Source organism: Gossypium arboreum, chromosome 10 (assembly GCF_025698485.1).
Source record: "Gossypium arboreum isolate Shixiya-1 chromosome 10, ASM2569848v2, whole genome shotgun sequence".
Classification (NCBI taxonomy): domain Eukaryota; kingdom Viridiplantae; phylum Streptophyta; class Magnoliopsida; order Malvales; family Malvaceae; genus Gossypium; species Gossypium arboreum.
In genome coordinates, this window is record NC_069079.1 from 64268535 (window position 1) to 64340623 (window position 72089).

The following is a 72089-nucleotide window of genomic DNA, read 5'->3' on the forward strand; positions in this document are numbered from 1 at the left end:
AAGAGATAGAATGGCAAAGTTTTTTTTCCTATAATGTGTTGGTTGCTATGGAAAATTGGAATATGTATGAGTTTTGTTTTGCCCAAAAAATCGTGGATATGGGTGTTAGTTAGACGAGGAGTTTCATAATGATGCTTGCACCTATGTTACATGTTAATCCTATGATTACTGCTGTGCAGTGGTCAGCTCCGAATAGAGGTTGGAGTAAACTTAATACAGATGGGGCAGTGTCGCTAAATGGATCTTATGTTGCCATTGGAGGAGTGATTAAAAATGCTAATGCTAATTGGTTATGGGGATTGTCGATGTTGCTACGTAAAATCATAATTTTTAAGATCGAAGCGAGAGCTATTCTAAAGGGTCTACGTTTAGCATGGGAGAAAAAGATTCGACTGTTAGAAATTGAGTGTGATAATGCTCTTTTGGTGGAGATGATTGTGGTGGTAGAGCAGCTGATAGTAAGATGTTGGAACTACGCTCTATTCATCGAATGACACGTTTAAGTTGGAAGGTTTGTATACACCATATTTGGAGAACTCATAATGCAATGGTTGACCATATAGCTAAGGTTATTAGCTACAAGTTTCATAGTAGTAAGGGTTTGAAGAACCACCTTATTCAATATGGGATGTAATTCAAGCTGATTATATTGGTTGTATAAGGAACTAATTTGTTTTCTTAGCAGTGTGGCTTAAAAGGTGTTTTATTTTACCAAAAAAATAACCTACAAGTTACCGTATTATGTATGCTAAAAAAAATATCCACAAGAAAGAAAACAGTGTAGAAAGAAAAAATAACAGCATCCCAATTTACAATCATCCAGCGAATTGGTAGACCCCAGCACTACTTATTTGGCCAAACAATAAAACAAAAATACATATCCTTTCTCCCTTACAATCTTTTGTGTATATTTGTGTCTTTGACTTGGACTCTCCGGCTAAAGAAAAAGTGAAATGAAACAACGAAAAACCTTCAATAATTAATAGCTATCTCCTTCCCTTACTCAACCCAAACTATCTTCATCCCTCCTTGAGCTGAGTTTAATAAAACTCTCGGCCTGCTCCTCCTCGGCATGGGCGTATCCCACCACCATCGCCAACACACAGCTGCTGCCTTGGCCTTTCTCTTATTTGCTTCTGTCATTACTCTTTCTCGATTCGGTAAGTACTTTAATTCCCCTCTCGTTTATTTTGTGAACCGGAATAAACATGCATGGACGAATAATATAACCATTTACTCGGTCTTGATTCAGTGTGGTTTTGTGTTTCTTTGTGCAGGCAGCGGGTTCCAGGAGAGGGAAGGAAGTAAGAAGAGAAGCGGGTCAGGGGTGTTAGATCGGTTCATTGCTCAGAAACGACTCAGTGGACCTGGTTCTTCACCACCTTCCTGTAGATCCAAGTGTGGTAACTGCTCACCTTGTAAACCAGTTCACGTTCCAATTCAACCAGGGTTTAGTATGCCACTTGAGTACTACCCCGAAGCTTGGCGTTGCAAGTGTGGCAACAAGCTTTTCATGTCCTAAAAGAAAAGAAGAAAGCAAAATAGCAGATAGTATACTAAAACTCTTAAGATCTTCTGTCAAAGTAACAATTGTTATTAGCACTTGTTATATATTATTGCTATTTTGGTAACTTACATTGTTGGTTCTTTTCTATGCTCACATAATGATTTTGCATTTCCTGTGAGAGAAAGGAAAGCCATGGGATTGCAAGTTATATTCCAAGAGATCTCTCTCTCAATTTTCTTTTTAGTTCTTCACCTTTCTCTTTTGCTTATAATCTTTTCTTCCTCCTTTTTCATTTTTTCTTTGACTTTTTCACTTGTATTGAAGCAAAGTTTGAATAAGACAGATCGAAAAGACTGTAATTAAGATCATGATTTTATGAAATCTAGAAGCTGTTTAATGTTAACTTCTAGTACTGCTAGTAGTTTTATTTAATAACTCATTATTAGCTTTAAATTGAAACTCATATATTGACACCGAACATGAGATCTGTTCCAAGTTTCATCAGTTAATAGGTTTCTTAACTTTTAGATACTATCAATGATTATTGCACGTATCACGTATGTAACACAGGTTGAGCTGTTTTTAATTAGCCCCCATTTTTGTTATTTTTTACAATATTTCATTGTAACAAAAATAGAAAAGCTCTTGTTAATCGCTTATTTAATTTCTTTAGCTTATAATAATAAGTTATAGTTATCTGTATTTTTGTACTATCATACTTCCATCATAAAAACTAATTCTTTTCAAGAAAATTTTGAAAATGGTACTTCGGATCTGATAATTCTTCCATAAATATAAGCATAAATAAAAATGTGTTTAAAGGTATGGGATTCCCTCAAGCTTAATTATTATCAAGAATTCATCACTATCTCAAGCTTAATTCGTTTCAAGTTTGTTTGAAGTTATCTATAGGACTCAGTATTTAACCAACACTAGATCACGGCCATTTCTAGTTTTCTTTTTACTTTTTTTCAAACTTTGAAATAAATAAAAACAATTACCTATTTTGCCATGTACCATTTTACTCTCAACATTACACAACAGTTTAATACTTACATGTTTTGATATTGGCGGAAGCAAGCAAGACTTATTTTAGTGTTAATAGAATAGAGTCTAAATGCTCATACTAAATTTGTAGTTAAACCAAAGTAACAAAAGGATTTTGCTTTTCCTAAATATTATTTGGTAAGCTGTGAAAAGTAAAAAATACACTAGAATGAAAAAAATATATTACTTGTTTTTTGTTTATAGCGTTATTAAATTTGTGAAAGATTGAGTGTGCAAGTGATTCATGAACAAGACTTGGTGGAGGGGTTCCATTATTTTCTATTGCAAGTAGAAATGGGAAATACAAAAATAGAGCATGGCAAGAGAAGAATGATGGGGACCTGTTGTTTGTTTCCCTTAATTACTCATCTGAAACATGGTTGCTTGTTTGTTTGTTTGTTTCCTTCCTTTTCTTTTAATTAATACCATACGTACTTTTTCTTCTTTCTTTCTATTTCTCTTTCGCTTAACTTTCCCTTTCGCTCCTATCCCTAATCTCTTTCGCCGTTTAAGGGATACGATATAAATACTTACTCCAGTTTGCTTGGTAATTCATCGGTATTATTATTATTGTTTGCTTAAGTTGATCGGAAGGTGAATTTATTTGGTTGAGAAAATGTAGGATAACTTCACAGTATTTTCACTAAACTACATAAATGATTATTAAAGATTTGTTTGGACAATAAAAAGTAATTGGATGAAAGTGTAATTAATTATAAAAATTAGTATTCACTCAACATGTTTGGTTGACAGTGAAATAAGATCGTAATCTAATATGTCATGTTTAGTACTATAAATTATAATTACACATTTACATGATTAATATTTTTAAAAATATTACTAACTATAAAAAATATCAGTACCATAAAAGGATTTTTAAACGAGTAACAAAAATTAAAAATTATCATATATAATATTTTTATAATACCCTTACTCATTCTGATATACAGTACAAATGGGAGGTGCTACCAGAGCACTTTCAAACAAAAATCAAAGTTTTCTTTTAATAAAAACATCATCTGGTAACTTTATAGAATTTCTTTAAAAAAACTCAAGAAAGGATGAAATTCAATTATTTAAAATCATTTTGCGTCATTGAATACATGTTAGGACCCATTCAAATAAAAAATAAAGTGTTTAGGGCTAATCGGATTCAATTAAAGTCTTTCGGGTGGGAAATGTAAAGATTTTACTATAAATTAAAACTTAAAAAAAATTAAAACTAGTAAAATTAATAAAAAAAATCATTTTGAAGGCTTAAAAATCATCTTAAAATTATTTTGAGAGGGTCCAGGAGCGAATGGTGTTCTCTGAGACCCATAATAGATGATCAGAAGTCAAAAAGGCTGAAAATAATGCACAAACTTCTCCCTGACATCGTGGTATCGACACAAGAGGGGAGATATACCAATACATCTTCTTGCACTATAGCAAATTGGATTCTATTTGACTTGTTGCGGTACTACTAAGGTCAAGGATCAAAACTAAGGCCCCTGAAGCTAAAAATTGGTGAATGGTGATGCAAACATCAAATAATATAAGTTCGCATAGCAGCATTCCACATGAGTTCGCAACACACAAAGTATGAGTTCGGGCAAAGGCATAAATTCGCATACAATGTTCACTAAATACAATATGGTTTTGTAAACAAACAGACTTTGCAAACAAAAGAATCATGCATGCAAGGGTTCTCATTCATTAGTAGGGTTCGCATGAGTACAAGGGTTCGCATGCATATATAGGCTCGCACAATGGGGTTTGTGATACGATTACGCCTCGAGCACACTCTTGGACCAGCTCCCTAGGCATTACTTGCCAACTCTTGCAAACTGAATTAGTTCAAATTCCAGCTCGTTGAGCTCAATTCAGCTTGTTTCAGCTCAAACGAGCTCTTTCTTATTTCTTTCAGTTTTGTATTTAATTGATTAAATAAATAAAGTGTTATTTCTAGCTAGTTAATATCAAAGTTAGCTCAATTTTATCTTTTAATTTAGTTTTAGTTCATTTTAGCTTGCGTCTGTTTTATTTTTTTTGCTGGAACAATTTCATGCTGGAATAATTTCATGTGTCTAGCTAAGTAGTTAATTTATTTCAGCTCATAAATAAATTATAATCTGAATCTAATAATTGTAGTGTTTAATGTGTCTTAGTTTAATGCATGTTATTAATATGTCCTAGCTTAATACAGATTTTTAATGTGTCTTGGCTGCTGCTGAAAATAAGTGTCTTAGTCATTGTTTGATTTTAATGTGTCTTAGTTTAGACAAATTAATTACATGTTCCAAATTAATTAGTTTAGTTGCTGTTGAATTTAATTGTGTCTGAAACTTAATTAATTTGCTGAATTAATTTGTGCAGCCATATACAATGGATGGCTCGAATACAAGAGAGCTGCTGATTTAGTTCTCCCAAGTATCCCTTCGAGGAGACCAATGACCAAGAGAGTTTTCACATTGCTGGAGATGCTTTTCACACTAGGGACCATTCGGTTTGAGGCTTTCACACACAAAGGCTATTCAATTCCATCTGTTCACACTAAAAAAAACAAAACTCTTGATGATCGCCAAGTAGATTTTAATGAACTCCAAACTATTCAGCTGATCAAAGCAGCCCATTTAAGCTCATTAAAACCCTTTGGCTGAATCTAGCCTAGCTCCAGCCACTTCATTCAATTGTTCAGGTCAACAATTAACTTCCTTCAATGAAAGCTGGTTGAAAACACCAAAAGGCAGCCCTTAGACGTCTCCAAAAAGGCTAACCAGCTCCCATGCATTCCAATTAATTCCAGCTACATGTAAACACTCTAGAAGATGTCTAAAGACGTTCCCAAGGCTGGAGAAGCTTCCTAGAATTTTCTTGAATTTTTTTGGAATTTTCAGCTCATTAAAAGCTAAAATTAAGTGACCATTTGGCTATCCAATTGTCCATTCAGCTAGCCTAGCTTTTTGGCTATAAATACTTAGTTAATTTCAAGTTGTAGAAGACTTTTTGACAATTTGTTTAATGAAACTTTGTTTCTGTGAGGTTTACTTCCTCTCAACTTTCATACGACTCTCAAGCGACTTATCTAGCTTGCTAGTGGCGTCAACCGAACTTGTTTTTTAGAACTTATCACCATCACTTGGTGTGGCATTCTCCTATCCAACTACCAGTCACCTTTTTCACCTTAAACAATATAGGAACTGTGGTGACACTCATTATAGTGTTGAATTACTCTTGAAGTTTAAGTTCGATTTTTCATTTTCATCTTTTATCCTTCTTTCACTTATTACCCTAAACCGAACCCATCCAACACATCTTCTACCTTTGCTTCTTTCTAGCCAAACCTACCATCATCTATCTAGCCAACTTTGAACCCCACTTCATTAACATTCAGCCTTCTAAGCCAATTCTAACAAATCAACAAATTTGTGAACAACCCTTCTCGTCGACAATCGGGCAACTTATGTGAACTCGACTCAATCACTCAAGCCGGATCACATCAGTTTGCTAAGTAGAAAGACTATCTCTACCAGAGGTACGCATGTAACATCTAAGGTCATAGAAAATACTTAATGAATTTGACTCGCATATTATGACAAAAGGAAATACATGTAACACTTATGCATGAATAAGCATCAAACTTTATTAATAATAAAGGATAATAAAATATTATAAGACATGGTTCACAAAACAAAATAAACTTAAAATTTAAAAGAAATTATTTCAATAATAGAGTCAAATTATGATAAATCTAAACCCAGATAAAATAATAAACCCAATCACCTAATTTCTAGGTTCGCCAGTATCTATTTAAGGATGAGCCTCGCCAAGACATCTACCTCACCACTACCATCCGTGACCTACCTTCCTACAAAGTAAGAGAGGAGTGGGTGAGCTCATTGCGAACTCAGTGAATAATCAAGAATCAGCAGAGTATGCTTAAACATAAAGTTTAAAACAAAAGGAAGACTTAGTTTGAAAATTATGTCGCATGCTGGGTTTGCAGTGAAGGTGCGAGACCCAGTCGCAGGTCCTTCTTGTCATAAAACATATAAGTTTGAAAATAGTTTTGCATATACTTACTGAAAATCATACTTAATGTAACACTCATATCTCATTTTTGCTACCGGAATAGGATACTGGATATTACCAGTCAAGTTGGAACAGCTAATACGATTTACATTTAATAATCAATTAAATTCCATAATTACAAGTAACATTCAATAAAACCTAAGTGTTAATTTCATCTATTAAATCGCTTTAAAATTTTCCAAAAAATCAACTCATCTCTTTTATTAAAAACAAATTGATCAAAATTGATCAACCAAACAAGTTTGATCTCCTGTTCTATGATTAAAAACCTCTTAATAAACATATTTGGTCTTAAACATCCATTAAAACTTGGATTCCAACTGAAAATCATGGATTCACCATTGTTGAGTTCCATATTCAAGAAACAAGAAATTAAAACTTGAAAATCCATTTTAATCAATTTAAATAGGAAATAATGATTGAAAACAACTTAAAAATAAATTTAGAGTTGAAAATTACCTTCAATTGATCTCAAATCATCAATTTAGAAGATTGAATCAAGATCCTTGAAAATTTCGGATGACTTTTGCTAAACTTTGGAAAATTTTTATGGAGATTTTGGAGAGAATTTTGAAAGAGTAAAAGTTTAGATCTTTTCTTTGATATGTGGTCTATGAAAATGAGCAAAAAAAAAAAAAGAGAGAGAGAAAAAGCTCTTAATTCAGGTGAAAATGTGTGCAAAGTGAGGTACTTGCAATGTCTTTAAAACTGAAAACCCTCACCTGATTTTCAAAAATTGGGGAAATTGCCATCAGGCCACTCCCACATTTCCCTTGTTTTTTTACAAAATTCTTTTTCCCCCAAAATTGCTAAAATAAGGATAATTTTCTATAAAACCACTCTTACGTTTCCCTTGTTTTGCAAAATGATCCTATTTAGTTAATATTTTAAATTCTCTCAATTAAACCCCCATTTTATTTAGTTTTCAATTCTACTTAGACCCAAAATATTTATTTTACACAAAAATTATTGAAAACCATAAAATTAACTTTTCTAAAATATTTTTATTTTCCGAATATTATTTACCAATTTTTAAAATGAAATTAAGCTAGCTAAATTAAAAATCACTAATAAACTCAATTAACTCCTAATTTTCACTCGAAACCTGGTAAACTTACCCGAAAATACTAGACCTATTTCTAGGGCCTTACACTATGTCTCTAGGTGGGTCAAAGCTATTGCGCTTGTAACAGCTAGTTTTCAGTCAAATCAGAACAACGATTTTGGAAAAACAAATACGAAGTCGAAATATTTATTTTATTATTATTTTAATGTCTACAATATGTTAATAATGTTGTATAAAAATTTCGTTAAAAATTTCAACGTTTGTATGCTTAATTTAGTAAAAATGACTAACTTGAAAAAGGTACAAAATTAGAGTATTATAAGTTAATTGATATGATCTCGCTTCGGTGAAATGAGTTGAGTCATTTAGATGCCTAATCATTAAAATGAGAAGTTCCATTTTATTTGGAGTTTATATGAAATTCGGCTAAGTGATGGTTTAAACAAAGGGGTTTCATAGAGTGCTTAAGATAGGTTAATGGTATATTGGCTAAACAAAGAAATTAAGGTAAATGATACGATGGATAATATGGAGGGAAAATGAGATTAATGCCAAGGAAGAACCAATACTATAGAAAGTATTGACCCAAACCTTATACGACGCTTAAGATGGATGGAAGATGGAAGTTAAGATCTTGACCCGTTATTTAGGAAGATAGGAACCAAAGATATCAATAGGGTGAACGCCACACTCGATTTAGGAGTGATAAGTTCAAAGAAATAGAATGACGCCACTAGCAAGCTAGAAAAGTCAAGCTAAGTCTAAAACGAATTAAGAGAGTTGAAAAACTCACAAATGTTATAAACATTCAACAATGAGCAAAAAGTCTTAACAACATAAAATTGGCTAAGTATTTATAGCTAAACATCTAGCTAGACGAATAGGCACTTAGGGAGCTGAATAGGCAGCAAATATTTAGCTTAAATGAGCTGAAACTTCTTGGCAACTTCCTAGAACATCCCTTGAAGCTTCCTTGAAGGTTCCTTGAAGTTTCCTAGCATGGGAGACACCAATGGTCATTAAAGAAACTAAATGGATAGCTCAAATCAACTTAACTAAGCTGAAGTTTCCTTGAAGCTTCCCAAAAACGTCCAATGGTGTGAACAACCTTTTAATGAGTTGCTTTGATTAGCTGAATGGTTTTGAAGGTGTCAAATGATGTCTTGAGTGCTCCAATAGACATTAGGTGTGAAACCAAATATGAGCAGCCCCTCAAGTGTGAATGCACAAATCTGAATGGTCATCTAAGGTGAAAGGAATTTTCCAGCAATGTGAATGTGTTTATTTCTTTCCTGGGAAGCTGAAAATGCAAAAGCCATTTTTAATAAGAATGTGATGCATGAATAGCCAAATTGGTATGAACACTTGACCTCCAATAGCCTCCAAGTGTGAATGGATGAAAATGAATAGCTCCCATGGTGTAAAAATGTTTTGTGAGCTGAATAGTCTTGTGTGAGCAGCTCCTTGTCCATTGCTCTTCATGAAGAGCCCGTTGGAGAAGAGAAACAGTTGCTAGACTTTAATTTAGCTTAATGATCCAGCTCCAAATACATGTGCCTATTAATGACATCCATGCACCAACTGAATTCAGCTGAATGATCACCTAAACACATCAATTAAAATTCGGTAAGGACACATTAACTAGCTCAATTAAGTTGCCTAAGTTTAAGGCACTTTAAATGGCTGTTTGAGCTAAGACAAATTAAATAGTTTTCAGGCAAATTAAATGGCTATGCAAATTGATACAAATTAATTAACTAAGACATATTTAATGCTGAAAATACTTAAACATATTAATTAACTTAAGACACATTAATTACTTAAACTAAATTAACTAAATAACTTAAACTAAATGAAGCTTATTCCAGCAACTAAAGTGCATAAATTAAAAAGATGGAACGAGCTCAATAAGCTAAAGTTGAGCCAGATCAAGCTCAATGAGCTAAAGTTCGAGCTGAATCAAGCTCAATAGGCTAGGATCGAGCTGATCAGCTTGCAAAAGATTACTAGCCTCGCTTGGTGAGCTGGACCAAGGGTGTTCCTAGGGCGTGGTCGTATCATCCCCTCCTTCTTTAAAGTGATTTGTCCTTAAATCGGGCCGCTTGCTCGCAAAAAATCTTTTTTCGTCATGAACCCTTTGGTTAGTGAACTTGGCAAAATTTCTCCCAAGAATCTGAAAATTGCACATAACTCGAAGAGAAAAAATGTTAGGTGCATGCCCTCCCTCTTTAGGAGGAAACCATTTCGAAGTGTCACCTACACAAGAATGAAATTGTTTAGTATCACTAGATATAATCTTAAGAGAACTTTTCAGAATCTTATTCAAAAATTGAGCAAATATACCAATGTCGGGATCAAACACAGAAGTTGATTTTACTCTTCCGCAATGAATCAAAAATTGATCATGTAATCCAATCCCGGGATCAAAATTAGAAGTTGGCCTCACCTTATCATAATGAAATAAGAAATCCATTGATGGCAACCAACTAGAATCACAAGTCATTCGAAAATTATAACCTCAAAAAAAAAACATTGTATGACTCAAATCCTTTGTACAATGATATGGAATAATATTCATCGGGATCAAAAACAAGGTTTTCTCTTACCAGTTCTGGTTGACTTAAATATTTCTTGACTGGCAACATGGTAGGAAAACAAAGCAAACTAAAGTTATAAGCATACACATCATGTTCGGATCCCTTAAGGCATAATATCGAACAACCTCCAGAATCATTGTAATATCCTGATTTTGGGCCTAGACGGAATAGCGATTTCGTGACCACAAAATCCGAGATAGAAATAATTATTTTATGATTATTTTTAAGTCTATGATATGATTGCATGATTTTGTGAAAATTTCGTGAAGAAATTTTATGCATAAAGTGCTTAAATTGAAATTAGGGACTAAATCGAATAATTTGTAAAACTTGCATGCTAGAAGTTTCTAGTATGAAATTGTTTTGAAATATTAATTAGGAGGTCTTAAATAGCAATTTTACCAATTTCAAAGTCTATGGACAAAAATTGAACATGGATGGAATTTTTGGAAAGTTTAGTAGTAAGGGCATTTTGGTCATTTAGGGGTAAAATGAATTAAAATACAAAATTAAAAGCCAATTTTGCTCATCTTCAACCCCATGGCTGAATATAGCAAGGAGAAATCATGGCTAGGGTTTTTCAAGCTTCCAAGCTTGATTGTAAGTCCGTTCTAGCCTCGTTTTTAATGATTTTTACGTTTTTGGAGTCCCGGTAGCTCGATTAAGCTTATGCTAGCAATAATTCAACCTAGGGTTCATATTTGGAAAAATACCCATAGGTGAAGTTTGTGTATTTTGGTGTTTTATGATAGAATATGAGGTTTTAAATTATGTTAGACAACTTGTACTACTCGGTTTTAAGTGAAAACGAGCAAAAGGGCTCAATCGGTAAAAATACCTAATAGTCATAAGTACATGTTAGAGTGAGAATTTGATGTTACCATAGAAGGGAAAAATGATCAGAATGTCATAAAACATAAGAAAATAGGCTGAAGTTTAATTTAAGAGCTTTGGGGCAAAAGTGTAAATATGCGAAAGTTTAGGGGCAAAACTGTAATTTTTCCAAAATATGATTTTGAGTCAATTTGAATAATGTGAGTCCTAAGTAGACTATATTTTAAATGATAGAGCAAGGAAAACTAAAATTCAGGCTAAAATGGTGTGGACGAAATGGTAAAAGTAGCCATTTTCGTATACGAGGTAAGTTCATATGTAAATGTTGGTAACATAGTTATTATTTTAAATGTTTTAATGTTATTTAAATGATATGATAATTATTATGAAATATTATACTGTGATAATTGTTTGTTAATATGTCAAATTATGTGATATACTTGGAAAATGTGAAATACTACCGAGTATCGGTAACGGTATTCCGTAGAAGATGGTTGAGACACATGATTGGGAAAGAGGTCCCGTTGAACCTTAGGAATGGATTAGGATACAAGTGACATGTCACTAGGATATTTGGGCATCCGAACTCATTGAGTTGAGTCCGAGTTCACTTATGGATGCGAATGTCCGAACTCGTTGAGTTGAGTCTGAGTTCGAGAGATGTAACTAGGCATCCGAGCTCGTTGAGTTGAGTCTGAGTTCACTTATGGATGCGAACGCCTGAGCTCGTTGAGTTGAGTCCGAGTTCACTTATGGGCGGGTTACATGGTAGCTTGGCTACATATGTGGCACTTATGTGCAAACTTTCCATGTATCCGAATTATATTCCGATGTGTTCAACGGGTAAAATTCTATACAAATGGAGGAATACTCAAGATGAAAGGGACGTATTGGTAAGTGTTGTGAAATGAATACTTTGAACAGGTATGTACTTAACCCTCGGGTTGAAAACTCGATATAACAACAATATGGTAAGATGATAAATGAAAATGTGATATGAATGTCTCGGTGATGATTATGCAAATGATGTTTTATGTTTGCGTATATAGTTGTGTTACTTGTTATTTGCATGTGAGCTTACTAAGCATTTATGCTTACTCCCTCCTTTTCTTTCCTTGTAGTGTTGACAAACCAGCTCCGAAATCGGAAACGGTCGGAGGCACACTCACACTATCCGTATACCATCTTGGCATAATGACTTGTATATTTTGAGTATGTCATGTATAGCATTATAATCATTTTGTATATATGGTCTTATGATATGGTTATTGAGTGGTATGGAAATGCTTGGTAATGATTAGCCATTGGAATGGCTAATCATGATCATATTTGGTGTTATGTATGCTAAATTTCCAGCTAATCCATGGAAACCATGAAATAGGTAAAATTTACCATAAAATAGATTCAAACAGCAACAGTGATGTGAGTTTGAAAAATCATTAAAAATAGTAGAGATACAATTAGATGATGAATAAAATATGTAATTGAAGAAATATGAGTCTATTTTAATATGAATGGAACAAAACAGGTATATGAGTTATATTTTATGAGATGTTTAAATTTTTGTGAAACAGGTCCAGAGCAATTTTTGGATCCCCTATTTTGAATTTGGAAATTCACCATAAATTGTTCAAAGATAATTATAAGTCATGATTTATATGTACAGATTCCTTATTGAGTCTAGTTTTATTATAGACAAACCGCATAGTCATTAAAACTCTGTACAAGGAGATATCTGATTTGTAATACACAGAGGTCAAAGCAGTTGAACCCTGAAACAGTGGAGACTTTAACTAATAAACTGTACTAATTTGCTAGACAAAAAATTCTAGAAAAAAATTAGTAAATAAATATATGAGTCTAGTTTTAGGGAAAATTTACAGAATTGGATTTTGAGTTTTGGAACTCAAGATATGAATTTTTAAGCGACTATGACGCAGATTGCTAGCTTGACTAAAAATTTTAGAAATAAATTGTTTGAGCTGTTTAAGTAATGAATTAAGTCTGTTAACACCTCGTGTTTGACTCCGGCGACGGTCTCGGGTATGGGGCATTACATTTGGTGGTATCAAAGTAGGTTTAGTCGGTTCTCGGACTAACTTAGCATGTGTAAAAGTTTAGCTATACATGCCACTGATCTGTGATAGTGTGATGTCTTCCGACGCGTATGAGTACCGTCTTATTTAGACAGGGTACTCCCCAACCGAGCTGCGCTGACCATGTTCAATGTTATGTGAAGGTATTTGAGTAAAATTATGATTATGATAAGTCTCGCTTCAGAAAAGTATGAATAAAAGTTTATGATACATATGTGATAAATATCCATATTTGCTTAATATATGATGTAGTGTATATGGCTTACTTGATAAGATGAACGGAATAAATAGGAAGTAGTAGAGGTATGAATAAAAGTCATAATATTATGATACGAATGAAAATGTCCTTGTCTTGATTTGGACGTCGAATGTTGATGAATGCTAATGATATATAATTTTTATAAGATAAAGGATTATAATGAGATGAATTTATCTATGTTAAATTGTTGGACTGAATTATATGATTGTAATGATATGTACATGATGATGCACGAAATGAATGTTGTGATTGTGATGCAAATATCTATGTTTGTTTGGCCTTATATAATGTCATGAGCATGAATTAATTTAATTAAATGAATGGATAAGTAAAGCTATCTAGAAAACATAGAATGTATGCATAAGTATATTGTCTAAATGGGACAATAGGAAAATTTGTGTAAGCCAACATGAATGTTGCATTGCCTGAATGAATGACATGATTTTGATGATGTTGCTATGATGATGGAAGTTGTGTCATATATGTATGTATAAGAAAGTCGAGTCAGAGGTCCTACAACCCCTCCCCTTTACCGAAGTGGTACTTATAATGGAATTTCATGAGATTTGTATTGAATAAGTTTCCGGTTGAGAACCCAAAGAGTTCAATGATAGAATAATTATAAGTATGATCAGAGATTGAAAATGAGCTGATAAGTAAAGTCGAGTCGATAAAGTATCGGATTGATATAAAGATTATTGGAATTATGCCTTGTCCAGTTAGAGAAGGAAATTCTCTTTGGTAAATCGAATTACTCGGTGTAAGGTCGAGAAAAGTGTAAATCAAAATTTATTCAGAATGACCTTCTTTAGTGAATGGTTTAATATGAAATTTGTGATGGCGAACTAGTTGGGGAAATGATATTTGAAATGTGAACTATCCGAGTGTGACAGTTATGATGGATGATTTAGCGATCTCTTTTGAGATGTTCTATGTGTTTACCCGTTCTCGTAAATATTTCAATGGCTATTGATCTCTTGAAGAAATTCTTGTTATATGGGAATGTCTTCTAATTCTAGTGTTGGATGAAAGCATTGGTAGTCTGACTGGTTTATAATTTATATTGCTCTATTTCATCGGGTATTCTATTCCATTTAAATTCGATAAGAATTGATGAGAGAATACATATGATATTATGATTCTTTCTTCTACTTGATGCTTCATCGATACATATGTATGGGAAGATATATTGTTCTTGTTATATTTGATTCGGTGGGATTAAATGATGTTTTCTTTTGGACTTTCTTTCTTTGAAGAATTATCGGGTATTCGTATTTTCTCTATGAGTTTGGTTTTGATTCTCGGCATAGTATCGTATCTTGGATTTCTTTATTCGGTTTTCTTGTTATCTTTGTTCTATAATTTGTTAATTATGACTCATGTTCGAAGTACGTTCTTCAGCTCGTGCTAATCATGTCAAATATGACTATACTTCTAATTTGATCTTGGTAATGTGGTGATTTTAGTATTGGGATTTTTTTTCTAATTTCTGTGTAAGGATTTGACATCAGTAAAGCCATAAGTGATAAAAGCGCGAGTTTCAGTCGATATGGTGAATTATTTATCTGAAAGATTTCATGTGACAATTATGTCAGGATTATTTTTCTCAAGTCTGATAATATAATTTCATTTTTGTATTGATAAAAGAGTAAATAGTCTGAACGAGAAGTGTATATTTGTTAGAAAGAGTTGGATATTAGTTAAAGTCACTACGAATGATAAGGTTTTCATCTTGTGAAAGCTGAAAAGTTTATTACATGTTGACAAAGTTTGGATAGATGAGAATATTGGTAACCAAAGCGTCTGAACTAGACTAGTCTACATTGAGTAAAGACTTTCTGACTTTCAGTAATGTACCGTTGTATGAATTGTGATGTGTTTCAAGACAGTGAGGTAATGTGATAGTTTAGAGCTTTCGATGTAATATAAAATCGGAGTTGTTAAAGGGGTTAAAGCCGAGCATTCGAATCTATCAAAATTATCCTTGTCAGTGTTGATATTGGGATGGAAATGAGAAGGATTATTCTTGAGGCCATATCAGAATTAATTCCATAGCAGAAAGAGGAAAATGTGATGTATCCTATTGTTAAATGTTTAGCGAGATCTATAAATCATATCTGTATTGAATGAATTCCTACTCATCAGATTCATGGAATTTTAGGTCTCTTTGATTGTTGGATTTCTTGGAATTCTGGTCTCTATTAATCAAGTTAAGATCCGAGTTTTATGTCATGATATCATAGGAAGCGAGAAGGGTTGAAAATTTAAGAACAGTTGAGAGTTGAGGCGTAAGCTTTCAGATCATATAAGAAATTAAAGAGATGTATTGGAGGTACAGCCTAAGTGAAAGTTCTTGACACCGAATATGAGATTAAAAGTGAAGACCACTTTTCTGGTAAGATTTTCGGGGACGAAAATCCCTAAAGGGGGGGAGAGTTGTAATATCCTGATTTTTGGCCTAGTCGGAATAGCGATTTCGTGACCACAAAATCCGAGATAGAAATAATTATTTTATGATTATTTTGAGGTCTATGATATGATTGCATAATTTTGTGAAAATTTCGTGAAGAAATTTTATGCATAAAGTGCTTAAATTGAAATTAGGGACTAAATCGAATAATTTGTAAAACTTGCATTCTAGACGTTTCTAGTATGAAATTGTTTTGAAATATTAATTAGGAGGTCTTAAATAGCAATTTTACCAATTTCTAAGTCTATGGACAAAAATTGGACATGGATGGAATTTTTGGAAAGTTTAGTAGTAAGGGCATTTTGGTCATTTAGGGGTAAAATGAATTAAAATACAAAATTAAAAGCCAATTTTGCTCATCTTCAACCCCATGGCCGAATATAGAAAGAAGAAACCATGGCTAGGGTTTTTCAAGCTTCCAAGCTCGATTGTAAGTCCGTTCTAGCCTCGTTTTTAATGATTTTTACGTTTTTGGAGTCCCGGTAGCTCGATTAAGCTTATGCTAGCAATAATTCAACCTAGGGTTCATATTTGGAAAAATACCCATAGGTGAAATTTGTGTATTTTGGTGTTTTATGATAGAATATGAGGTTTTAAATTATGTTAGACAACTTGTACTACTCGGTTTTAAGTGAAAACGAGCAAAAGGGCTTAATCGGTAAAAATACCTAATAGTTATAAGTACATGTTAGAGTGAGAATTTAATGTTACCATAGAAGGGAAAAATGATCAGCATGTCATAAAACATAAGAAAATAGGCTGAAGTTTAATTTAAGAGCTTTGGGGCAAAAGTGTAAATATGCGAAAGTTTAGGGGCAAAACTGTAATTTTACCAAAATATGATTTTGGGTCAATTTGAATAATGTGAGTCCTAATTAGACTATATTTTAAATGATAGAGCAAGGAAAACTAAAATTCGGGCTAAAATGGTGTGGACGAAATGGTAAAAGTAGCCATTTTCGCATACGAGGTAAGTTCATATGTAAATGTTGGTAACATAGTTATTATTTTAAATGTTTTAATGTTATTTAAATGATATGATAATTATTATGAAATATTATACTGTGATAATTGTTTGTTAATATGCCAAATTATGTGATATACTTGGAAAATGTGAAATACTACCGAGTATCGGTAACGGCATTCCGTAGAAGATGGTTGAGACACATGATTGGGAAAAAGGTCCCGTTGAACCTTAGGAATGGATTAGGATACAAGTGACATGTCACTAGGATATTTGGGCATCTGAACTCATTGAGTTGAGTCCGAGTTCACTTATGGATGCGAATGTCCGAACTCGTTGAGTTGAGTCCGAGTTCGAGAGATGTAACTAGGCATCCGAGCTCGTTGAGTTGAGTCCGAGTTCACTTATGGATGCGAATGCTCGAGCTCGTTGAGTTGAGTCCGATTTCAGTTATGGGCGGGTTACATGGTAGCTTGGCTACATATGTGGCACTATGTGCAAACTTTCCATGTATCCGAATTATATTCCGATGTGTTCAAAGGGTAAAATTCTACTCAAATGGAGGAATACTCGAGATGAAAGGGACGTATTGGTAAGTGTTGTGAAATGAATACTTTGAACAGGTATGTACTTAACCCTCGGGTTGAAAACTCGATATAACAACAATATGGTAAGATGATAAATGAAAATGTGATATGAATGTCTCGGTGATGATTATGCAAATGATGTTTTATGTTTGCATATATAGTTGTGTTACTTGTTATTTTCATGTGAGCTTACTAAGCATTTATGCTTACTCCCTCCTTTTCATTCCTTGTAGTGTTGACAAGCCAGCTCGGAAATCGGGAACGGTCCGAGGCACACTCACACTATCCGTATACCATCTTGGCATAATGGCTTGTATATTTTGAGTATGGCATGTATAGCATTATAATCATTTTGTATATATGGTCTTATGATATGGTTATTGAGTGGTATGGAAATGCTTGGTAATGATTAGCCATTGGAATGACTAATCATGATCATATTTGGTGTTATGTATGCTAAATTGCTAGCTAATCCATGGAAACCATGAAATAGGTAAAATTTACCATAAAATAGATTCAGACAGCAACAGTGATGTGAGTTTGAAAAATCATTAAAAATAGTAGAGATACAATTAGATGATGAATAAAATATGGAATTGAAGAATTATGAGTCTATTATTATATGGATGGAACAAAATAGGTATATGAGTTATATTTTATGAGATGTTTAAATTTTTGTGAAACAGGTCTAGAGCGATTTCTGGATCCCCTGTTCTGAATTTGGAAATTCACCATAAATTGTTCAAAGATAATTATAAGTCATGATTTATATGTACAGATTCCTTATTGATTCTAGTTTTATTAGAAACAAACGGAATAGTCATTAAAACTCTGTACAAGGAGATTTCTGATTCGTAATACACAGAGTTCAGAGCAGTCAAACCCTGAAATAGGGGAGACTTTAACTAATAAAATGCCCTAATTTGCTAGACCAAAAATTCTATAAAAAAATTAGTAAATAGATATATGAGTCTAGTTTTAGGGAAAATTTACGGAATTAGATTTCGAGTTTTGGAACTCGAGATATGAATTTTTAAGCGACTGTGACGCAGATTGCTAGCTTGACTGAAAATTTTAAAAATAAATTGTTTGAGCTATTTAAGTAATGAATTAAGTCTGTTAACACCTCGCGTTCGACTCCGGCGACGGTCTCGGGTACGGGGCGTTACAATCATAAATTTGATTTTGACCTTTAGTTGGCAATGACTCAAGAAAACATGCTTCGGGTTTGAATACATGATTTTGATCACCCATTCCATGACGCAACAAGAGTTTCGATTTCACCAAGAAGTCACACATGCCAAATAAAGAAGATGTAAGCAAAAACAAATTCAAACAATCAAACCTTTTAAATCTCTTCCAAACAGACATGTAAATGAATGAGTGTTTCACACAAGGGTTTAAAGGTTTTTCATGAACATCACAATCAGACAGATTAGACGTCCTACGCGAAAACTCTTTACCACATATGCTGAACAAGAAAGATGTGAGCATACATTCATTCAAACAGTTAATACTTTCACATTTCATCCAAAAAGGCATGCTTATACAAGACGATTTAGCATAAAAATTAAAATATTTCATGTAACCATCACAATCAAATAGATCAAACTTCCCATGTGAATAATCTTTATCACATAGGTCCAAAGTTTGCATATGTTGAATAAATCCAACGTCATCAAAAGAATTGCCACCGTAAGACTTATCATAAGAAAAACTTTTCATGGCACTAGCTGGAACAAAATCATCAACATTATTAATAAAATGAAAATTAATCAAATCAAAATGAGAAGATCTTTCAAGGATTGAGTCATCGAAAATTTTATTAACAACTTTTAAATCAGATTGTCATGACTCGATTGCCAAAGATTCCTTACCTTGCTTATTTTTAAGCACTTGTGGATTAACATTAACTTCGATCTTACCTTTCTTGATTAATTGGAATCGTCTCTCGTTGGGAAGGTAATAAAGTTGGAACTTGTCATATGAACCTTTAGAAGCTTGAAAAGAAGAAATGATACGAGAAGAACTCGCATGTTGGTTAGCAGAAACATTACTCACGTTTTCTTGCTCACTTTCATCTTTTTCATTCGTTTCTTTTTCTAACTCATTTTCAAACACTCTCTCTTTTACCACAATCTCTTTTAGTTTTGAAAACTCAATGTCACTTGTGTCTTTCACATTCTTACTATCTTTTTCAATTTTCTTCTTGCTCGCACTCTTTTTCTTTTTCAATCTCGCTTTGTTTTTTCTCACTATCTTTTTGCTTTTCAAATTCTTTCTAACATGCATTTTCAATTTCATTACAAGAGGGAGATAACATAAAAGAATCAAAATGAGAAACCTTTTGTTTGGAAAGATATGAAGGATCCACATATGAAATACGATCATCTTTTTGAGATTGAATCTTCATGGATGAATACCTTTGCGCATACGAAGAATTACTTGGACCTTCTCGTTCGTCACTATAATAGGATTCAAACTCAAAGTTTGAGTTATTTTGACTAAAAATCCTTGTTGAATAGGAATCTCGATAGGGATTTGATAAACTGTAATTTATACATATTTTTATCCCATGCCTAGCACATTTATGGATGGTTTCTCCTTAGATTTGGTGAATTCGATGCTCCTAATCCTTTAATTTCATGTTTTATACTTAGGCGAGCATGAGAGAGTAAAAAGAGCGAGAAATAGGCTGAAAATGAAGAAAATAGACCCACATGGGAAATTAACACGGCCTGGACTTCCTCACACGGGCGTCACACGGCCGTGTCCATTTGGCAAGATCGAAACATGACTTACACGGGTAGACTACACGCCCGTGCCTATTCAACAGCCTTGACTAGGGGCTACAGTAATCGTACACGGGCGTGTCACACGGGTGTGACCCTGTTGAGCCCAAGTATAGCCCTATTCGAAAAAGGCCACTTTTGAGGGCTCTTAGGCATTCTAAAGCCTATTTAAACACCGTAGGAGGCACTTAGAACAGGCGCGCGGAGTAGGAAGCAAGGAATTACTCAAAGGAAGCCGATTGTTCCATCTTAGAAGCTGGATTCTTCGTCAAGACTGAAGATCTCCCTTCAATTTCCATTCAGGGGTTTTGGGTTTTCTTTATGTTTTGTATTCATTGTTCTTCTGAGATGTTTTCTTTTATAATTATGAACTAAACCCCCTAAATACCTAAGGGGAATGAAACCTAAGATAGATCTTGTTACTATTATCAGAATTGTATGATAAATATTTGACTTGTTCTTAATTATGTGTTCTTAATTCTTGTTCTAGGATATTGATTCAAGTTAATACTCTTATTCAGATGAGGAAAAGACCCTGTCTAAGAGTAAATTTGTCATAATTAAGAGGAGTTGATTGCATGCCTAGAGATAGGGTGATAAGATTTTGCCGGATTAGGGTGAAACCTAATAAGGGGATCCATAGATCGAGTTAATGCAACACTAGGGCATTAATTAGAAAGAGATTTCAATTAAATCAACCTAGGGTTAGATGCTATTAGTCTCGAGAGAGATAATAATATAACTTAGGGATTTCTACGGATTAAGTCAAATAAATAAATCATTTGATTCAGATGCAAATAACAAGTGAAGTCTAGGTGGATTTTTCCTTAGGTATTGTCTTAATCAATCGAATTTTCCCAAAAACGTTTCCCCAATTTCTCTTTGTGCATTCTTAGTTTAGTTAATTAGTTTAGATAAACAAATCCCTTAATTTTTAGGCTAGATAACAAAAAGAATGCAATTACTAGTACTCCTGGTTCCTTTGGGTTCGACAATCCGGTCTTGCTAAAGCTATACTACTGTTCGATAAGTACACTTGCCTTCATCGTGATAATAGTTAGTTTCAAGAACGATTAATTATAAATTTTTAAAACCTGCCCAGAATATCACGTACCAAGTTTTTAGCGCCGTTGTTGGGGAACTAGGATATTAGGAACACTCTATTTTAATTACTTTAGCTATTCTACTATTTATTTGCAATTTAAATTTTTATTTTCTTTTCTAATTTTTCTTTTATTTGTTCCTGGCAGGTTTTTATAGTGTATGACTAGATGAAACCCGTCGGACCATTACTGTTTGATAGTGAGATTCGTCACACAGTTTGTAGAAACCAAAAAGAAATAAGGCAAAGCTTACGATACACAGAGGAAGAGTAAGAGGATGATACTTCAACCACAACCGAGAAGATGGCTGAAAACCAAGAAAATCTGATACCTCCTGCAATTGCTGCTAATCAGAATCCTGCTCCACGTACTATGTATGAATATGCTAAACCTTCTTTAACAGGAAACCTAACACCATTTTGAACTGAAACCTAACACCATTCAAATGATCCAACAGTTTGTTCAGTTTGATGGTTTGCAGGACGAGGATCCCAACGCTCACTTGGCAAATTTCTTAGAGTTTTGCGACACTTTTAAAATAAATGGAATTTCTAATGATGCCATTCGCCTTCGATTGTTTCCCTTTTCATTTAGGAATAAGGCTAAAAAATGGTTGAACTCGTTACCACGAGGGTCAATCACTACTTGGGAACAAATAACCGAAAAGTTTTTATTAAAATATTTTTCGCCTGCCAAAACAGCCAAATTGTGTAATGATATCTCCTCTTTTGTGCAGATGGATCTAGAAACACTCTACGATGCATGGGAGAGATACAAGGATCTGTTGAGAAGGTGCCCTCACCATGGGTTACCACTCTGGCTACAGGTTCAAACGTTTCACAATGGCCTGAATCTTTCGACTCGACAGATGATCGACGCAGTCGCTGGTGGAACTATCAATAATAAGACACCTGAGGATGCTTATGAATTTATAGAAGAGATGTCACTAAATAATTATCAGTGGCAAGTCATGAGGATAAAGCCCACAAAAACAATAGGCGTTTTTAACGTTGATTCGGTCACCATGCTCTTTAATTATGTAGAACTTTTGAATAGAAAAATTGACGGTTTTCTTGGTTCATCACAGGTTCACCTAATAATGCAGTGCAAAGCAAGTGGAGGTGGATCAAGCAATTAAGAATACCCACCCTATGGCCACAACATGGAGAACGAGTAGTTAAATTACATGGGTAATAATCCTCAATATCAAAATAATCTTTATAGTAATACTTACAATGCAGGTTGGTGGAACCACTCAAATTTCTCATCGGAAGGCCAAGGGAATCAGAAACCACCACCTCCAGGCTTCCAACAACCACCCTACCAACAAGAGAAAAAGCCAAACCTTGAGGAGATGCTAACAAAATTCATCTTGGTGTTAGAAACTCGTTTTTAGAATACCGAGATAGCACTTAAGAATCAACAAGCATCAATCCAAGGGCTCGAAACTCAGATAGGTCAGCTCATTAAATTGATATCTGAATGACCACAGGGTAGCTTGTCGAGTAACACTGAATCTAACCCAAGGGAGTAACTCAATGCAATTACCATTCAAGATGAGGAAGGGTTAGTTGCACCTGAACCAGAACTGAGGCAAGAAATCGTGGTAAGTAAAGGTAAAGGTGAAGAGGACCAAAATAACTAGAAACCGGTAAGTAAAGAGTACAAACTTCGTGTGCCATATCCCAACGCGACAAGAAAAGACCGCACAGACGAACAATTCAGTAAATTCCTTAAATTATTAAAGAAGTCACATATTAACTTGCCATTTATTAAGCTCTTTCACAGATGCCAAACATAGTCAAATTCCTAAAGGAACTTTTAACAAATAAGCGGAAGTTGGATGAGGCATTGCATATGGAGCTAAATGCGGTTTGCTCAGCCATACTGCAAAATAAACTGGCCAACAAATTAAAAGATCCAGGGAGTTTTACGATTCCCTGTTTAATTGGTAGCCTAGATGTTAATAATGCTTTGGCTGATTTAGGGGCTAGTATCAATGTTATGCCTTACAAAATGTTTAAGAACTAGGTCTTGGGAAACCCAAACAATCAAGGATGAGTATTCAATTAGCCGATAAAACAATCAGATTTCCTAGGGGGATTATTGAAGATGTACTCATTAAAATTGACAAATTTATATTCCCAATTGATTTCGCTGTTCTAGACATAGAGGAGGATAGTAACATTCCTTTAATTTTAGGGAGGCCCTTTTTTAGCAACCGCTAAAACAATAATTGATGTTGGCACAGGTGAACTCACACTTCGTGTGGTAGACGACACAATCACCCTTCAAGCTCGTAATAGAGTAATATATCAAAACTTGAAGGTGGTTGTATAAATCATTCTACTAAAACTAACCATGTGGTACAACCTACTTTGCAGGAAATAAGTTCGAAGAACCTACATGACCCACATTCAAGCAACAACAAAGGACCTATCTATGAAGAACGAAGGCTACAAATTGAGGAACTAGATAAATGGCAGACACATAAACCGAGGACACACGATAAACCAAAACCACGCCTTGACGATCTCAATGTCGCACCAAATCAACTTAAGGTTGGAGACAAAGTACTACTAGATGCAGCAAACCCTCGCATTACCACTTTTAAACCTAACAGAGCAATCCCTCTTACGGTACTCAGTATTTTCCCATATGGTACAGTCGAGGTAATTCATCCCAAATTCGGCACTTTTAAGGTAAACAGTACTCGTCTTAAACCTTATGTTGATAAAATTGATAGCAGGGATGAGGAGTGTAAACTCCTCGCACCACCATGACCATGCACCGGAAAGTTAATTCGAGCTTAGACTATAAATAAGCGCTTCTCGGGAGGCAATCCGAACACTAACGATGATAATTTCTTTAAAAATTTTAGTTTTAACATCTAATCACTAACTGAGTCATTGAAACACAGGTTCTTTAATGCATACGACAGGGCGCACGGGTGTGCCTTAGGCCGTGCCCACACCACGAGAGGAGACACGGTGGTGCGTTACAACCGGGTGAAAATAGGGCAAAATTTTTCCTTAGCACAGGATGCGATAAGTGGCCATGGCTGTGCGACATAGCCATGGGCGAGTCTGCCAAACCAACACGGGCGTGCGACATGCTTGTGTATAGGAACCGTGGTTGAAACTAAGAATTTAGCAGGGACATGCGACACGCCCGTGCCCACCACCCATGCTCAAGACTGATAAAAAAACACGAGCGTGCGCAATGGAACATGGGCGTGGGAGAAGCAAACGAAGTAGGACACAGTCGTGTGACACAGCCGTGGGCACCAACACGTCCAAAGAGCACAGGCGTGTTTGAGTCTCAAACGCACCCAGATTTAAAAAAATTGTGAAACACACGGGGAAAAATTAGGGCACATGGGTGTGCCCCAAAATCTATATAAAACCCTCATTATTCATCATCCCCTTCCTCAAAATCCCTAACCCTAGCCGCTACAACTTCACATGCCCGACCTGCCACGCTCGTGCGCCGACTACAACACCACTTTCGATGATCCAAAGCTCCTCCCTCTTGTGTTTGTTCATTTTTTTCCCTTTATTTTCTTCATTCTTTTACTTATTTCATGTTATTTTGTTTTATTTTGAGCAAATAATCATAGTTATCATGATAGAAATTTGCAATGTTAGTCAATAATTTTGCTGCTTCATCCATTTTTCTTGTTTCCATTGATTTCATGCTTACCCATATGCATTCATTCACTAGATATTTCCGTTAGCATTACTCTCGTAGTCTTTTTCATAATAATGATGTACTTTATCTGATTGGGTTTATTTTTCTTTTTTAGCATAGTTGTTCTTTCGTACTTGACTTCTAGAAAATATCTCTATTAATTTTACCATGGATATTTTTCCATGCTATTGTTGGGGAGTAATTTTATTTTTATTTCGACTTGTCATTGCAGGTATACTATGTCAACCTCACGTAGTAAGAAGACCGCTGTCCCCGCTTCGAAGAAAAGGAAATGAGCAACATTCTCCTCTGGTCCTACCGCTGAGATCCGTCACCCTTTCCTCCAGTTCTCCTTGGGAACCCAGGAGGAAGTATTTCAGATATTACAGGCCCGACCCCTAGGTGTGGGCCATTGCATTGACTGGGTCGTACTCGAACAAATTCAGATGGCTGATGCGGTCCGAGCCCTCCTGACGACTGAACCGTGAGGGCTCTTCTTTGGGATCATCGAGCCGACATATCTCGAGCTCACGATGGAACTCTGTTTGACCTTTCATCTCCAAGTCGTCATGACAAACTTCGACGATCCTAGAATAGTCCAATTCTGTCTTGGTGGCTTAGTGTGCCAGTTGAGCGTACTGGAGTTTGGAATTGCACTAGGGCTGTATACGGAGGAGTTCATGGACGACAACGAACTTGACACCCTCTATCGCCACATCTATTACTCTTCCTCAAAGTGCTGGAAGGACCTCGTCCCTGTCTCGGCCACCTATGATCCTAGCTGCTCTAAGGCGTCATCCCTCACCCCATCCCTACAATACCTACATGCCATCTTGGCCCATACTCTGACAGGACAACGAGAGAGCACTAGCATCGTCAACACTCACGATGCTTATTTCTTGTGGAGCATGGCGAACGGGCACGTCTTCAACCTTGCCTACTTCATTGCCCTCGCTATCTGCCATCAGACGGAGCGACATTGGGGAGGAGTCATCTCTATTAGGCCCTATGTGACTCAATTGGCTCGGTACTTTGGGATCCTCAACACAGTGGCACAATCATCCCCCCTCACTCTCATCGGCCAGATGTTCCCACAGGGCATCTCGAGCATGCTACATATGAGGATGATCGAAAAACGACGTGGCGCCTACCCTCCTTAGTACCTCCTCATCCAGTCCACTGAGGAGGAAGACCTAGAGGACATTACTAATGATGTCCTTCCACGTCATGAGGACCCACCATCTCAGCCAGCGCTCATCCATCGTCCAGTTCATACGGCAGCTTTATATTCTAACATCTCTGAGTGCCTTACTCAATTTGAGCAGCTGTGTTTTTAGCGTTTTGATCACATTGATGCTACTCTTCATCAGATTTTTCAGCACCTTCACATCTCATCGCCACCACCACTTCGCGAACCATCCGGCGATGACAATGTTTAAAAACTTTTTATTTGTTATTTGTTATTTGTTATTTTCACTTTTATCTTTATTTATCTTCTTTAAGTACTTTTTATTTCATTTTCCTTTAATATTAGTTTAATTTTAGTTTTTACAATTTTTATTTTCGGCTATTTCATTACGAGTAATTATGCTTCCTTATCTAAAGAGTTCCTAATTTTGTCACAGTCATAAAGAGCTCCAAAGTTCATCATCAAATAGGAACTAAAAACTCCACTGGCAAAGGTTCTCCATGACTGCCATGTCATGCTCGACCACAACCCTAGCTACTACCAGATATAATACTATTTTGGCACCGGACTTATGGACTAATGAACCTCTACCACCACCGGAGTATCCTCCTCCACTCTCATCATTGCCTTGGCTGATTATTCTCCATAACTCTAATTCAAAGAGTTCATTTATCATTCAGGAAGTTTCACCTCTCTCCCTATCTTATGATTATATATCTATATTTTTCAATATATCCATCTTTGTACATTGAGGGCAATGTACATCTTAAGTGTGGGGGGGTCTTTTATATCATCATTAGAAATCCCTGAATTTTGTCTTATTCTCACGTGAATCACTCATATCACTATTAGAATGAATTTTAATTAATTTATGATTTTTATTGATATGCCTTGAATTAAAGCATAGGCATTTATGCATTGATTGTTTAAACTTTAAGACATTAGGGAATCAAGCATGATAAGTTGATTTTTGAAGAATTAAAAACTTTTAGGTTGCTTCCCTAAGTTTAGGTATTATCTTAAGTTGAAATTCACAAGTTTAAACATCAAAAAGCCATAATTTTTGTGAGATCTTAAGCCTTTAGAGCATATTTTATTTCTTTCATGCTCACTTTTATTATGAGTGCGTCAGTATTGATTTGTTATTCTAGAACTTGTTTGATTATGCATGTCAAGATCACACCATTTGATTTGATATGTCAAGATGATAAAGGCACTTAGGTTTATCCCACTCACTCCACAAAAGCCTACATTCATAATTAACCATTAGTGAACCCCTTTGAGCCTAACAAACTATCAATTGATTTACCCTCAATACTAACCCATAACCCATTATTGTTGAAATCCCCTAATTTGATCCCTATTTTTTTGTCAAGATTTGATTTGAACTAATTGCTTAGCTATGTTTTATTCTTCGTTGTAACAATTAAGTTCATGTTATTTGTCTTCTTCTTAAAAAAAAATCCTTACACACATATTACTAGTAATTCGTCATTTTTTGAGCTTGAGTGTTAATTCCATATTCTGAGAAGAAGCTCGCTTGTATTCAACTGATAATTAGTTATTTTTCTAGTTAGGTGATTTCTTCAATTCAATCTCGATTCTAACCTTTTCCTTCAGCTTATGACCACACCCCTTAACCAAAGCCACGTTACAACCCTCTAAAGACCTTTTTGATTGATGTATCATCTCAATATATAGTGGTGGAGATTTGATTTTCATGCAAGCCTATGGTAATAACTTTTCATATTGACCAATGAGTTCTTTATTTGATGTCCTTAAACACCTCAAGTGATTTGAGTGAATCTTTAGTGAGGATGTTAAACTCTGTGATATTTTGATGAAAGGTGATTGCTTAGATGATGGGGGACACCTATGTTTTCGTGATAAAATGCTCAACTTGGAATGTTTGAAACTTTGATATACTTTTAGTTGAATTTTCAAGATATGATTACTTATGGATTATGTTGAGATATTATTGATAGGGATTATAAATTGAGAATAATTTATTTTGATTGTGAGTTGAGGATTTTTCTTGAGGACAAGCAAATGCTTAAGTGTGGGGGTATTTGATAAACTGTAATTTATACATATTTTTATCCCATGCCTTGCACATTTATGGATGGTTTCTCCTTAGATTTGGTGAATTCGATGCTCCTAATCCTTTAATTTCATGTTTTATACTTAGGTGAGCATAGGAGAGTAAAAAGAGCGAGAAACAGGCTGAAAACAGAGAAAATGGACCCACATGGGAAATCAACACGGCCTGGACTTCCTCACACGGGCATGTCACACGGCCGTGTCCATTTGGAAGTTTTGAAGCATAACTTACACGGGTAGACTACACGCCCGTGCCTATTCAACAGCCTTGACCACGGGCTGGAGTACTCGCACACGGGCGTGTCCCCGCCGAGCCCAAGTATAGCCCTATTCAGAAAAGGCCACTTTTGAGGGCTCTTAGGCATTCTAAAGCCTATTTAAACACTGGAGGAGGCACTTAGAACAGACGCACAGAGTAGGAAGCAAGGAATTATTCAAGGGAAGCTGATTGGTCCATCTCAGAAGCTAGATTCATCGTCAAGACTGAAGATCTCCCTTCAATTTCCATTCAGGGGTTTTGGGTTTTCGTTTTGTATTCATTATTCTTCTGAGATGTTTTCTTTTATAATTATGGACTAAACCCTCTAAATACCTAAGGGGAATGAAACCTAAGACAGATCTTGTTACTATTATTTGAATTGTATGATAAATATTTGACTTGTTCTTAATTATGTGTTCTTAATTCTTGTTCCAGGATATTGATTCAAGTTAATGCTGTTATTCAGAGGAGGAAAACACCCTATCTAAGAGTAAATTTGTCATAATTAAGCAGAGTTGATTGCACGCCTAGAGATAGGGTGATAAGATTTTGTCGGATTAGGGTGAATCCTAATAAGAGGATCCATAGATTGAATTAATGTAACACTAGGGCGTTAATTAGAAAGATATTTCAATTAAATCAACCTAGGGTTAGACGTTATTAATCTCGAGAGAGATAATAATATAACTTAGGGATTTCTACGGATCAATTCAAATAAATAAATCGTCTAATTCAGATTCAAATAACAATTGAAGTCTAGGTGGATTTTTCCTTGGGTATTGTCTTAATCAATCGAATTTTCCCAAAAGCTTTTCTCCAATTTCTCTCTGTGCATTCTTAGTTTAGTTAATTAGTTTAGATATACAAATCCCTTAATTTTTAGGCTAGATAATAAAAAGAAAATAATTACTAGTTCTCTTGGTTCCTTTGGGTTCGACAATCTGGTCTTACTAAAGCTATACTATTGTTCGATAGGTACACTTGCTTTCATCGTGATAATAGTTAGTTTCAAGAACGATTAATTATAGATTTTTAAAACCTATCGCGAATATCACGTACCAGGATCTCTTCGTAAACAATCGTTGGACGCTAAACTTCTTGACAATCTCATTTTCGTCCTTTGGCTTGAAGAAATTCGCTCTCAATGGTAGGAAGATGGGAGGAATTGCTTCCGCATCACGGCTTTCATTTTAGACCAAGTTAATATCGGCCACTTTTCATTTTGTCACCAACTCGTGGTGAATTGATCCCACCAAATCATGGCATAAATCGAAGAACTCGTTCATCGCAAGCTTCACTTTCTTGCCCTCCGAGTAGTCATGGAACCCGAAAATTAATTCTACTTTCTTTCCCACTCAAGCTATGCCTCCGAGTCGGATCAACGTTGAAACGGTGGAATGGCTATCTTGTTACTCTTCAAGTCGCCATCAACACGTTCATACTCTCTAAAGCCTCGGTTTCTATGAATGCGTCGCCTTCCGCTTTGGTATAATGCTTGGTATAATAGATCGGACCAACCACCAACAGCAGTAACTTTTCTTTCTAAACTAGAGACATTTTGTTTGAACCTCACCACAAAGCCTCACTAGTCACTCACAAAGGAAAATAAGATGGCACTCCACTCGTGTTTGCACTCGATATATTGGCTTTTCCTACACTCTAATAAGCTCACAACTCTCATGCCTTTTACCACTCGATTCTCATCTCGAAGTTCATAGAAGACTCGTTTGGACATAGAAGCAAGCTTAGAGGTTAGTTTCAAAGGGTTAACAAGGGTAGATGATGTTTGGGTATTTGGAAGGCTGAAAGAAAGAAAGAAAGAAAGAAAGAAAAAGAGAAGAAGGGCTGAAAGTATGGCGCAAAGGGTTGATTTTGGGCAGAAATGGATTTGGAAGATTGGGAAAAAAATTGAAGACTTTCAAAATAACTTCTTTTTTTTTTTTAAATTTCAAATCTCTTCCTTTCTTTTCTCTCTTTTTTTTTCACATGATTTTTTTTGAATTCCTTTCTTTCTTTTTTTTAATATATATAAATTCAATACAACTTGTATTACACTATTCTTTTAAAAAATTTATATACGATTTTTTATTTTTTACAATTTTTTTCAAAACTCACCCATAAACTTCACGAGAGTCCGTACTTCTCGATTTTAACTAGCTTTGATACTAAATGATGCGATCTTGCCTCGGTGAAATGATTTGAGTTGTTTAGATGCCCGATCGTTAAAATGAGAAGTTTCGTTCTATTTGGAGCTTATATGAAATTCGGCTAAGTGTGGGTTTAAATAAAGGAGTTTCGAAGAGTGTTTAAGATAGGTTAATGGTATATTGGCTAAACAAAGAAATTAAGGTAAATGATATGATGGATAGTATGGAAGGAAAATGGGAATAATGCCAAGGAAGAACCAATACTATAGAAAGTATTGACCCCAACCTTATACGACACTTAAGACGGATGGAAGATGGAAGATAGGACCTTGACCCACTATCTAGGAAGATAGGAACCAAATATATCAACAGGGTGAATACCACACTCAGTTTAGGAGTGATAAGTTCAAAGTGGAACAGTCCGATTTAGACCCTATTTGGAACGGTGGTTTCGGGACCACGAATCCTAGTCAGAAAAATATTAAAAAAAAATTTCTGTGTTTATTATGTGTGAATTTGTATGAGTGAAATTTTTGTGATTTAATTTTGTTGTTTGAGTGTCCGATTAAATAAAAGGACTTAATCGCGTAAAATGAAAATTTGATGGTTATATGTATAAAGGTTGAATTGCTATTGTCTTATTAATTTGAGGTATCTAAAATGCAATTTGACCATGAGATTATGGTATGTACGATAGTAACCTTAGAATATGTGTTTTAGTAATTAATTTTTAAAGGGTAAATATGTAAAATGGTAAATAACATGTTTATAATAAAACATTAAAATTAAAAGCCATTGTTCATCTTTTTTTTATGTTGACCGAAGAAAAAGAAAAAGAAGAAAAGTTTGAGGTATTCAGCATTATTGAAGCTTGATTCAAGGTGAGTTTTAGTTCAGTTTTTGATAATTTTTACGTTTTTGAGATCGTTGCTATGCTATCTATAAAGCCCATGCTTGAATTTTTGATTTTGATGAATATTTTAAGTTATTCCATTGATGAATATTTGAGTTTTGTGATGTTAGTTAATGAAATATGAAATATATGTTTTAGATTAACATGTTTTGTATTGGAATTTTTGATGATTTTGAGTATTAGGACTAAATTGTAAAAATAATAAATTGAGGACTAAAATGTGAAATAAATAAAATGTATGAACTTGTATGAATATAAGGAAGATTCAGCCTAAGCATGATATATTGAAATTTTGCATGTTTTGTGTTTTATGCAATTTGGACTAAATTGTAAAAACTGTAAAATGTTAGAGGTAAAATAGTAATTTGCTCATTTATGTGTTTTTGGACTAAATTGAGTGAAAATATGTTTGAATGAGTTTAATTTGAATATGTTTAGATCAAGAACCAAAGAAATTGGATTTGGATCGGGGGAAAACTAAAATTGTCGATTAGCCATCCCGTTCCAATTTTCATCGTCCGAGGTAAGTTTATATGCAGATAGATGTTGTTTATCTTAAATAAATATGAGCTTATTATGATGAAATGAATTATGTGAAGTGTATATGTTGTTAGCCGAATGTGAATTTGATAGGGAATTATGTTTACAAATTCGTTTGACTGAGTTACGACATCCAAAAATCCCCTACGAACCTTAGGAATAGCTAGAATACATATGTCATGACATAGGATCCGATATGTGTTTTCGTGTAAGTCCATGTCTGGGACGTTGGCATCGATATATGTGGTTACGTGTAAGACCATGTCTGGGACATTGACATCGTATTTGATTCGTGTAAGACCCTGTCTAGGATAGTGGCATCGATATGAGATAGCATGTAAGACCATGCCTGGAACGTTGGCATTGTTTGATATATGTGATTATCCGAGTATCCATTTCAATTTCGAATGGTTTAACGGGCAATAATAAGTTGTGAATGAAGGTGTAAAAAGAGCTAAAATGATCAGGTATGAGTTAGTTGATTACCTATTCAAAAATAAGGTAAGTTGGCCAATTGATATATGATGCAAATTATATAAGTTATTAATGTGAACATATGTGCACTTGAAAAGTATATTCGTGTAACAGTCTGGTTTTGACCCTAGTTGGAATAGTGGTTTTGGGACCACATATCTGAGTCAAAAAATATTTTAATATTATTTTTCATGCCTATGATAAGTGAATTGACATGTGTGAAAGTCTCGTGTGAAAATTTAACTATTTGTGTGCTTAATTTGCAAAAAGGACCTAATCACGTAGAAGGTAAAAGCTGTGTGCTAGTTGTTAGAGTGCTTATTTGAATTAGCTTTCTAAAGAAAAGGTCCTTATGTGATTATTTGATCATTGGAAGTTTGAATGGACATAAAAAGGCATGTGTTAGGTGAATTTATAATGATTTAATAAAGGTTATAATGGTCAAATGTTTAATAAATTAAAATATGTTATAACAAAACATGAAAATAGGCATTATAAGCTTTGTTTGTGCCGAAAATTGAAGAAAAAAGAAAAGATAAAGAGTTTTAGGGTTCGGCTAGTTGGAGCTTGATTTAAGGTTCGTTTTTGATCCGTTTTTGATAAATTCTACGTTTTTGTGATCGTTGTTAAGTGCTCTGCTATCCCATGCTTAAATTCTTGAAATTGTTGATGATTTGGAAATGTGCAGTGCCATGGATGAATTCATGAACTTGATGATGTTATATGTTGTAATATGAAAGATTGATGTTGGGTTTACATGTGTTGTCTTTGAATTTTTGATGAAATTGAGTAATTTGGGCTAGATGGTAAAAATGTTATTTTTGAGGGACTAAAATGTGAAATAAATGAAATGTGTAGACTTGTATGGGAGCCATGAAAATTCGGCTAAGCTTGTGTGTAAACCAATTTTTTGTATTTTGTGAATTCGTGAAATAGGGACTAAAGTGTCGAAATGTGAAAAAGTGAGGACTAGTTTGTAAAATGCCTCAAATATGTGTTTATGGATTGAATTGAATTAATTGGTGAATAAAAGGGTTAATTTTGAAAACATATAGATCAAGAAAGGAGAAATTCAGACTTAGATCGAGGAAAGTTGAAGGTTATCGAGTAGACAGTCCAAGTTGACAAATTTCGAGTACGAGGTAAGTTCGTACTTAAAATATGATGTTAAGTTTTGATGCCTTTATTATACATGGGTTGTATATAATTGAATTGGATAATATGGTGATGAATCGGGAGCTTTGGCATTAAGTGTGGGATTTAAACTAGCTTTGGCACTAAGTGTGCGATTTAACTAGCTTCGGCTACTTAAGACACTAAGTGTGCAATACCGACTTAATCTCAGTTATTTGAGATGGCACTAAGTGTGCGAAAATATTTAGCTTTGGCTAATCTTATAGCACTAAGTGTGTAGATGACTAAAATACGAATAAGTTGTGGAAAGTCTTCTAACATTTAAAAAAAAAAGTATGAAAGTGAACAAGTACAAAAAAATTCAGGTATGTATAATACCTAAGTGGTAAATGAAGTTATGTATGTGAATTTCATTGAGTTGATATGGTTTTACGGATTGAAATTGTGCAAATACTCATATGTTGTTATTTTATGTTCATATACTATTGATGATTTGAGTACGAGCTTACTAAGCTTTTGAAAGCTTACTTTGTGTGTGTGTTTCAATTGTTTTGTAAATATCAAAGCTACCAAGCTCGGGGATCGTCAAGGATCGTTGCCACACTATCAAACCTTATTTTGGTATTTTTGAAAATGTATATATTTGAAGTATGGCATGTATAGGCTAGTAGTTGTGGAGTATATTTTGTGATGTATATATTTTGCCATGTGATTTGGCTAATTTGTGTTTGAACTTATGGTTGTGAAAGGCTTATGATATGTGATGTTAATTTGCAATTGTGGCATGTTTTAGTTAGATAATGGAGAAGGTAAGTTTGGTGAGTTCATGGTATAAGAATGAATAATGTTTTTGATATAATATTACATTATGTCTTAGTATAAATTGTTATGGTTTATAAGTGTGTAAATGGTTGATAATATTATAGTATGAATAATATGTGTTTTAGCATGAGAAAAAGGTTGATTGAGTTGTACATATATGCTTAAATCCTTGTTTGTAGGTTGACCCATAATAGGGTGGCAAGTTGGCTTAAACCAAGCTTGCATTGTGCCACACGGCCATAACACACGGGCGTGTCTATTGGTCGTGGTCTTAAGTCATAGCTAGTTAAGAACCATACGACCATAGCACACCGGCGTGTCTATTGGCCGTGGGTGAAAGTCAGTATATATGCTCTGTTTTGGCACGCTGGATTACATGGGTCTGTCTGGTGCCCGTGTAAGGCACACAGCCTGGTCACACGGGCGTGTGACCTTAACAGAATATAAAAATTTTCTAAGTGTTGAAATTTGTGAATGTGTTGGTTTAGTCCCGACCTCTTCCTAATGCATGTTTTAGGTCTCGTTGACCTAAGAAAGGGACTTTATGTTGATGTTTGACTATGATGCTATAATGTTTGTGAAATGAATGCGAGGTGTTCTGATATGTCTAGTAATGCCTTGTAACCCTAGTCCAATGATGGATACAGGTTAGGGGTGTTACAATTCGGCTATATGTTATGTATATGCAGGTGATGTTATATTTTGATTCATGAGTATATGTATATGTGTGTAAATACATTCAGTTATATAATGATGTTATGTTTTTGAAATTGAATGATACTTGGAATATGTATATATGTACAATCAGTTAAGATAGGGTTATTATTGAAAGCATATGCTAATTCTGAAATGTTAAAATTGAGATTAAATGTGACTATGTAGTATAACTTGGTTTGGTTAAAATAAATTGATAATGTCATTGAATTGTTATTTGCTTATGACTTACTAAGCTTTAATAGCTTACTGTGTGTTATGTTTGCCTCTATTTTATAGATTTCGAGATCTAGTTACGAGCTCGGGGATCATCAGCAAAGTCCAACACACTATCGACTGTCTTCAGTATTTTATAAGCTGAATTTTCGAACCTATGGCATGTATAGGCTAGATTTTATTTTGAAATGTTGGATTTTGGTTTATGTAAATATGAGTCATGCGAAAATGGCTTATTACTTTGTTAAGTTTGGATTTAATGCTTCGTTCAGGTGATGGTCATGTTTGATTTTGGTGTTGGGCTATTGCTTATATGTAAATATATGCATATATATATGTGAATCTTATGCTTTGATAAGGTTTTGTTATGAGGCTTAATATTATTGCTTTCATGCATTTGGTTTTGGCATAGGAATGTTAACAGGGTATATTATGGTGAATATGTTTCATGATATATTTGAAAGGTAAATTAGGTATGATATGAAATTTTGTCGATAGTTCTCCTTGTTAAGTAAATATGTATGTTATATATATATGTTTGCGCTTGGTATATGCTTATTATTTAAAGTAATAGTATGGTTAACTTATGACCATTCATTTTGGCAAGCTTGTTATAATGGTATGTTTTGTATATGCATATTTTTATGAATTAGCTTAAATGAAGTTAAGCATGGTTGATGGATATATATTTATATGTAAAATTTCAATTATAAATTAATATGGTCAAGCTTGTTATAATGGTATGTTTTGTATATGCATATTTTTATGAATTAGCTTAAATGAAGTTAAGCATGGTTGATGGATATATATTTATATGTAAATATTTCAATTATAAATTAATATTGGCTTATTTGAAATACATGATTTGTATTATGAATTAGTTCAATTTGGTAAGCTTAATACAAAGTTCATATTTTGTTATATTGGTTATCCGATTCGGTAATGGGGTATTGATAAGTATATTGTACTTGGGTATGTGATTGCTATTTATGTATGATAATTAGATTGTATACAAGGTATTTGATGGTCTGTATTTTGTACTCTTGTAATGTTCTTTGTAGTATGTTAAAAATATGCCCAATATATATGTATAAATTGCATTAAAGTCAAGTTTTGCCATATAATAGTGATATTAAGTTTATATGTGTGTTTGAACAAATACTTGGTGTGTAATGATATGTTTGGTTAGTAATATGCACACATGTAGAGCTAAAGTAATGACTTGTTGCTATTTATTAAATTAAATAAATATATTGGCACGCATTTGATAAACATGAATAGTAACAACTGAATTTCTTATGTTGTGTATGGTTAGGTAATTCCTCGTAACCTTAATCCGGCGACAGATACGGGTTAGGGGTGTTACATTTGATTGGTATCAAAGCTAAAATTTAGTCGATTCTAGGACTAACTTAGAGCGTGTGAGTCTAGCTATACATGCCATATTAATACTACGATAGTGTGATAACTTCTGACATTTGAAAATGTGTTTTCGTGTAGTAAATGAATCCCGACAGAGCTGTAGCTAATGATGTTGAGAGTATAGCGCCTTGTAACGCCCTAAAATTTGATAAAAAAATTGTGTTTTTGTATAGTAAATGGATCCCGAACTTTCATTGTTTTATGTTTCGATAAAAATTGTGTTTAACATTCTTAGTCAAGTGTTAATTATGTGATAGTAGGTCTTGGTTAAGGTTTGAGTTCAAACTTAGGGGTGAAGGAAATTATGGTTTAATTATTAAAAGAACCATGTTGGCAAGTAGGTTGGCTTTTAAATAAATGAAGGTAGATTGGACACAAGAAAGCCTTGTGGTGAAGTGGCAAGTGGCGTCACATGCAAGGCAAGGAGGTAAGGGGTTCGAATCCCTCCTTGCTCAAAGGAAGGATTTATTTTTGCTTAAGGGATGGACATTGGTGGCGTTGAATGTGAACTCTGTAGGGAGTGATAAGAGGAGAAATTTGAGGAGGGGACTAAGGGGTTATCAGGGAGAAAAATTAGGAGATGAGGAGTGTAAAGAGGTGGAGTCAAATTGGGGATTAGGGGATAGGAAATTCAGCTGGAGGTTATATATAGATCCGAATGTGAGGTTGCTAGGCTAATGTTGAATTCTCCCTCACCTTGTTACCAGAAAACACCTTTTTCTCCAAAGATCTAAAAGCCGAAAATCTCTTGTTCTTCCTTTTTTTTTCTTTGTACCAATTCTCCATTCTTCCCTACTCAAAGTTTTCTTTTTGATTCACCTCTAGTTTTAAACGATTTTTACTTTTCTTTGTGCCGAATAACCTTTTTCACCATACAAGTTTCAAGAGCCAAATATCTTCTGTGCCGCCACTACCCTTTCCACTCGGTCAATTCTAGTGTAAGTGTTTTGCTCTCTCAATTGGTTTTGCTAGTATAGATCACTCTGTCCATCACTTCTTCTAATCAGTTTTGGTAGGATTAGTATCGAATCCCAGTCTTTTGGATCTCTGCCGATTTGCTCCCTAGGTGTTGAAACTTTGGTAAGTGTTCTTCACTTCGGTAAAGGTTGGCTGAATAGGCTTTAGTAGAAAAGGGTGACATATGATGGATACAAGTCACCCAATATGTTTTTAACGATAAAGGTTAATGCAGATCTGGGTAGCACTCGTGATTAGTGATCAAGGAAAAGCTATTAAGACTTGGCATTCTAGGTAAGGTTAAGGTGAAACTTCAGATTTTGGTAAAGTATTCGATAAGTATATGTGAGTAATCATTGAGTGATATCGATTGTAGGTTCATGGTAAGGGGGATCGCAGCACACTTTATTACCAGGTGTGTACATACACTGTACACACACAGTAGATAGGCAAAAGCTGAAATGCCAAAAAGCTGAAAGTTTAGCTACGGTAGTCTTGCGAGTGCACGAACATTCGTAAGGGTGAAACCAATAGGTTATCTGAGGCCCCATGGGCGATTCCATGAACTTGGGCCGTGTTTTGGCCAACCGGGCCAGGATAGGCTAAGTGGGCCCGATAGGCTGTTGGGCCCATAATAGGCAAAATTGGCAACTTGATGTTAAGTGATGGAAATTATATGAAAGCATGTATATGAAAGTGATTTTGGCCTAATGGGCCGTATGAATGTGATTTGGGCCTAATGGGCCATACAAATGTGATTTGGGCCTAATGGGCCATATGAATGAGATTGGGCCTAGTGGGCCATATGCATGTATATAGACTTGTTTAGGCTCTGTAAGTGGTTTTGGGCCTAGTATCTGACAACTATTTAATTGACATAAAAATTAATTAATTAATTGCGACCGTGGACGAGTCATAAGGTTAAGGTGTGGTAATGGGTATATGCATGTCTAAGATTGGATCTAGGGAGAGCTTGGTACTTAAGCGGTCTTAATGACTCACCTCCTCTTCTCTGGAATCCTATATGGTGCATAGTATCTGTTCACTTTAGCCAATGAGGACTTGTTAACGGGCCATGGTAAGTAATAAAGAGAAATTTTTGAAATGCCCCTAAGGGCGAAAATGACCAAAATACCCCTATGTGTTGAATTTAAGATTTATGGATGTTATATGTATATCTGCTACATACATATGATATTCTGTTTAGGTTGTATATGGGTTTAGAATTATGGAAAGGAGCAAGTATATGAGGATCGCATGGTTGCTTGACAATCGTGGGTCCACTGACGGCTTTTAAGCCAATATGTGATTGGCAGCTTGCTGCAATAAAGGTAGTTCCACAACCGAACTACCATTGATGTGTATCAGATGGGTGGGTCGATATTTATATCCCCACATGATGTGTATCGGGAGATGAAGTTGATGTATACTGGTTGGATTATTAGGGTGGGTTGCATTGCATTGCATTGCATGTATGATTTTATGGATTGATGAATGCTTATTACTCTTTGAGGGTTGTACACACTGAGTTTTCATAAACTCACCCCTCTTTTATTTTTCTCAAGTGATGGCCAGTAGGAGGTTCGACGGATGGAGGGACTCTGTGGTGGCCAGCTAGCAAGATGACTTGGACATGTTTTTTTTATATAGTTTCTAGTTTATTCAGTTATTTTAGACCGGATTGTAATAAGGCCTTTCCTCTAGTTATTATTCCAAATTAGGTCTATTATTTTTATGCTTTAGATTTATTTTTGAACATGGGTTCCTAAACCTTAACTGTTTTTTTGAATACTACGTTTTCGTAACTAAATTTTTAAATGACAAATTTTCATAAATCAAATGTTTTAAATAAAGCTTCTGCAACTGAAAAGAGACTTTACAAAGTAATTAAGGTTTTTCATTTTAAGGAAGGGTTTTCAATGAAAACAAGGTTTTCGGTAAAACATTTCAATGTGACACGCTGATTCGGTCATAACGTCCGGGCCAGGTTGGGGTGTTACACGCCTGCTCCCACGTAAGGGACAGCATCGGTTGATTCTCGGTTGACCTTGAGTAACCAAGAGGGAGAGGCTAAGCAAGCTTTTTACCAAATGATGAACGAATGGTTTACTCAATATATTCAGATGAATCTGACTGTACAACAAACTCCTCCCCCTATTAATCCTTCTCTGACACCTACTATGCCTCAAGTGAGTGATCCGTTGAGATTACATAAGCCTCCTGTTGATAAAATTAGAAAACACGGGGCTGAAGAATTCTAAGCTACTAATGATGATGATGCCAAGCGAGTTGAATTCTGGCTTGATAATACTATCTGCGTGTTTGATGAGTTATCTTATACTCCAGATAAGTGTTTAAAATGTGCCATATCTTTACTACGAGACACTGCATATCACTGGTGGAATACACTAGTATCGGTGGTTCCGAAAGAACGGGTGACTTAGGATTCTTTCAGACTGAGTTCCGTAAGAAATATATCAGCTAGAGATTTATTGATAAAAAACACAAAGAATTTCTAGAGTTGAAACAGGGTCAGATAACCATGATTAAGTATGAGCAGAAATTTGTGAGACTCAGTTGGTATGCCTGAGAGTGTGTTTCAATTGAAGCCATAATGTGTAGAAGATTTGAAGATGGGTTGAACGAAGAAATTAAACTGCTAGTTGGCATACTTAAAATAAAAGAGTTCGTAGTACTAGTTGAGCGAGCATGTAAAGACGAAGAGCTCGGGAAAGAGAAAAGAAAAGCAAACTTTGAAGCTAGAGATTCACTTAAGAGATCATTGAGTAAGTTATTTCAGTCGGCATCAAAGAAGTTCCGAGATAATTTTAGCCATTCTAAGGCTACTTCTGGTTATTCTAGACGGGATTGGGATAGACTACCTGTGAGCTCGAGAGCTACCTCAGTAGCTAGTGTTTGTAATGTTAGGTCAAATCAGCCCAATTGTAAACATTGTGATAAACGGCATCCTAGCAATTGTAGATTGCACGATCATGTTTTAAATGTGGATCGACGAATCATTTCATTCGTGAATGCCCTGAGTTAGCTAAACAAAATCCCGTATAGAATACGAGATTAGGTAACACTGCAGCTCGGGGTAGACCACCCGAAAATACGAGTAATATGAGCAACTGTCAGAGAGGGACTAAAGATACAATAGTTAGATCCGAGGTTTGTGCACCCGCCAGAGCCTATGCTATACACGCACGGGAGGAGGCTTCATCCCCAGATGTTATTAAACGTACTCTCTATGATACTAGTGTAATTGCATTGATTGATCCTGGTTCGACTCATTCTTATGTGTGTGAGACCCTAGTATTCAGTAAGACTTTGCCTATTGGATCTACTGAGTTTGTGATTAGAGTATCGAACCCCTTGGGTTGGTGTGTTTTGGTTGACAAAGTGTGTAAGAATTGTCCTTTGATGATTCGAGATTCGTGTTTTTTGGCTGATTTGATGTTGTTGCCATTTGACAAGTTCAAAATAATTCTGGGTATGGATTGGTTGACTTTGGATAATGCTGTTGTAAATTGCAAAAGGAAGACTATTGATTTATGATGCTAGAATGATGAGATTATTCGGATTGAATCTAATGATCTGAATGGTTTACCGGTAGTGACATCTTCGATGTTAGCTCAAAAGTACATGAGAAAGGGTTGTGAAGCTTACTTTGCATATGTGCTTGATAGTAAAGTGACTGAAAGAAAGATTGAATCAGTACCAGTCGTGTGCGAGTATCCAGATGTGTTTCCTGAAAAATTGTCGGGTTTGCCACCTATCCGAGAAGTAGAATCTGGTTTGAGTTAGTATCAGGGACGACTCTGATATCTATAGCTCCGTACAGAATGGCACCTACTGAATTAAAAGAATTGAAAGTTCAGTTGAAAGAGTTGACAGATAGAGGTTTCGCGCGATCGAGTTTCTCTCTCTAGGGTGTACCAGTTTTATTTGTGAAAAAGAAATACAGAACTATGAGAATGTGTATCAACTATAGACAGCTCAATAAGGTAACTATAAAGAATAAATATCCATTGCCACGAATTGATGACCTGTTTGATCAACTAAAAAGGGCTATAGTATTTTCGAAGATAGATTTGAGATCAGGCTACTATCAGTTGCGAGTTAAAGACTCCGATGTACCAAAGATTGCTTTTCGAATGAGGTACGAACACTATGAGTTTTTGGTTATGCCTTTCGGACTTGCTAATGCACCTACTATTTTCATGGATAATAGACCCTTTCTCACTGATTAGCTTTTCAGGAAATTTTTTGGACCTGAACTGGCTTAAAGTGAATCTAGCTTTCATTTGAGGAAAGAAAAAGAAAGAGTCCCGCCTTCTGGCCTGCTCTAGACCTTTACCCTTGTCTGAAAGATCCCACCGCTTGCTTATTTGCTTGCCCCATTTCAATACTTCTGCTTGAAAATTTACCTTAAGAATTTACCTAGCCTGGAGATCGAAGGGATGATAGGAAAGAAAGCGCTGTAAGATCGGTAGCTCGATAAGGGGATTATAGAAGACTGGGCCAGCACTCACCTTATTTAAACTATTAAGAACTTGAAGTTAGATAGGGTAAGAGAATAAAGCATATTCAATAGGGGCAGAAAGCGTAGTTCCTCCATTCTATATAGGTATAAGGTATTCCAGTATTATTCTAAAGCTGCCTATTAGAGTAATTCTAGAACTGCATCGAAAGAAACTCGCCCCACACTTCAACTCAAACTAAAACCTCGGGAAGGGATAAAGGGTTACGACTTAAAGGCAGAAGAATGCGCGCTTTCCTTATCTTACTTACTTGACTTCTCTAACTCTTTTCTTTCCTTTGAGTAGATGGGGGCAGGCTTTGAAGAAGTGTTTATAGAGACAGAGCAACTGCGGAACTCGCCTGGACCTAAAGGCTCCTATATATTGCAGCTAACCTCGTAGGGATCATTACGGTCGTTTGCATCGGCTGGAACTTATTCTCCAGGAAATACACTACTTCCCCCTCATATAGACATTTGCTCGCTTGGCACACTGAAGCTTGAAAGCCTTTTCCCCTTGGACAGCTATTGGAATGATACCAATTGGCACCTTCGCTACTAGTTGAATCAAAGCATTGGTATTGGTATTGGTCCCGTACTGGCTTTCAACCATTTGCCCTTCTTCTTTCGTTGACGTGCAAATCGCTGGTTAAAGATCAACTTCCGAGATCTAAGACTAAAATAGTGCCAGCTAGGGAAAGCCTATCAAGAATGGAAGAGCTTGGGAGAAGGAGAATAAAATAAGTCTGCTATAGCTAAATCCCCAATCGTTATTTTGATGTCAGCCGTCTTTATATGACATTTCATTGCCAGAGTCATATTTCCAGTACCTGTAGGGCTCCTGCCATAAGGATGGCTAAGCTTACCCCAGGGCAGGAGTGGTATAAGGCAAGAAAGAAAAGTTCCATTTCCACCAACTCTTTACAATAGATTTTTTTCTTCATCAGATAAGCTGGAGCAGACCAATTAGTACCACAGGAGATTAAAGTACCAAAATAAGACAGATATAAACAGGACCCACAACTCATCGTCTGGTTTTGAAGAGTTCGCTATCTCCGAAGAAGTTGTGTTCTTTCTGTGGATACCTTCATTTTTGAGCTCGTAGGGATAAGTATTTAGATTGGTTTTTGATTGTGTTCATAGATGACAATTTGATTTATTCCCGTTATGAATTCGAACATGCTGAACATGTGAGACTTGTGTTATAGACTTTGCGAGATAAATAGTTGTATGCGAAGTTCAGTAAATGTGAGTTCTGGTTATGCGAAGTCCGTTTTCTAGGACATGTTGTATCAACATCGGGTATTCGGGTTGATCCGAGTAAAATTTTAGCTATACTTGATTGGAAACCTCCGAGAAATGTTTCTAAAGTTTGAAGTTTTCTGGGACTTGCCAGTTACTATAGACGGTTCATGAAAGGTTTCTCTATGATTGTAACCCTGATGACGAAGCTACTTCAGAAAGATGTTAAGTTTGAGTGGTCAGAAAAGTGCCAGAAAAGTTTTGATTAGTTGAAAGCCCTTTTGACCGAAGCTCCAATGCTAGTTCAGCTAGAATCGGGTTAAGAATTTGTTATCTATAGTGATGCATCTTTAAATGGTTTGGGCTGTGTTTTGATGTAGGAAGGTAATAGCTTATGCCTCGGGATAGTTAAAGCCACATGAAAAGAACTATCCGACACATGATCTAGAATTGGCAGCTATTGTGTTTGTATTGAAGATATAACGTCACTATCTATTCGGTGAGAAATGCAAAGTTTATTCTGACCACAAAAGCCTGAAATATCTGATGACTCAAAAAGATTTGAATTTAAGACAAATGGTTAGAGCTGTTAAAAGACTATGAGCTTGTGATTGACTACCATCCGGGAAATGCTAATGTTGTTGCTGATGCTCTAAGCCAAAAATCACTATTTGCTTTGCGTGCAATAAATGCACATATGGCTATGTCTGATGATGGTTCGATATTAGCTGAATTAAAAGAAAGACCGTTATTTATTCAACAAATTTGTGAGGCTCAGAAAGTTGATGATGATTTGTTAGCAAAACAAGCTCAATGTGATTCAAATGTTGATTCAGAGTTCAGAGTTGATGCTAAGAGTTGTTTGAGGTTTAGAAACTAAATATTGTCCTGAGAAATTAAGAGTTGATTCAGATGACTTTGAATGAAGCTCAAAGTAGTCAGTTATTTGTTCACCCAGGTAATATGAAGATGTATAATGATCTGAAACAACTTTACTGGTGGCATGGTATGAAACGAGACATTTTTGACTTTGTTTCGAAATGTTTAGTCTATCAGCAAGTAAAAGCTGAGCATGAGGTACCTTCTTGGTTGCTTCAGCCAATCGTGATACCTGAGTGGAAGTGGGATAGAGTTACGATGGATTTTGTATCTGGTTTACCATTAACATCAAGCAAGAAAGATGAAATCTGAGTTATTGTGGATAGATTGACTAAATTGGCTCATTTTTTCTGGTTTACACAGATTACTCGCTTAATAAGCTAGCTGAATTGTATGTTTCTCAGATAGTGAGATTACACGGAGTACCTATTTCTATAGTTTCAGATAGAGATCCGAGGTTTACATCACAGTTTTGGATGAAACTGCAAGATGCTCTAGGTACGAAATTACATTTCAGCACTGCTTTCCATCTGCAAATAGATGGTCAGTCCAAAGAATCATTCAAATACTTGAGGATATGTTGAGATGTTGCATTCTCAAGTTCGAAGGTACGTGGGAATGATACTTACTTTTGATTGAATTTGCGTACAATTAGAGCTTTCAATCGAGTATCAAAATGACACCTTATGAGGCTTTGTACGGTCGTAAATGTCATACACCATTGTATTGGACCGAGCTCAGTAAAAATAAGATACATGGGGTCGGTTTGATTAAAGAGATTGAACAGAAAGTAAAAGTGATCCGTGAAAGTTTGAAAACAGCATCAGATCATCAGAAATCGTATGTGGACTTGAAATGAAAAGATATAGAGTTTCAAACAGCGGACAAAGTCTTTTTGAAAGTCTCACCATGGAAGAAAATACTCAGATTCAGTCATAAAGGAAAATTGAGTCCGAGATTTATTGGGCCGTATGAGATTATAAAGCGTATCGAGCCGGTTGCTTATAGACTATTATTGCCACTTGAGTTAGAAAATATCCATAATGTATTCCATGTTTTGATGCTTCGTAGATATCAATCTGATCCCTCACATGTGATAAGTCCGTCAAAGATTGAGATTAAGTCTGATATGACATATGAGGAAGAACCGATTCGTTTTCTGGCTCGCGAAGTTAAAGAATTACGAAATAAGAAATTTCATTAGTGAAAGTACTGTGGCATAAACATAGAGTTGAAGAGGCAACGTGGGAGCCAGAAGATACAATGAAAGAACGTTATCTGAACCTATTCATTGGTAAGTTTTTTGGGGACGAAAATCCCTAAGGGGGAGAATTGTAACAGTCCGATTTAGACCCTATTCGGAACTGTGGTTTCGGGACCACAAATCTGAATCAGAAAAATATTTAAAAATTTTTTGCTGTGTTTATTATGTGTGAATTTGTATGAGTGAAATTTTTGTGATTTAATTTTGTCATTTGAGTGTCCGATTAAATAAAAGGACTTAATAGCGTAAAATGAAAATTTGATGGTTATATGTATAAAGGCTGAATTGCTATTGTCTTATTAATTTGAGGTATCTAAAATGCAATTTGACCATGAGATATGGTGTGTACAATAGTAATCTTAGAATATGTGCTTTAGTAATTAATTTTTAAAGGTTAAATATGTAAAATGGTAAATAATATGTTTATAATAAAACATTAAAATTAAAAGCCATTTTTCATCTTTTTTTTATGTTGACCGAATAACAAAAGAAAGAAAAAGAATAAAAGTTTGAGGTATTCGGCATTATTGAAGTTTGATTCAAGGTGAGTTTTTGTGACGTCCCTAATTTGACCCTAGTCGGGAAGTGGTGTCGGGACCGTTAAACCGAGTCTTATAAGTAATTAGAAGTTATATTCTATGTTTATGATGTTAGCAAATGCATGTGTGAAAGTTGCATGCATTAATTTGATCATTTCCATGTGAATTTATTTAGATGGACTTATATGAAACATTGTTGAAAGGTGATAGGCCAATCTTCAAAGGTCTAATAGTACATGCATGCAAAAGTATGGTTTTGCATGTCAATTTACCCAAAGAGAGGGAAGTGGCCGGCCATGGTGATGAATATGGGCAAAAGAAAACATGTCTTAAACATGTTTTGCTAGTGGTGGATGTTAGAAATAATAAAATAAGAGTATGGAAAAAAAAATTAATGTTAGTAGGATGAGAAACAAAAAAAAAAAAAGTGTTCATCTTTCTCCATAGCCCTTGGCCGAATATCCTAAAGAAAGAAAAGAAAAAAATTTGTTCATCTATTTTCACTTCTTGGCCGAAAATACTAAGGAAAAAGGGGGAGGATTTTTGCTTCATGCTTGGGTTGGAAGAGATCTAGAAGGAGATTTGGCTAAGTTTGCATCAAGATTAAGGTATGTATGAGGTTGTGTTAGGAGTTTCATGCATGTTTTGGTTGCTAACTTGATGTGCATGTTAGCCATGGCTCAAATCTTTGTTATGCCATGGAAATGGTATTTGGCCAAAGTTGTTATGGTGATAAAGCCATTGCATGCTAAGTGTAAAGCTTGATGATGATGCATGCAATGATGGATTGTCTACTCTTGAGTAAGATTTTGAGTTTTCTTTTGTTTAATCATGATTGAAGTTGAAAAGGAGCATGATTGTCATATTCGCCATGATGCATTCATAAGCATGGTTCATGCTTCTTGCATGTTAGTTAAAATTTGTGTTTTGGATGGCTATGGACACCTTGAAATTGCCATGCTCATATATGTATATATATGTTTGCACATGATGTTTGGTTATGAACTAAGTGATGAATATGTTTGTTTAAAGAAGAAGATGTTGAAGAATGAATGTGAAATTGCAAGCACATTCGCCTAGCACACATATGAGTGCTTGATGCTATATTATAAGTTTTGAGCAACACTATGCAAAGCATTAACTAGTAAAATGCATGCTGTTTTTGTGAGGTATTATGCATAATTGGCCTCAACATGTACATGAATATTCGCCTTGGGTAGCCTATTGAAGGCCTTAGCTTTTCCTTGATGCTCGAATAAATTGTATTGAATTGCTTGATGTAGTATAAAATGTGCATGACCATTGTGTATTCAAGCTAAAGAGTGGCCATATGACCATTTAAACTCCTTGTCATATTCGCCATAAGCTAGCACAATGAGGTTTTAATAGATTGAATTTGTTTGAATTAGCTCAAGAGCTAAGAGGGCCACAATTGGACAAGGGAAGGAAAAGTGATCGAATAGCCGTAAAAGCCGCTCGACAACATCCGAGGTAAGTCCTCAAGAAGTGACCTTAATTGAATTATGTGGAATGAAATATGGATGTATTGATTATTGATTTATGTGTGTATGAGTATTCGAATTGTACCCGGCTAAGTCTCAAGGCGATTATGCTAATGATTATAATTGTGTTTGAGCCTTAGTAACGAAAATGAAATATGTATGTCCAATGATTATTGATGTGTGTGCATGAGAAATTGAATGATATCCGGCTAAGCCCAAGACAATTATGTTGAAATTATATCCGGTTAAGACCAAGGCAATTGTGCTAGCGGCTATATCCGGCTAAGACCAAGGCATTCGTATGAAGTCATTCTATCCGGCTAAGACCAAGGCATTTGTGCACATGCTTATATCCGTTATATTCAAGAATCTTGGGCTGGAGGTGAGTGTTGGTTGCTATAATAAATTCAATTAGTACACTCGAGAAGCCCAAGAATAAGGTACGTTTATATGTGCATTGAAAGTCGACATGTTTGAGCAACATTCGCTCAATCGACTAATGAATTTCAGTTATTGAATTGATTGATACTTTGTGAAAGTATATAATGATGAAGTGTGAAGTAAGAATGTGTATTAATGAAATGATGCATTTGGCTATGTGAATGTATTGCTGTAATTAGAGTTGATTATATTCCTTGAGACTTACTAAGCATAAAAATGCTTACCCTGTTACTTTGGCTCTCTGTTTATAGATTTCGCTCGATAGCAATCGGATTCGGGATCAATAAAGTCAAGTCATCCACACTATCAACGCTCTATTTTGGTATAAATTTTGTTTGAACTTTGAAATGGCATGTATAGGACTACCCCTTGTTGGTTTAAAATGTGGTGATGTATATGTATACGGCCATGCGAAAATGGCTCGTAAAAGGAAGCATGAACTTGGACTATTTTTGGTTTGTATGTATATATATGGTGTCATGATGTGATTATGGATTGGAAATGGGAGTGTTGGTCACATGATCAGCCATTGGTATGGTTAAAATGATCATATATGAACCTATGTATGGCAAGACTAGTTGGTTCATGGAGACTACAAAATAGGTAAGACCTACCTTAAAACAGATGCTGCCAGCTGCAGTGACGTGAATGTGAAAAATCACCAAAATTTGTAGGAATGGTATTAAATAGTGAATAAGCTATGTAAATGAACCTTGATGAGTCTATTTTCATATGGAAGAAACGAAATGGTCATAGGAGTTACATGTTAAGAGATATTAAAGCTATTGTGAGACAGGGCCAGAACGGTTTCTGGGTCCCCTGTCGCAACTTTAAAAATTTACTATAAATTATCCAGAAAGAATTAGGAGTCGTGCCTTATATGTACAGATTCCATTTTGAGTCTAGTTTCATCAGAAACAAACGGCACCAGTATTAAAGTTCTGTACAGAGAGATATTCAAGTTATAACGCGCGAAGGTCAGAGCAGTCGATCCCTGTAACATGGGTGACTTTAACTAATAAACTGTACCAATTGGCCTGACCAAAAATTCTAGAAATAAATCCATGGATGGATATATGAGTCTAAATTCAGGGAAAATTAACGAAACCAGTTTCCGAGTTTTGAAACTCGAGATATGATTTTTAAGGCGACGGTGACGCAGTTTTCCAGCCTGACTGGAAATGTCAAATTGGTGGGCAAAACATGTGAACTTGGCTTGTTAACCCCTCGTGTCCGACACCGGCGATGGTCTCGGGTTCGGGGTGTTACAGTTTTAGTTCGATTTTTGATAATTTTTTCGTTTTTGAGATCGTTGCTATGATACAAAGCCCATGCTTGAATTTTTTATTTTGATAAATATTTTGAGTTACTCCATTGATGAATATTTTATTTTTGTGATGTTAGTTGATGAAATATGAAATATATGTTTTAGATTAACATGTTTCGTATTGAAATTTTTGATGGTTTTTAGTAATTAGGACTAAATTGAAAAAATAATTAATTGAGGGACTAAAATGTGAAATAAATGAAATGTATGGACTAGTATGAATATAAGGAAGATTTGGCCTAAGCATGATATATTGAAATTTTGCATGTTTTGTGTTTTATGCAATTTGGACTAAATTGTAAAAATTGTAAAATGTAAGGGGTAAAATAGTAATTTGCTCATTTATGTGTTTTTGGACTAAATTGAGTGAAAATATGTTTGAATGAGTTTAATTTAAATATGTTTAGATCAAGAACCAAAGAAATTGGATTTGGATCGGGGGAAAACTAAAGTTGTCATTTAGTCGTCTCGTTCCGATTTTCATCGTTCGAGGTAAGTTTATAAGCAAATAGATATTGTTTATCTTAAATAAATATGAGCTTATTATGCTTAAATGAATTATGTGAAGTGTATATGTTGTTAGCCGAATGTGAATATGATATGGAATTATGTCTACGAGTTCGTTCTGACCGAGTTACGACATCCAAAAGTCCCATACTAACCTTAGGAATAGCTAGGATACATATGTCATGACATAGGATCCGATATGTTTTTTCGTGTAAGACCACGTCTGGGACGTTGGCATCGATATATGTGGTTACGTGTAAGACCATGTCTGGGACATCGGCATCGTATTTGATTCGTGTAAGACCCTATATGGGACAGTGGCATCGATATAAGATAGCATGTAAGACCACGTTTGGGACGTTGGCATTGTTTGATATATGTGATTATCTGAGTATCTTATTCAATTTCAAATGGTTCAACGGGCAATGATAAGATGTGAACGATGGTGCAAAATGAGCTAAAATGATCAAGTATGAGTTAGTTGATTACCTATTCGAAAATAAGGTAAGTTGGCCAATTGATATATGATGCAAATTATATAAGTTATTAATGTGAACATATGTGTACTTGCAAAGAATATTCGGCTATATGTTATGTATATACAGGTGATGTTATATTTTGATTCATGAGTTTATGTATACGTGTGTAAATACATTCAGTTATATAATGATGTTATGTCTTTGAAATTGAATGATACTTGGAATATGTATATATGTACAATCGATTAAGATAAGGTTATTTATGAAAGCATATGTTAATTATGAAATGTTGAAATTGAGATTAAATGTGACTATGATAGTATAACTTGGTTTGGTTAAAATAAGTTGATAATGTCATTGAGTTGTTATTTACTTATGACTTACTAAGCTTTAATAGCTTATTGTAACACCCCGTACCCGAGACCGTTACCGGAGTCGAACACGAGGTGCTAACCGACTAATTCATTTACTCTCACAGTCCAATTAAAAATTTTCCAGGCAGTTGGCTAACTGCGTCACTGTCACCTTAAAAATCATAGCTTGAGTTCCACAACTCGAAAATCAGATTCGAAATTTTTCCCCGAAACTAGACTCATATGTCCATCTACATATATTTTTCTAGAATTTTTGGTCGGGCCAATTAGTACAGTTTATTAGTTAAAGTCTCCACTGTTACAGGGTACGACTACACTGATCTTCATGCATTACGACCTGGATATCTCCCTGTACAGGGCTTCAATACTGATGCCGTTTGTTTCTATAGAAACTAGACTCAAAGAGGAATATATACATATATGTCATGACTCCCAATTATCTCTGGTTAATTTACAATGAATTTCCAAATTCATAACAGGGAATCCAGAAACCGTTCTGGCCCTGTTTCACGAAAACCTAAATATCTCTTAACATACAACTCATATGACCGTTTCGTTTCTTCCATATGAAAGTAGATTCATCAAGGTTCATTTACATAATTTATTCACTATTTAATTCCATCTATACTATTTTTAGTGATTTTTCACATCCACATCACTGCTGCTGCCAGCATCTATTTTTAGGGTGGACTTTATCTAACACATAGTTTCTATGATTCAACTAACCCTCTTGCATATATAGTCCAAAATATAATCATGATGAACCATTCTAATAGCTGATCGTTTCCAAACATTTCCATGCCTCTTAATGAGCATATACATACCGAATGATTATAACATTATGCTCAAAACATTTATAAGCCATTTTCGCATGGCTACCCAAAATTATACAAATCCAAAGGGTCCATGACCCACAACAAAAGGGTAGTCCTATACATTAACCAAAATATCCTCTCACTACTAGTCTATTCTATACATGCCATAAGATATTCCAAAACATAGCAGTACCAAACAGTGGATAGTGATAGTGTGACTAGTTGTTGACGATCCCCGAGCCCAGTAGCTTCAAGAATGAGACCTATAAGATAGAGGAAACAGAATAAGCGGAGTAAGCATTACAATGCTTAGTAAGTTTTAAGCAAGTGTCAACAGATAACAATCAAATTATAACATAGTTGTTCGTATTTTTATTTCACTCTTCCTTCGGGCATACCATCCCTTTACCGAATATGCACATCTCATCATATGCAATAGGCAGATAAACTCTCACACTAATCCGATGTCACATAATCATAGGAATAGTCCCATAGATTGCTCTCGTATGCATCATATATAAACTTGGAGTACATACCTGTTTAACCTTTCGCATTGCGTATATTTATAAGCAATTCTTATTATGAAGTCTTACCCGAACATAATCTCCACATGTAGTCATCGGGTCTTACCCGGACATAATCTCCACACGTAGTCATCGGGTCTCACCCGGAACATATTTCCAAGTTTCATGTACATTTAATCACATATTACAACATTCACATTAGCCATTCGGCTTTACCACATATACATATATTTCACATTAGCCATTCGGCTTTACCACATACACATATCTTATAAATGTTTCACATTAGCCCTTCGGCTTTACCACATATACACATCACACATATATTTCACATTCATCACATCGGCCATTAGGCCTTATCACATATATATACACTTTCACATTCATCACATCGGCCATTAGGCCTTATCACATATATATACACTTTCACATTCATCACATCGGCCATTAGGCCATATCACATATATACATACACTTTCACATTCATCACATCGGCCATTAGGCCTTATCACATATATATACACTTTCACATTCATCACATCGGCCATTAGGCCATATCACATATATACATACACTTTCACATTCATCACATCGGCCATTAGGCCATATCATATCTTATTAAATCAACTCATTATATCCTATTATAGTTGAATTTACTCAACATTTAATCACTTAAAACTTACCTCGGAAGTTGCCGAACGATTACGACGGCTATTCGATCACCTCTTTCTTTCCCTTATCCAACTTTGATCCTCTAGGCTCTTGAGCTCATTCTAGCCATCTTCTAAGCCAAAAATCAAGGCAACCAAACTTTTGATTCAATTTTCTCTATGACCGAATGCACATACCTCAATATTTTAGCTTGCTATCTTGCCGAAATCCTCAAAACATATTTCTTCTTTCTTTCATTTTTTTTTGTCAAGAAGAACAAAGAATGAAGCCTTTTTTTTCTCTTCTAGTTTCAGCAAAATGGGGGAGCAAGGATGAAACAACTTTGGTTTCTCCTCCCACTCCCCTCATATTTTATTGTTCTTAACACAACATGTTGTCATAAACTTTTCATAATATGTTTTTTTTCCCATCACAATTTGTCTATCCACCTTGTCATGGCCGGCCACTACCAATAAGGGGGGGGAAATTGACATGCAAGTCCTCCCTTTTGACTACATGCACTATTACATCCTTGTAGATTAGCCTATCACATTTCAAAAGTGTCACACAAGTCCTTTTGACTAAATTCACATGCAATTTACTAAATCGAAGCTTAAAATTTTCGCACATTCATATTCACATATTTTAGACCATAAATATCACATCCAAATAATTTGGTGACTCGGTTTAGCGGTCCCGAAACCGCTTTCCGACTAGGGTCACTTTAGGGCTGTCACACTTATTGTGTGTTATGTTTGCCTCTAGGATCGTCAGCAAAGTCCATCACACTATCGACTGTCTTCGGTATTTTATAAGCTGAATTTTCAAACCTATGGAATTTATATGCTGGATTAGATTTTGAAATGTTGGATTTTGGTTTATGTAAATATGAGCCATGCGAAAATGGCTTATTACTTTGTTAAGTTTGGATTTAATGCTTAGTTCAGGTGATGGTCATGTTTGATTTTGGTGTTGGGCTATTGCTTATATGTAAATATATGCATATATATATGTAAATCTTGGTTGATATGCTTTGATAAGGTTTTGTTATGAGACTTAATATTATTGCTTTCATGCATTTGGTTTTGGCATAGGAATGTTAACAGGGTATATTATGGTAAATATGTTTCATGATATATTTGAAAGGTAAATTAGGTATGATATGAAATTTTGTGGATAGATCTCCTTGTTAAATAAATATGTATGTTATATATATATATATGTTTGCGCTTGGTATATGCTTATTATTTAAAGTAGTAATATGGTTAACTTATGACCATTCATTTTGGCAAGCTTGTTATAATGGTATGTTTTGTATATGCATATTTTTATGAATTAGCTTAAATGAAGTAAGCATGGTTGATGGATATATATTTATATTTAAATACTTCAATTATAAATTAATATTGGCTTATTTGAAATACACGATTTGTATTATGAATTAGTTCAATTTAGTAAGCTCAATACAAAGTTTAAATGATCGTTATATTGGTTATATGATTCGGTAATAGGGTATTGATAAGTATATTGTACTTGGGTATGTGGTTGCTATTTATGTATGATAATTAGCATGTATATAGGGTATTCGATGGTCTGTACTTTGTACTCTTGTAATGGTTCTTTGTAGTATGTTAAAAATATGCCCAATATATATGTATAAATTGCATTAAAGTCAAGTTTTTCCATATAGTAGTGATATTAAGTTTATATATGCGTTTGAACAAATACTTGGTGTGTAATGATATGTTTGGTTACTAATATGCACAAATGTAGAGCTAAAATAATGACTTGTTGCTAGGCACGCATTTGATAAACATGAATAGTAATAATTGGCTTTCTTAAGATGTGTTATGGTTAGGTAATGCCTCGTAACCCTAATTCGACGACAGATATGGGTTAGGGGTGTTACACAAAGAAACTGAATGACGCCACTAGCAAGCAAGATAAGTCAAGCTGAGTTTAAAATTAATTAAGAGAGTTGAAAAACTCACAAATGTTATAAACATTCAACAATGAGCAAAAAGTCTTAACAATATAAAATTGGCTAAGTATTTATAGCTAAACATCTAACTAGCCGAATAGGCACTTAGGGAGCTAAATGGGCAGCAAATATTCAGCTTAAATGAGATGAAACTTCTTGGAAACTTCCTAGAACGTCTCTTGAAGCTTCCATGAAGGTTCCTTGAAGTTTCTTAGCATGGAAGACGCCAATGGTCAGTAAAGAAACTAAATGGACAACTCAAATTAGCTTAATTAAGATAAAGTTTCCTTGAAGCTTCCCAAAAACGTCCAATGGTGTGAACAGCCTTTTAATGAGTTGCTTTGATCAGCTGAATGGTTTTAAAGGTGTCAAATGATGTCTTGAGTGCTCCAATGGACATTAGGTGTGAAATCGAATATGAGCAGCCCCTCATGTAACGCCCCAATTTTCGAGAATTTTAAAAATGTTGGAAAATTTTAAAAATTCTGTGTCCTATTTGTTTGTCATAGGATTAAGTACATTAGTGGGCCTCTAGAAGGCCCAAGCTTAAGGTAAAAGCTGGTAGTTTTAATTAATTTTAATTCCATAAGAAAAAGAGGTTCTGGTTAATTGGGCTTTTAGGTATTAATTGTGTAAAATAAATCACAAGGAAGCATGTGGTAAAGTGGCTAAGTGACGCCACTGGGAATGCTATAAGTGGCGTGTGGATGATTGGGAGGACCCAGGTTCAAGTCACAATGACAGCAAATAAGGGATTAATTTTTATGAATGGAAAAGGTAAGTAATGGAACTGAAGTGAAAGACTGTTAGGAAGAGTTGGAGTTGCTCAGGACATTGAGTAAGGAGGGGATAAGGGAGAGAATTTAGGAGCTGATTAGGGAGAGCTGTGTTGGCCAAATAATGGACTCTTGAGGAGCAAGAGTTGGCCGGCCAAGGGGAGCTTTAGGGAGGCAACATTCGGCTAAGGTTAAGGTCAGTATAAAATTCAGCATTAAGGGGAAGTTGGGCCGTTTGTTGACCATTTCCCTCTTCTTTTTTCTCCCCTCTCTTCATAAACCTTTTTCTTATTCTCCTTTCTCCTTCATAGCTGAACCCTTCTAACCTCTTGTTCATCTCCATCCTTCCCTTCAGACGTTTCAAAACCTTCATAGCCTTTGGCCATAAAAAGCCAAAATCCCGAAAGCTACACTTTCTTCTGTACTGATTTTTCCTAGCAAAATTCTCTTATTTTGCTTATCATCTTTGGCCGATTCTTTCCTCCTTTAAACCTCAAGTTTTTGTTGACAAGACCACAGTAAAACCCTATTAATTCATCATTTTCTACACTGTTGCAAAAAAGTCGAAAACCCCACTTTCATAGGGACTTAGCCGAATATTGAAAACACTGAAGGCTTGACTTTGGTGATCGTTTGAGGGTAAAGCAGCATTAGATTTAAGTAGGCATCAATTGGAAACATTGGTCGAAGGAATCGGTGGTAAGTAGTTTCAAAACATAGTCTTTCTTTCGTATTTTAGGAAAGGCTGAAATCCCTAAATGTTAGGGAGGCTATCGATTTGGACTTGTAGCCCTAAGGGGTTTTAATAACTGTTCTGCTTTGGTAAATGGTGTGATTTAGAGGCTGCTGATCAAGGGCTTGGACAAGTGGAACGATCAGATCTTTGGATTTAAGACATAGTTCGACAACAAGGTAAGAACAAGAAGGTTCTAAGCATGTTTGGCCGAATATGGTAAGGGGCTATTTACTCAGTATTAATTCGATATCTAGAGTAATATGTTAGTGATTTAATTGTAGGCAGTTCGTGCGTGAATCTCGACAATGAATCATCGCAAAACAGGTGTGTAACTGAGACCCTCTCATAGACTAGATCGGCAAAAACCGAAAAGCCGAAATGCCAGAAAGTTGGTATTTTGGGAATTTGTGAGTGTGCGAATGCTCGTAAGATAGTTGGGTTTGTATGTTTGGTATTCTGAAGGTAATAAACTGCAGTACGTTCGATTTCGTACATTTTGATAATGTGGGCTTAATGGGCCAAAAATCGAGTTCATGGGCCAACCGGCTCAATTTGGTAAGTATGCGCGGTAAATATTATGATAGTACGTAAATGGATAGGATATGCATGAAAACCCTAGAAGTAGCTAAATCACTACAATACCCTAGGTGTAAATGACCAATATGCCCCTAGGGTTAATTTTGTCTGGAAAACATGTTGATTTAAATCTGTATGATGTATGCCATGAATGAATATTTGTTGCATGGGGACATGGGTTATATTTTGGAGGAAGCGTCCTGGTGGCTATGCCACAATTATCTGATCTGGTGGCTCTGCCACATATTTTGATCGGTGGCTCGCCACGATTATCTCAGATCTGGTGACTCTGTCACATTATTCTGCTCGGCAGCCATCTTTGCATAATTAATGGCGTGTAGCGGTTGGGTGGGTCGAGTAGTCTCCCCACACGGTGAAAGGTTGGTAAGGGGGTGTATGTGGTTGGTTATGTGTTAGGTTTTGCATATACATGAAATATCTGATCTGATCTGTTATGGGCCTATGGGCTTAATTTTGTATTCTGTTTTGGGCTAAGGCCAATTTATTCTGTTTCTATGGTTTGAGCTGATATGGGCTATGGTTGGGTTAATTTTACACACTGAGTTTCCCCAAACTCATCCCCTATTTTCATCCATGTAGGTAATCCCCAGCCATAGTGGGCTTGGAGCTACGAGGGATTCAGAGTGGCCACTCGTTCTGCAATATGGATTTCTTTTGGTGATTTGGACTTCAATTTTCTTTACTTTGATGATTTGGGTTTTGTTATGTAATAAGGCCGCTTATGATTATTTTTAATTGGGTTTCGATTTATAACTTATCATGATGACCTTAAATTATATTAACTATCAAAATGGGCTAGATCTAGGGTTCATTTTCCAAAAACATAAACTGATTTCAAAGTAACACGATTACAAACAAGGCTTCTGCTATGATAATGCTTTACAAACTTAAATACGTTTTATTCTAAAATAGACATAATTTCAATGGTAACCTAAAAATATACGTGATGTTAGAGTGTGGCAATGGCGGTGTGCATGTCTAGGATTGGATCCGAAAGAGCTTGGTACTTAAGCAGTCCGATGGACTCACCTCCTTTTTCCTGTTTCCTACCTGGTGCGCAGCTTCCATTCACTTTAACCCTCAATGAATTAATCCTTTGAACATCAAGTACGATTTCCTAGACTTAGAATGAAAAAAAGGTTTTAACGTTTTGATGTGGCACGTCGGATCCAGTCATAACGTCTAGGCCGGGTTTGGGGTGTTACATTTTGTGGTATCAGAGCCAGGTTGCAACAACTCGGCTGTAGAATGGGTTTACAAAAATGAAGATTTCAAAAAAAAATTCTGTTTTTAAAATTTGGACTTCTGAAGGTGGCATTCCGAATCTCCGGCCCAAGACTGTAAGTATTTTGAATTTTTCTGAATATATTCTGAATTATCTGTCTATACTGAAACTTTACTAGAATACTCTAGATAGGATGCTACCAAAATCCTAGAAAAGTTTGCTAAAAGACTGAAACTGTAGTTAGACATTGATTCTACGAAAACCAACTCTGAATTACTGTCTGAATCATAAAACACCTGTAATAAACATTGGAATGATATTAATGCATAAAATTCATAATCAGATAATACGATATGAGTACAAGAGCCACTCGTGGAAGAGGCCGTGGACGTGGCCGAGGAAGGGCTCGAGCGGTATCTTCATCTTCGGGACATATGCAGGCGGCAGATACACCGGTACCATCGACAACAGAAGTGGAGTCTCATGATCTGGTGCCAGAGATGACGCCCTGTCGCAGGCTATGCTTCGAGTTCTGGAAATGGTTGCCGGGGCAAGTTCTGGCAATGGAATTCGAGGATCGATTTCTGAACGACTCCGAGCTAACGGAGCAGAGATCTTTAGGGGCATATCTGGTGTAGCCCCGAATGTTACGGAATATTGGTTGGAGGCCACAGAACGGGTTATGGATGCCTTGGACTGCTCGGTAGAGCAGAAGCTGAAGGGGGCCGTATTGCTGCTGCGAGATGAGGCTTATCAGTGGCGGCTCACCGTGAGGGATGGAACCCCAGCTGATAGCGTTACTTGGTTTCTAGCATGCCGTATACTGCTTTGGTGGATATTGGATCTACTCATTCCTATGTTGTATGTGCCATATCTGGGTCATTGGGAGTGCATTTTGAAAAGATAGTGAGTGGGGTCTCTGTGTTAAGTCCTTTGGGCCACTCGGTTAGGGTAAACAAACTGTATAGGGATATACCCCTAGAAACTCAAGGTAGGATCTTTCCTGGAGATCTAATGGAGTTGCCGTTCGGAGAGTTTAACCTCATTCTGGGAATGGACTGGGTTGTTAAGCATAGGGCGACTTTGGATTGTGCTGCAAAACGAATGGTGTTAACGACCACGGAGGGTGAGGAGGTTATGATGATAGGTGAGCGAAGGGATTATTTGTCTAATGTGGTGTCAGCATTGAGGGCGGAAAAGTGGATTCGAAAAGGTTGTGAGGCCTATTTGGCATTCGTAAGCCAGTGAGAAGAGAAGGGATTGACAGTGGATAAGGTTAGGACCGTAAAGGAGTTTCAAGATGTTTTTCCGGAGGAGCTTCCGGGATTACCTCCAAATCGAGAAGTAGAGTTTGGAATCGACTTGTTGCCTGGAACAGCGCCAGTGTCTATCGCACCATATAGGATGGCACTGAAGGAGTTGGTGGAGCTAAAGGCACAAATTCAAGAGTTGTTGGATAGGGGCTTTATTAGGCCAAGCATGTCTCCATGGGGAGCACCGGTGTTATTCGTGAAGAAGAAGGATGGTACAATGCGGATGTGCATTGACTATCGCCAATTGAACAAACTGACCATTAAGAATAAGTATCCACTGCCAAGGATTGACGATTTGTTTGACCAGCTTAAAGGGGCCTCTGTATTTTCTAAGATCGACCTTAGATCTGGATATCATCAGTTAAGGGTCAAGGAGACGGATATCCCTAAGACGGCATTCAGAACTCGGTATGGTCATTACGAATTTCTAGTTATGCCATTTGGGCTGACGACCGCTCTTGCGGCATTTATGGATATGATGAATCGGGTGTTTCAACGATTTCTGGATCAATTCGTAGTCGTTTTTATTGACGATATTCTGGAATATTCTGAAACAGAAGCAAAGCATGATGAGCATCTCCGTATAGTGCTACAAGTGTTAAGGGAGAAGGAACTTTATGCAAAGTTCAGCAAGTGTGAATTCTGGTTGAGGGAGGTAACTTTCATAGGACATGTGGTCCCTGCTGAGGGGATTAAGGTGGATCCTCGAAAAATTGAAGCAGTTTTGGAGTGGAAGATGCCTAGGTCAGTATCGGAGATACGGAGTTTCCTGGGATTGGCAGGATACTACAGAAGGTTTGTGGAAGGTTTTTCGGTGTTGGCTGCACCTCTGACTAAACTCATAAGGAAAGGGGTACCATTTGTATGGACTGAGACCCAGCAGGAAGCTTTTAAAAAGTTGAAGAAAGTTTTGACTGAAGGACCTATGTTAATTCAGCCGGAGTCTGGGAAGGATTTTACTGTGTACAGCGACACATCACACGTAGTTTTGGGCTGCGTGTTAATACAGGAGGGTAAGGTGGTTGCATATGCATCACGACAGCTTAAGCCTCTCGAGAGGAACTATCCTACTCATGATTTGGAATTAGCAGCAGTGGTTTTTGCACTTAAGATTTGGATACATTACACGTACGGAGAGAGGTGCATTTGATAGGCAAAAATCGTATGCAGATTTGAAGCGTAAGGAGATTGAGTACTCAGTAGGGGATATGGTCCTTTTAAAGGTTTCTCCTTGGAATAAGATATTGAGGTTTGGTAAGAAAGGCAAGTTGAGTCCGCGGTTCATTAGGCCTTATCGGGTTTTGAAGTGAGTGGGCCCAGTAGCTTATTAGTTGGAATTACCTCCAGAGTTGGACAGGATTCACGATGTTTTCCATGTCTCCATGTTAAGGCGCTATCATTTTGACCCTACTCATATCGTGCTGGTTGCAGAAATTGAGGTGCAAACTGATTTGACTTTTGAGGAGGAGCCTGTGCAAATTTTGGATAGAGATGTTAGGATTCTGAGAAGGAAATCTGTCCCATTAGTAAAGGTGCTTTGGCGTAATCATGGCAGAGAGGAAGCTACTTGGGAGCCAGAGGAGGCGATGCAGCAACAATACCCTCATCTGTTCGGACCAGGTAAATTTCGAGGACGAAATTTCTTTAAGGAGGGTAGAGTTGTAACGCCCCAATTTTCGGGAATTTTAAAAATGTTGGAAAATTTTAAAAATTCTATGTCCTGGTTGTTTTTCGTAGGATTAAGTACGTTAGTGGGCCTCTAGAAGGCCTAAGCTTAAGGTAAAACCCGGTAGTTTTAATTAATTTTAATTCTATAAGAAAAAGGGGTTCTGGTTAATTGGGCTTTTAGGTATTAATTGTGTAAAATAAATCACAAGGAAGCATGTGGTAAAGTGGCTAAGACGGCATCGGGAATCCTATAAGTGGCGTGTGGATGATTGGGTGGACCTGGTTCAAGTCACAATGACAAAGACAAATAAGAGATTAATTTTATGAATGGAAAAGGTAAGTAGTGGGAACCAAGTGAAAGATTAAGAAGAGTTGGAGTTGCTCAAGAGATTGAGTAAGGAGGGGATAAGGGAGAGAATTTAGGAGCTGATTAGGGAGAGCTGTGTTGGCCGAATAATGGACTCTTGAGGAGCAAGAGTTGGCCAGCCAAGGGGTGCTTTAGGGAGGAAAAATTCGGCTAGGGTTAAGGTCAATATAAAATTCGGCATTAAGGGGAAGTTGGGCCGTTTGCTGACCATTTCCCTCTTCATTTTTCTCCCCTCTATTCATCAACATTTTTCTTATTCTCCTTTCTCCTTCATAGCCGAACCCTTCTAACCTCTTGTTCATCCATCCTTCCTTCAGACGTTTCAAAACCTTCATAGCCTTTGGCCATAAAAGACGAACTCCGAAAGTCAGACTTTCTTACGTGCGATTTTTCCTAAAAAATTCTCTTATTTTGCTTATCATCTTTGGCCGATTCTTTCCTCCTTTAAACCTCAAGTTTTTGTTGACAAGACCACAAGAAACCCTATTAATTCATCTTTTTCTACGGTTGCAAAAAGCCAAAACCCCACTTTCATAGGGACTTAGCCGAATATTGAAAACATCAAGGCTTGACTTTGGTGATCGTTTGAGGTAGAGCAACATTGGATTTAAGTAGGCTTCAATTGGAAACATTGGTGAAGGGATCGATGGTAAGTAGTTTCAAAACATAGTCTTTCTTTCAGTATTTTAGGAAAGGCCAAATCCTAAATGTTATGGAGGTCATCGATTTGGACTTGTAGCCCTAAGGGGTTGTAATAACTGCTCGCTTTGCTAAATGGTGTGATTTAGAGGCTGCTGATCAAGGGCTTGGACAAGTGGAACGATCAGATCTTTGGATTTAAGACATAGTTCGGTAACAAGGTAAGAGCAAGAAGATTCTAAGCATGTTTGGCCAAATACGGTAAGGGGCTATTTACTCAGTATTAATTCGATATCTTGAGTAATATGTTAGTGATTTAATTGTAGGCAGTTCGTGCATGGATCTCGACAACGAATCGCCGCAAAACAGGTGTGTAACTGACACCCTCTCATAGACTAGATCGGCAAAAGCCACAAAGCCGAAATGCCAGAAAGTTGGTATTTTGGGAATTTGCGAGTGTGCGAATGCTCGTAAGATAGTTGGGTTTCTATGTTTGGTATTCTGAAGGTAATAAACTGTAGTACGTGCGATTTCGTACATTTTGATAATATGGGCTTAATGGGCCAAAAATCAGGTTCATGGGCCAACGGGCTCAATTTGGTAAGTATGCGCGGTAAGTATTATGATAGTACGTAAATGGATAGGATATGCATGAAAACCCTAGAAGGAGCTAAATCACTACAATACCCTTATGTATGGAAAATTACCATGATACCCCCTAGGTGTAAATGACCAATATGCCCCTAGGGATAATTTTGTCTGGCAATCATGTTGATTTAAATCTGTATGATGTATGCCATGAATGAATATTTGTTGCATGGGGACATGGGTTATATTTTGGAGGAAGCGTCCTGGTGGCTATGCCACAATTATCTGATCTGGTGGCTTTGCCACATATTTTCGATACGGTGGCTCGCCACAATTATCAGTATCTAGTGACTCGTCACATTATTCTGCTCGGCACCATCTTTGCATAATTTCGTGGCGTGTAGCGGTTGGGTGGGTCGAGTAGTCTCCCACATGGTGAAAGGTTGGTAAGGGGGTGTATGTGGTTGGTTATGTGTTGGGTTTTGCATATACATGAAATATCTGATCTGATCTGTTATGGGCCTATGGGCTTAATTTCAGATTCGCTCGGGCTAAGGCCAATTTATTACATTTACGTGGTTTGAGTGATATGGGCTATGGTTGGGTTAATTGTACACACCGAGTTTCCCAAACTCATCCCTATTTTCATCCATGCAGGTAATCCCCAGCCGTAGTGGGCTTGGAGCTGCGAGGGATTTGGAATGGCCACTCGTTCTGCAATATGGATTTCTTTCGGTGATTTGGACTTCAATTTTCTTTACTTTGATGATTTGGGTTTTGTTATGTAATAAGGCCGCTTATGATTATTTTTAATTGGGTTTCGATTTATAACTTATCATGATGACCTTAAATTATATTAACTATCAAAATGGGCTAGATCTAGGGTTCGTTTTCCAAAAACATAAACTGATTTCGAAGTAACACGATTACAAACAAGGCTTCTGCTATGATAACGTTTTACAAACTTAAATACGTTTTATTCTAAAATAGACATAATTTCAATGGTAACCTAAAAATATACGCGATGTTAGAGTGTGGCAATAGCGGTGTGCATGTCTAGGATTGGATTCGAAAGAGCTTGGTACCTAAGCAGTCCGATGGACTCACCTCCTTTTTCCGGTTTCCTACCTGATGCGCAGCTTCCATTCACTTTAACCCTCAATGAATTAATCCTTTGAACATCAAGTACGATTTCCTAGACTTAGAATGAAAAAAATGTTTTAACGTTTTGATGTGGCACGTCGGATCCGGTCATAACGTTTAGGTCGGGTTTGGAGTGTTACATTTTATGGTATCAGATCCAGGTTACAACAACTCGGCTGTGGAATGGGTTTACAAAAACGAAGATTTCAAAAAAAATTCTGTTTTTAAAATCTGGACTTCTGAAGGTGGCATTTCGAATCTCTGGCCCAAGCCTATAAGTATTTTGAATTTTTCTGAATATATTCTGAATTATCTATCTAGCATGCCGTATACTGCTTTGGTGGATATTGGATCTACTCATTCCTATGTTGCATGTGCCATATCTGGGTCATTGGGAGTGCATTCTGAAAAGATAGTGAGTGGGGTCTCTGTGTTAAGTCCTTTGGGCCACTCAGTTAGGGTAGACAAACTGTATAGGGATGTACCCCTAGAAACTCAAGGTAGGATCTTTCCTGGAGATCTAATGGAGTTGCCGTTCGTAGAGTTTGACCTCATTCTGGGAATGGACTGGGCTGTTAAGCATAGGGCGACTTTGGATTGTGATGCAAAACGAATGGTGTTAACGACCACGGAGGGTGAGGAGGTTATGATGATAGGTGAGGAAGGGATTATTTGTCTAATGTGGTGTCGGCATTGAGGGCCGAAAAGTGGATTCGAAAAGGTTGTGAGGCCTATTTGGCATTCGTAAGCCAGTTAGAAAAGAAGGGATTGACAGTGGATAAGGTCAGGACCGTAAAGGAGTTTCAAGATGTTTTTCTAGAGGAGCTTCCGGGATTACCTCCAAACCGAGAAGTGGAGTTTGGAATCGACTTGTTGCCTGGAACGGCGCCAGTGTCTATCGCACCGTATAGGATGGCACTGAAGGAGTTGGTGGAGCTAAAGGAACAAATTCAAGAGTTGTTGGATAGGGGCTTTATTAGGCCAAGCGTGTCTCCATGGGGAGCACCGGTGTTATTCGTGAAGAAGAAGGATGGTACAATGTAGATGTGCATTGACTATCGCCAGTTGAACAAACTGACCATTAAGAATAAGTATCCACTGCCAAGGATTGACGATCTGTTTGACCAGCTTAAGGGGGCTTCTGTATTTCTAAGATTGACCTTAGATCTGGATCTCATCAGTTAAGGGTCAAGGAGATAGATATCCATAAGACGGCATTCAGGACTCGGTATGGCCATTACGAATTTCTAGTTATGCCATTTGGGCTGACGAACGCTCCTGCGGTATTTATGGATCTGATGAATCGGGTGTTTCAACCATCTCTGGATCAATTCGTAGTCGTCTTTATTGATGATATTCTGGTATATTCTGAAACGGAAGCAAAGCATGATGAGTATCTCCGTATAGTGCTACAAGTGTTAAGGGAGAAGGAACTTTATGCAAAGTTCAGCAGGTGTGAATTCTGGTTGAGGGAGGTAACTTTCTTAGGACATGTGGTCTCTGTTGAGGGGATTAAGGTGGATCCTCGAAAAATTGAACCAGTTTTGGAGTGGAAGACGCCTAGGTCAGTATCGAAGATACGGAGTTTCCTGGGATTGGCAAGATACTAAAGAAAGTTTGTGGAAGGTTTTTCGGTGTTGGCTGCACCTCTGACTAAACTCATAATGAAAGGGGTACCATTTGTATGGACTGAAACCCAGCAGGACGCTTTTGAAAAGTTGAAGAAAGTTTTGACTGAAGCACCTGTGTTAATTCAGCCGGAGTCTGGGAAGGATTTTACTTTGTACAGCGACTCATCACATGTAGGTTTAGGCTGCATGCTAATGCAAGAGGGTAAGGTGGTTGCATATGCGTCACGGCAGCTTAAGCCTCACGAGGGGAACTATCCTACTCATGATTTGGAATTAGCAGCAGTGGTTTTTGCACTTAAGATTTGGAGACATTACCTGTACGGAGAGAGGTGCATCTGATAGGAAAAAATCGTATGCAGATTTGAAGCGTAAGGAGATTGAGTACTCAGTAGGGGATATGGTCTTTTTAAAGGTTTCTCCTTGGAAGAAGATATTGAGGTTTAGTAAGAAAGGCAAGTTGAGTCCGCGGTTCAGTGGGCCTTATCGGGTTTTGAAGCGAGTAGGCCCAGTAGCTTATCAGTTGGAATTACCTTCAGAGTTGGATAGGATTCACGATGTTTTCCACGTCTCCATGTTAAGGCATTATCGTTCTGATCCTACTCATGTCGTGCCGGTAGCAGAAATTGAGGTGCAAACTGATTTGACTTTTGAGGAGGAGCCTGTGCAAATTTTGGATATCGATGTTAAGATTCTGAGAAGGAAATTTGTCCCATTAGTAAAGGTGCTTTTGGGTAATCATGGCAGAGAGGAAGCTACTTGGGAGCCAGAGGAGGCGATGCAGCAACAATACCCTCATCTGTTCGGACTAGGTAAATTTCGAGGACGAAATTTCTTTAAGGAGGGTAGAGTTGTAACGCCCCAATTTTCTGGAATTCTAAAAATGTTGGAAAAATTTAAAATTTCTGTGTCTTGTTTGTTTGTCGTAGGATTAAGTACGTTAGTGGGCCTCTAGAAGGCCCAAGCTTAAGGTAAAACCCGGTAGTTTTAATTAATTTTAATTCTATAAGAAAAATGGGTTCTGGTTAATTGGGCTTTGAGGTATTAATTGTGTAAAATAAATCACAAGGAAGCATGTGGTAAAGTGGCTAAGGACGCCATCGGGAATGCTATAAGTGGCGTGTGGATGATTGGGAGGACCTGTGTTCAAGTCACAATGACAGAAATAAGGATTAATTTTATGAATGGAAAAGGTAAGTAGTGGAACCAAGTGAAAGATCTGTTAGGAAGAGCTGGAGTTGCTCAGGAGATTGAGTAAGGAGGGGATAAGGGAGAGAATTTAGGAGCTGATTAGGGAGAGCTATGTTGGCCGAATAATGGACCCTTAAGAAGCAAGGGTTGGCCGGCCAAGGGGAGCTTTAGGGAGGCAAAATTCGGCTAGGGTTAAGGTCAGTATAAAATTCGGCATTAAGGGGAAGTTGGGCCGTTTGCTGACCATTTCCCTCTTCATTTTTCTCCCCTCTTCATCAACCTTTTTCTTATTCTCCTTTCTCCTTCATAGTCGAACCCTTCTAACCTCTTGTTCATCTCTATCCTTCCCTTCAGACGTTTCAAAAGCTTCATAGCCTTTGGCCATAAAAAGCCGAAATCCCGAAAGCTAACCTTTCTTCTATGCCGATTTTTCCAAGCTAAATTCTCTTATTTTGCTTATTATCTTTGGCCGATTCTTTCCTCCTTTAAACCTCAAGTTTTTGTCGACAAGACCACAGTAAAACCCTATTAATTCATCTTTTTCTACACAGTTGCAAAAAAGTTGAAAACCCCACTTTCATAGGGACTTAGCCGAATATTGAAAACACTGAAGGCTTGACTTTGGTAATCGTTTGAGGGTAGAGCGGCATTGGATTTAAGTAGGCATCAATTAGAAACATTGGTCGAAGGAATCGGTGGTATGTAGTTTCAAAACATAGTCTTTCTTTCGTATTTTAGGAAAGGCCGAAATCCCTAAATGTTAGGGAGGCTGTCGATTTGGACTTGTAGCCCTAAGGGGTTATATAACTATTCCGCTCTCGTAAATGGTGTGATTTAGAGGCTGCTGATCAAGGGCTTGGACAAGTGGAACGATCAGATCTTTGGATTTAAGATATAGTTCGGCAACAAGGTAAGTGCAAGAAGGTTCTAAGCATGTTTGGCCGAATATGGTAAGGGGCTATTTACTCAGTATTAATTTGATATCTTGAGTAATATGTTAGTGATTTAATTGTAGGTAGTTCGTGCCTGGATCTCGACAACGAATCGTCGCAAAACAGGTATGTAACTGACACCCTCTCATAGACTAGATCGACAAAAGCTGAAAAGCCGAAATGCCAGAAAGTTGGTATTTTTCGAATTTGTGAGTGTGCGAATGCTCGTAAGATAGTTGGGTTTGTATGTTTGGTATTCTGAAGGTAATAAACTGCAGTACGAGCGATTTCGTAGATTTTGATAATGTGGGCTTAATGGGCCAAAAATCGGGTTCATGGGCCAACGGGTTCAATTTGAAAAGTATGCGTGGTAAGTATTCTGATAGTACGTAAATGGATAGGATATGCATGAAAGCCCTAGAAGTAGCTAAATCACTACAATACCCTTATGTATGGAAAATTACCATGATACCCCTAGGTGTAAATGACCAATATGCCCCTAGGGTTAATTTTGTCTGAAAAGCATGTTGATTTAAATCTGTATGATGTATGCCATGAATAAATATTTGTTGCATGGGGACATGGGTTATATTTTGGAGGAAGCGTCCTGGTGGCTATGCTACAATTATCTGATCTGGTGGCTCTGCCACATATTTCTGTTCTGGTGGCTCTGCCACGATTATCTGTACCTAGTGACTCTGTCACATTATCTGTTTTGGCAGCCATGCTGCATAATTCTATGGCGTGTAGCGGTTGGGTGGGTCGAGTAGTCTCCCCACATGGTGAAAGGTTGGTAAGGGGGTGTATGTGGTTGGTTATGTGTTAGGTTTTACATATACATGAAATATCTGATCTGATCTGTTATGGGCCTATGGGCTTAATTTCAGATTCGCTCGGCTAAGGCCAATTTATTCTATTTCTGTGGTTTGAGCTGATATGGGCTATGGTTGGGTTAATTTTACACACTGAGTTTCCCCAAACTCATCCCCTATTTTCATCCATGCAGGTAATCCCCAGCCATAGTGGGCTTGGAGCTGCGAGGGATTCGGAGTGGCCACTGATTCTGCAATATGGATTTCTTTTGGTGATTTGGACTTCAATTTTCTTTACTTTGATGATTTGGGTTTTTTATGTAATAAGGCCGCTTATGATTATTTTTAATTGGGTTTCGATTTATAACTTATCATGATGACCTTAAATTATATTAACTATCAAAATGGGCTAGATCTAGGGTTTGTTTTCCAAAAACATAAACTGATTTCGAAGTAACACGATTACAAACAAGACTTCTGCTATGATAATGTTTTACAAACTTAAATACGTTTTATTCTAAAATAGACATAATTTCAATGGTAACCTAAAAATATACGCAATGTTAGAGTGTGGCAATGGCGGTGTGCATGTCTAGGATTGGATCTGAAAGACCTTGGTACTTAAGGAGTCTGATGGACTCACCTCCTTTTTTCGGTTTCTTACCTGGTGCGCAGCTTCCATTCACTTTAACCCTCAATGAATTAATCCTTTGAACATCAAGTACGATTTCCTAGACTTAGAATGAAAAAAATGTTTTAACATTTTGATGTGGCACGTCAGATCCAGTCATAACGTCTAGGCCGGGTTTGGGGTGTTACATTTTGTGGTATCAGAGCCAGGTTGCAACAACTCGGCTGTGGAATGGGTTTACAAAAACGAAGATTTCGAAAAAAAAATTCTGTTTTTAAAATCTGGACTTCTGAAGGTGGCATTCCGAATCTCCGGCCCAAGCCTGTCAGTATTCTAAATTTTTTGGATATATTCTGAATTATCTGTCTGTACTGAAACTTTACTAGAATACTCTAGACAGGATGCTACTGAAATCCTAGAAAAGCTTGCTAAAAGACTGAACTGTAGCTAGACATTGATTCTACGAAAACCAACTCTGAATTACTGTCAGAATCATAAAACACCTTGGAATGATATTAATGTATAAAATTCATAATCAGATAATACGATATGAGTACAAGAGCCAATCGTGGAAGAGGCCGTGGAGTGGCCGAGGAAGGGCTCGAGCGGTATCTTCATCTTCGGGACATATGCCGGCGGCAAATGCACTAGTACCATCGGCAACAGAAGTGGAGTCTCATGATCGTGGTGTCGGGGATGACGCCCTGTCGCAGGCTATGCTTCGAGTTCTGGAAAGGGTTGTCGGGGCAAGTTCGGGCAATGGAATTCGAGGATCGATTTCTGAACGACTCCGAGCTAACGGAGCGGAGATCTTTAGGGGCATATCTGGTGTAGCCCCGAATGTGGCAGAATATTGGTTGGAGGCCACAAAATGAATTATGGATGACTTGGACTGCTCGGTGGAGCAGAAGATGAAGAGGGTCGTATCGCTGCTGCGAGATGAGGCTTATCAGTAGTGGCTCACCGTGAGGGATGGAACCCTAGTTGATAGCGTTACTTGGGGGCTGTTTAAGACAGCCTTTAAAGGAAAGTACGTCGGGGCAAGTTATGTGGATGCCCGCAGGAAGGAATTCCTGAATCTGGTCCAAGGATGTAAAACTGTTGCTGAGTATGAGGTTGAGTTTCTGAGGCTGAGCCGGTATGCTGTGGGGATAGTCACTACAGAGTATGAGCGTAGTGTTCGCTTTGAGGATGGACTCAAAGATGACCTTAAGGTGCTGATTGCTCCGCAGAGGGAGCGGGACTTCGCGGTTCTGGTGGAAAAAGCTAAGATAGCTGAGGAGGTAAAGCGTACTAAGAGGCAGAACCGTTAGAAAGATCGAAACCGTTACCAAAGGGATTCTAGACCTTCGGGTGGAGCAAATAAGAATGTCAAAAGGGCGAGAGTGGAGGAGCCAGTTCGAGCAGCTTCGGTGAATGTGGTTAGACCGCCAATTTGTGGAGACTGTGGAAAGGTACATTTGGGTGAGTGTAGGAAACATTCCGGTGCTTGTTTCCGATGCGGATCTATGGAGCATAGAGTTAAGGATCGCCTACGAGAGCTGATCGGGCTCAAAGTTCTTTGTCTGAGGGTTGTTCAACCCATGAGAGGTGGACCACAACCACCGAGAGGACGTGGACAAGGTAGGGGCGGAAATGGAAATGGAAATGGTCGAGGTCGAGGGGCGTCTGGCAGGGGTGCCGAAAATGCTGAGGCTCGGCAGCCAGCGTTAGTGTATGCGGCTCGTCGTCGAGAGGAGGGCGACGCACCTGACGTCATAACTGGTACGTTTTTCGTTTCTAGCATGCCGTATACTGCTTTAGTGGATATTGGATCTACTCATTCCTATGTTGCATGTGACATATCTGGGTCATTGGGAGTGCATTCTAAAAATATAGTGAGTGGGGTCTCTGTGTTAAGTCCTTTGGGCCACTCGGTTAGGGTAGACAAACTATATAGGGATGTACCCCTAGAAACTCAAGGTAGGATCTTTCCTGGAGATCTAATGGAGTTGTCGTTCAGAGAGTTTGACCTCATTCTGGGAATGGACTGGCTTGTTAAGCATAGGGCGACTTTGGATTGTGCTGCAAAACAAATGGTGTTAAGGACCACGGAGGGTGAGAAGGTTATGATGATAGGTGAGCGAAGGGATTATTTGTCTAATGTGGTGTCGGTATTGAGGGCCGAAAGGTGGATTAGAAAAAGTTGTAAGGCCTATTTGGCATTCGTAAGCCAGTCGGAAGGGAAGGGATTGACAGTGGATAAGGTCAGGACCGTAAAGGAGTTTCAAGATGTTTTTCTAGAGGAGCTTCAGGGATTACCTCCAAACCGAGAAGTGGAGTTTAGAATCGACTTGTTGCCTGGAACGGCGCCAGTGTCTATCGCACCGTATAGGATGGCACTGAAGGAGTTGGTGGAGCTAAAGGCACAAATTCAAGAGTTGTTGGATAGGGGCTTTATTAAGCCAAGCGTGTCTCCATGGGGAGCACCAGTGTTATTCGTGAAGAAGAAGGATGGTACAATGCGGATGTGCATTGACTATCGCCAGTTGAACAAACTGACCATTAAGAATAAGTATCCACTGCCAAGGATTGATGATCTGTTTGACCAGCTTAAGGGGGCTTTTGTATTTTCTAAGATCGACCTTAGATCTGGATATCATCAGTTAAGGGTCAAGGAGATGGATATCCGTAAGACGACATTCAGGACTCGGTATGGTCGTTACGAATTTCTGGTTATGCCATTTGGGCTGACGAACGCTCCTGCGGCATTTATGGATCTGATGAATCGGGTGTTTCAACCATTTCTGGATCAATTCGTAGTCGCCTTTATTGACGATATTC

At 36.7% G+C, this 72089-nt stretch overlaps 1 protein-coding gene and 1 non-coding gene across 2 annotated transcripts; one reads left to right on the plus strand and one right to left on the minus strand.

Annotated features, from left to right (window-relative positions):
- The first annotated feature begins 881 nt into the window (after positions 1-881).
- Positions 882-1631, plus strand: LOC108452492 (EPIDERMAL PATTERNING FACTOR-like protein 5). The gene is made up of 2 exons (XM_017750286.2): positions 882-1160; positions 1278-1631. The coding sequence occupies exons 1-2, from the start codon at positions 1073-1075 to the stop codon at positions 1520-1522; spliced, it is 333 nt and encodes a 110-aa protein (XP_017605775.1). The 5' UTR covers positions 882-1072; the 3' UTR covers positions 1523-1631.
- Positions 1632-22099: 20468 nt separating this feature from the next.
- Positions 22100-22206, minus strand: LOC128283315 (small nucleolar RNA R71). Its single transcript, XR_008273657.1, has one exon. It is a non-coding gene; the product is annotated as a small nucleolar RNA R71 (small nucleolar RNA).
- Between the last annotated feature and the right edge of the window lie 49883 nt (positions 22207-72089).

What these genes read in the sequence shown, in the direction of transcription:
- LOC108452492 (XM_017750286.2), top strand. Translation starts at nt 1,073, where the DNA reads ATGGGCGTATCCCACCACCATCGCCAACACACAGCTGCTGCCTTGGCC. An exon ending in CATTACTCTTTCTCGATTCG is followed by an intron (nt 1,161 to 1,277) that starts GTAAGTACTTTA and finishes TTCTTTGTGCAG; the next exon opens with GCAGCGGGTTCCAGGAGAGG.